This window comes from Erpetoichthys calabaricus, chromosome 2 (assembly GCF_900747795.2).
Source record: "Erpetoichthys calabaricus chromosome 2, fErpCal1.3, whole genome shotgun sequence".
Classification (NCBI taxonomy): Eukaryota; Metazoa; Chordata; class Cladistia; order Polypteriformes; family Polypteridae; genus Erpetoichthys; species Erpetoichthys calabaricus.
Genome location: NC_041395.2, coordinates 44,627,837 through 44,699,925, shown reverse-complemented (window position 1 = coordinate 44,699,925; position 72,089 = coordinate 44,627,837). Strand labels below are relative to the sequence as shown.

The window sequence follows — 72,089 nt, the reverse complement described above, 5'->3', positions numbered from 1 at the left end:
TTTGAAAAGTAGTTCTGTGGAGTGGTGAGCCAGCTAAATGCTCTGGACTGTATCATCCTCCTTAAACTGAATAATAATAACACACAGCTGTAATACCAGTCATATTTCATTGTTCAAGTTTTTTTCTTCAAAATTTCTGCAGTATTAATAATAATAGTACTTTTTACTCATAACTGTCATAAGAAAATAATTCATTGTTTGTGTTTGCAATGTTTCTTCAAATATTTTAACTTCATCCTTTCATTTTTCTTATAGAACGAAAAGAGCCTTCATCCTGCAATGAAGTTAAAAATAAAATAACAAATGAACACTCCCATATATGTGAAACGGGTGATGAAAAGAAGGAGTCTGCCTCTCCTAGCTCAGAGCCAGCATCTCAGCAAAAAGACGATCAATTTAGAAAAATCACATCAAGCTTGGACCCACTTGACAGCGAGAGCTCTCCAAAGGAAGGGAAAGCTCAAGAAGAGAAGGAGAGCTCTGTTTGTCAGACGGAAGATTCTAATGACAAAACAGTTGTTCAGCCCCCACTGGAGTCCTGTCCAGAGGTATCAGAAAGCAGTGACATCGATGGCATTGCAGATAAATGCATGACTGATTTTCAGTCAGGACCTTTACCTTTAATAGGACACCAGAGAAACACTAACCTGGCAATGGAGAAATTCTTGGATCCTACACGCCCTTATAAATGTGACATCTGTCAAGAATCCTTTACACAAAAAAGCATCTTAATTGTTCATTTCAATTCAGTTTCTCATCTTAATCGTGTAAAGAAAACCTCTTCTGGCACCTGTACGCCCCCAACCATTTCATTACCTGCAAAAGAAACAACAACTAGCATATCTCCACCCATATCATTTTCTCAGCAGCCTTCCATGAATCCTGTTAATACACTCCAAGGAGTGGAAAAGACTAGCCCCAGTCCCAGTTCTGATAAGCCATATCGATGTACCACATGCCACGTGGCGTACAGCCAGAGTCTAACTCTTGAAAACCATATGCGCTCTGTACTGCACTATAGCCGTTCAAGAGGGTCAAATAACAATGTTAGCAATTGTCTTAAAGACCAAAGTAGTAGTAGCCCCCCTGCCAAAGACAAAGCCCTCTCAAAGCAGACTGTAGTTCAGAGTATTGAAGAAATGGTTACTGCACCCTCAGTTTATCTTTCACCACCTTCTTCAGCTATGCCCTTACCCTGTTTAATGCCTCAGACTGGCCTTGGGCCACTACTTGTTCCTCAGCTGCCTTTGTTGCAACCAACTTTAGTACATCCAGATTCGATGCATCAGCAGGTTCTTCTACCATTATTTTTGAATAGTTTGAACAAGCTGGGAGGAATAAGAGGTATGCTTCCTCCTCCTCTATCACTGCTGGGATTGAATTTGCAGGCTTCTCACCTCCAGGCAATGATGCAGCACTTGGGCCAACACCAGCCAACACAATCTGTGCAGAATCTGCATAATGTATATCCTTTACTAAATGAATCATGTGGCAAACCAGGAAAGACCCTGAAAGAAGAAACTCAACAAGGACATGATAAGACTCTTTTCCCTACTGATCTATCAAGACACAGTTGCAAACCCCAAAAAACAGGGAAGCAGGATGACAAAGACAAAACAGTGAAATTAAACCTAAGTGAACGGTTGGAAGCAAGGGACTTGTTTGATGGATTACTGCCTGCTTCTATAGACTTGCGCAAGGAGGAACAATATGATCAACAGCCTATAAATCTCACAAAGCAGGGAAATAAACATCAGGCACAGAGAAATCTCTCTAAGATGGAAACCCAAGAAGATCAAACAGTAAGAGAATGTGAGGGGGAGCAAGACCACAATGACTCCTCCCCAGGAGAAGGTGCAGAGCCAGGAACTGAGGGTCAGAAGCAAGATCCATTAACTACTGCAAAGCAGGAAGCAGCATATCAGTATCGGACACTATTGGATAAACATTGGCCACAGAGCCAAGAACTTAAAAAGTATAAGGAGGAAGAGGAGGAATTTCGGAAAGAGTGGCTCAGATACAATGAGCAACAACTACAAAAATATAGACTGAACCAGCTACATTTGAAGTACTGCAGACAAGAAGACAAAGCACTAGATGAGCTAGGCAGTAAACTACTGCCAAATCAAAAACTGCAAAGTTATGATAAGTGGGAGTGTAATCTAACAGAAAAATGTACCGCTTCTCTGCATGCTAGAAGAATTAAGAATGACACCGGCCTAAAAGAGCTGACTGATTTTCAGGAGGAGGTGCTTTGGGCCTTTCTAGAGTCAGAAAAGGAAGCAGCCTCACCAGCTAAGACAGAAGATCGGGATGCCCTTTCCAAAGTACTAGGCCTCCCTGAGGAAGAAGTCATTCGGTGGTTAGATAGTGCAAGAAAGCAGAGTGTGAGCAAAAGTAGAAAGGCAGCCGTGGGAAATGTTGAAGATAAATCTAAGAAGAAAAAGAAGAAGGAAATAATTCTGGAAACATATTTATGTAGTGATGAGGAATACGACAGTCATGACCCAGTGGCCATGGAACATTTAGCAGGATGTTCTGAAAAGAAAGTTATTTCAAGTAATGCTACTTCATTGCATGAAGGTATCAATAAAACGGTAACAGATGAAAATGGAACTGGAAATAAGGTGAGAGGTTTAAAATGTGATGAAATTCGTAGATCTGCTGCAAGTCGAGCCAGTGTGTTGGAATGCTATGTTACAACAGAAGATGAGGAAGATGAGGGATTACAAGGCAGTGGTACTGACATGACCAGAAGGGGATCAATCCAGTCAACAGAAGATAGTGAATCCATAGATGATGAAATTGAGCAATCACTGGATGAACACGAGGATGAGAATAAAGAAAAGAAACCTCTTGCTGCAGACACGTCAGTTACAGCAGTGAAAGAGTGTAAGAGTGAAACAGCAAAGCATTGTCTCAAGAGAGACCGGGTTGGCCACCAGGGCAAAACAGATCCGGAATCTTCACCAGTGAAAAAACTGAAACTTGATTCCAAAGCAGCCGAGGAACGTAATCCATTGTTGACCGATTTACAGTCTAAACCATCTGGTCATCCCATTTCAAGCTTGAATCCTGGTCTTCTTCCAGCCTTAAACCTCCCAATCAATCCATATCTTTCGTCCTTCATGAGACCATGTTTGATCCCGGCACATGTTTCAGTTCTTAGATCACCTGCTAGTAGTGGCACATCCCTGGGGTCACCACCTCCTCTCTCGCTTTTTCCTAATAAGCCAGGATTTGGCCATCCTTTCACATCTAATGCACTCAGACGTGAAGCTGATGCAGAGAACAGAGTAAAGAGCAAGCAAGAACAACTCAGTGTGCCATCATTGAGTAGTAAGACGTGTACTGGTCAGGTAAGAAAAGCCAATGAAGTTAGTGGGCTGAGCCAGATTTCACAACTTGCAAATGTTTTGGGAAAAGAAGAAGAAGAGAAAAAGGAAAATGAAAAGAAGGACGAGGATAGCAATGACAGTGACAGCAAACTAAATAAAATGGACCTTCCTTTACATACGGCAGCTAGCTTTGGCCGTTATAAAACGATACTGCCCTGCACAACTATAAAAGCAGATATTGATGACCCAGAGAAGAGCTCTTTTAAAAAAGACCCCAGTCGCAGCAGTTTCAAAGACAGCAGACGCTCTCGAACTACTCTCCTTCCAGAGCAACTGGATGTTCTATATGGATGCTATTACCGGGACTCAAACCCTGCCAAACAGGAACTGGAACATATTTCTGAGTATGTTAATCTAGAAAAGAAAGTGGTCCAGATTTGGTTTCAGAATATGCGAGCCCGAGAGCGGAAAGGAGAAGTTCGCTTTTTTAGCGATGGAACTCTAGCTGCTGTGGGGAAACCTCTTATCAGGTTTACTTGGCCACCAGCAGATTTAATACCACTAAAGGCAAAGGATCGTGACAGTCTAAGACATAAAGGCCAAAGGTTGTATTTTACAAGACCTGGACCTACAGAAAGGGAGGGTGCTGCACACTCTACTTCCAATAAAGCAATTCCTCACAGTTCTCAGATGACTTCAGGCACGTCAGCAGATCTTGGTAAAAATGATGGAAAGGACTTGGATGCAGAAAAAGGGGCAAGTTACCAACCCAAACAGTCAGCATCTTTGAATGACCAGTTAAGAGGTCAAATTGTGCCAGCTAAGAAAAAGTTTGAGGAAAGCAAAGAAGGAGAGAGCAATCCCAACACAGATGATAAGGGAGACGTGCCATCTGCTGCTCCTGGCAAAACGGAGGGTACTGCAAGTGTAAAACCGACTTGCCTCTCCATCTCCGAGCGAGAAAAGTCAGGTGACGATCAGGGAGAGTGTGAACCAATGGATTGCTCCTTACTGTCAGATACTCTTGGGCCAAGCAAAGCTTTACAAGCTGACTCTCACATCAAGCCTTACCTGACTTGCCTGCAAGAAAAAAGAGATGGTTTGATGAAGGAGGGGGAAGCTAAGCAGATGCCTCATGGTCAAGCTCAGGCTCAGAATCAGCGGCGCAGGTTTAGGACACACCTTTCTTGTTTACAACTGAAAATGCTTCAGTCCTGCTATGATGTGTGCCGTACCCCCACTGCACAAGAATGTCGAGACCTGGGTGAGGAAATTGGTTTGCCCCAAAAAGTGGTTCAGATCTGGTTTCAGAATGCCAGGGCCAAAGAGAGACGGTGTCGCTCGCAGCAAATGGGCGGTGGCTTTCAGTCTAGAGAGACAAATGAATTTTTTAAGCTACAGTGCCTGAATGGATTGCGAACCAATAGGCCCATTTTACCAAGACCGGCATCTTCTAGACTGCAATATCCTAATCCAGTGTCAACATTACCAGACAATGTGGAAACAGAGTGCCTCTTGTGTCATGTTGTTTTTGGAGTTCAGGGTTCCAGTCGCGTGCATACATTTTCAAAGATGCACCTGACAAAACTAAAACAGTTGAACTGTGGAGAGTTAACCCACAATACAGAAGAGCCAAGCTTAGTCCACACACCTCACCCATCTCCACCAGAGTTACCAACGGTTCATCAGAGTAGTGAGGAACCCTCACTTAATTTGCCTGCTGCATCCGCATCTCCAGTTGTGAAATCGCCAGTCCAGCTTGAGAGTCACGAGTCGTAAGCCTATCTTGCATGACCGTTTGTGTGTCCGTGTACACACTGAGCCAGAACACTACTGACTGTGGCTTTGAACCAAAGGGGAAATACACTGTTGGAGCAGAGACTAAGCTGCACAGAAGGACAGAAGTGGGATCGACGTACTACAGTTTGTTTTCTTTTTGGAGGGACTGCAGGTGGACAGATTTGGAGATGGACAGTGGAAATGGGTGCAATGGATAAGTTTGTGTTTGCTGGTTCATTGCTGACTGGAGTCATTCCAGATCTTTAAGAATTAGGCTTTATTACTATTTATTTAAATATGTTAAGCTCTGTTTATCCAAAAGCTGGGTCTCTATCCAAATAAAAAGATATAATGATTTTATTCATTATTAGAAATATCCTTAAAGAAAAAGAACAAAAACAATGTTGGCTTTGACGGTTACTCGCTCAACACTCTTTTGCCCCGCTCAAGATGTACATTGAGCTGAATTTCCCTATCAGCCAGGCTGAGTGTATACGTACAAACTGTACGCTCAATTCACGCTTGATTTCCAGAAAGATAAAGGTACTAAAGATCACATTTCCTGTTCTGGGTGCCATTCCAAAGCAAGTATTGTCCCCAGTAGAGAGGTTAACTGTGCAGTGTAACACTGAGGAAGACGTCTTGAGTGTTAACCATTGTGGCTGTGATAAAACCATCTGGTGTCTCTGACAGCAAAAACATCTTTTAACAGTTAGATTGTGGAAAACCTTATATTACATTGAGAAGGCATCCTTTTGGCTCTGTTAGGACTAGTTAACTCACAGCCAGACACAGCAAACCACCTCGTAAAATTTTATACCTTCCTACCTCATAGGCATAAACTGGCTGTGAATAAATAAATAAACATAAAATACATGTAAAACAGAGGCCAATGCATGGACAGTCTGTCCAGGCTCTTCACTATCGTGTTCAACTCAAGGACAAAGCTGCAGGTTCCCAGACTCTGCCTATTGTCTCTCCTGCACTGAGTGACCACTGTGATTAAGGTGAAAAGAGCAGGTCTGCTGTTGAACTCTTTTGGAAGAGGGAGTGGGGATGCCAACAAAAAACGTATTTGTTTTGGAAAGTGGGAGTGGACAGGTGTATCGTATGACTTATTTGTGACTGATGTTATTAAACATATTTTATTTTAAAGCTCATCCTGTTGTGTCTAATGTTGCTGTGTTTTATGATCATGGATCCTTATTAAGGTTGGTCCTTTTTCTTTTTCAAAGGCACATAAACTCTTTTGCAGTTTGTAAATTGTTATGACTTTCAATTGATTTGTTGCTTTGGTATTGCTTAGGATAAAATAATACTATATTTAGTGCCATGGCTTTAAAATACTAATTTTCATTTCTTTTATAGTAATTTTAGTCTTCACGTGGCAGTTACCAAGACAGAAACCCTCCATTGTTAGAGATATATTGTCGCTCGAGATATGAGTGATGATAACTAATTGTGTCGTGAAAATTTAGACAAAATAAAAGGAAAAAGAAAATAAACATAAATCCCAGAGTGCAGCCTTGCCGCCAGTCGCTTTAAGGCAGAAGTGCTCAGAATAGATGGGGTGTTTGTAGAATCTGCACCTTATTTGCAATGCATAATGTCAACATTTTTGTAAAGTTATTGTGCCCCTTTTTGTGTATTTTTGTGTATTTTTGTATGGCCACGATTGTATTGTTGTTCGCTGCCATTGTGTAATCTGATATTGTTGTCATGCATCAGTTTACCACAACTGCAGATTGAAGAAATGTAAAAATGTAATGTAAGGATTTTTTGGGCATCAACTTCACTTTTCTTTTAAGACTTTCAATGAAAGATATTTAGACTCCTCAGTAATTAGCCCACTACTGCATCGACTACGATTCTACTGTCTTCCATTGGTCACTTTTCTCTCTTAAATCAATTGGCATCTTGCAGATGTTTATAACAGAGGCCCAGTGTGAAATATCTATCCATCAATTTTGTAAACGTATGGAGGTGCCTCAGCCTATCATGAGGGTTTCTGATACTAGGCAGAAATCATCTTTGCAAAGTGTGTCACCCTGTTGTGTGGCCCATGCACTCATTTATAGTGGGACAGTTTATAGTCACAAGTCACCCTATCGGCTCCCATCATTCGGATCACTGAGAGAAATATCCCACAGACACAGAGAATGTATGACAGTTCTGGGAGCAGAACTGGAACTATAGATAATGGAGTGGTTAGGTTACACCAACCGTTGTGTCACCATGCAGCAGCAATTTGGAAATAGCTTGTAGCAAATCAAATTTATTGAATTTGTGTATGGGTGAAAATAAAATAGAGCAATACACATGTACATAGAAATTGCTAATTGTTGGGTGAAGTGAAAGAACCAAAGGAAAGATGGCCTGTAATTGAATACTTCAAACTTGACGGCCTTCATTTCTTTAAGTGAATGTGACCACTGGTAGAAGTGCTTTCTTGTTTATGCCAAATGAGGGCATTCAGAGTCTGTGAAATAATCTTTACAGGAATGATAAAATACTTCTCAACTGAACCAGAGGTAGCAAAAGATGCACTTGTGTTAAAGCCATTACTGAAACTGAATTTAAAGAAATTTCATGTAAGGTCTCCGTATTTGTGGAGTTGCGTGCGAAAACTGAAATACACAAATATTATGGTTCTCACTTAAATACGCAGTTTTAAATGTTTTTCATGTCAGCAAATCCAATTAGTGTACAGTATTTAAGAGAAAGAAGTGATGTTTCTTAATGTTACATAAAAGAGATTTAGATCTGTACTTGATACTTTTAAAATAATAATTTTTAATAGGTTTATAAGTTTACACACTTGAAAAATATAAATAAATGCTCTTAGCAATTACACATATACAGCATGAATGAATGGAGAAAACAGGGTGTACCACACAAGTTTAATTGCTTGCTGTACGAGTTTCTGTTTTTGTAGATATAAACGGATCAGTCGAGGCTGAGGTTTCTGGTTGTGGGGTTGGCAGACTTTTACATTTCAGAAACACTGTGTTAAGGAATTTCTTTTTTGTTAATTCATACTGTATCAGGAAATATGAAAAGGACTTCAATTCCCAGCATCCTTGGGAGCACTGCGCCACTAAGTCCTGCAGCTTCAGCTGTTCCACTTTGGGGCTGCTGAGAGAAAGAAAATGAGGCACCGGAGTTAAAAAGGAAGCAGTAAGAAGCTGAAGGATCGTGATTGTTTTGTGTGTCTGTTACTACTGTATATCAATTTCATTCATTTGGATTATAGTTACCGCTACAGTTTCCACTTTTTTCTGGATTTCTGTTTTGTCTCCTGTACCTGGCTTGTTCTTGTGGTTTTGTTTGGTTTGGAAGTCGTTGCCAGAGGGCCGAGTAAGTGGCGTCAGCTCATCAGAGGCCTTCTGCAAATACTTGAACCTGCAAATACAAATCCTGCAAATATGAAGACCTGCCTGTAGTTCACTTGAAAATTTTAAACAAGCCTAACTTATTTTTCAACCTTGAGAAATTTTTATGGTGGGGAGGAATCTGTAGTCTCCATTGTGGTGAAACACTGTGAACATTCCAAAATCTGAAACAGTACAATTTAGTGGTCTTTAAAATACCACTATTATTTGAACACTCCTTGTTGGTCCCATAGATTTAAGTTATTTAGTAACCTAAAGCCACACATCACTGAATATTAAACAGTGTACAATGTGCTGATATATTCTGAATTTATAAATATGTTTGAAATATATGCAGTGTTTCCATTATGTTTATGGTGATAGGTTTCCATTTAGTCGAGATTTTGCTTGTTATATATTTGGCTTTTATAATTAAAGTCCTTCAGTTATCGCAGCTCATCTGACTAAGGCAGGTATTAATAAATCCTATGGCACTGACCATCAAAGGACATTAAAATTTGATGACAGAGTCTGCTAGTATAATATGAAACCCTGGGGGGCTCGTTTAAAAATTAATATTTTTATTTATCAGATGTGATGGGGTCATAAGACCAAATCTGAATGAGCGCTTAAACTGGTAGACAGTTTCAGTTTTGCTTTGTACCTAATATTTTCACCTACAGGTTCTTCTGATGCAGTTGCTGAATATCTTCATTTTAAAATGGGGTGCAGTTACTGGTGCTTTACATTAAAGTGGATCCAGCAGGAGTGAAAATGTACTCGTAACTACACATGCATTTTTTATAAGCTCAAGGAAGATGAAAATTGAAAAGGCAAATAGTGAAACTACAGCTTTAAGTAGATGTTTAGATCATATGAATAATTAATTAATAAACACGAGTTTATGGGATTGTAGATTAAGTCAGCTCAGGATAGTCAAATGTTTGTTGTGTGTATTAGTGTGCTAAACAAAAAAAATGGAGATTGTATTATGTGCATTTGGGGATAGCACTACTTAAACGTTAATTATTAAGCTTCTGCGTCCTGCTTTTTTATGACCATCTGAAATGTAATTTTCAGCCCTTTATTTGTATAGAAAAACAGTTCTCTGTAATGTCTTTATTTTGGTAGTTGAGCAGAAACATTTAAATTTACCTACAGGAGGTATTACAATATTACTTATTTGACAAATCACTTTTAATCTTCCTTTGCTGTTCTTTTCAGGTCTCATTTTTGCATTTTTGTGTCTAAGTGTGAACATCCATTCATTGTAATAACCCAATTTTAGGGGTCTGGGTCACAGGAAACCAGTGTGAAAGGCAGTCCACGTAAGTGCACACTCATTCACTACACCGCAGCACAGTCGCCAACCAAAATGCATGTTTTTTCAATGGTTGGAACATGGAAGCTCTCATCACACAGAGACCAGGCCAGATCTGAACCACATATCCTTTATTTTGAGAAGGAGCACTGAATTTGATTCCTATATTATCTACTAGCCATCCCCTGTGACTTCACTCGCGTATTAGTGAAACAGAACAATGACGAGGGCCCCACCCAGCTCTCTACTCCTGACATCACTCTTCCCCCTCTCCTCGGTCTGCAGCCTCTGTCTCGGATTAGCACGAATATATCGCTCCTGCAAGCAAACTATGATGAGAGAAGTCGCAAAATCAACTGGAATGTTCAAGCAAATTATGGAACAAAAAAGATCTAAATCCATTAAGTAGTTCTCTCGTTCGCTAACTAAGCGGAGTTAAGGTTACGCCCCAAGGCAGACGCGTGAGTAAGGAGGGCCCCCTGCCCGATGAGTCTCTCTCGGATTTGCGCTAATAAATCGGTATCACAAGCGAACTGTGATACTTAGCGCGATGAGAAAGTCGCAAAATCAACGGAATGTTCAAGCAAATTATAAAACAAAAAAGATCTAAATCCATTAAGTAGTTCTCTCGTTTGCTAACTAAGCGGAGTTAAGGTTATGGTCCAAGGCAGACGCGTGAGTGAGGAGGGCCCCCTGCCCGATGAGTCTCTCTCGGATTTGCGCTAATAAATCAGTATCACAAGCGAACTATGATACTTAGCGCAATGAGAAAGTCGCAAAATCAACGGAATGTTCAAGCAAATTATAGAAGAAAACGCGATCTAAATCCGTTAAGTAGTTCTTTTCGTGAAAAGTGGACAGGCATACAAACGGGTCTAAAAAAACTATTAAAAAATTTTGCTCTTGGACCATTTTTAAAACCGTTTCTTAGCGAGCACCTATGGGCCAAGGGTAACTACATTCCAAATTTCAAGTCCTCAAGGTTCGGGAGATTTCGTGATGAGTGAGTCAGTGGTATTTGGCTTTTATATATACAGTATAGATGTACTGCAAAGGTTAAAAAAAGCAGGACTCCAAGGCTTAGGCAGATGAAGCAGTTAAAAATGCAGCAGTGTGAGCAAAAAAGGCAAAAATACCATTAGAGCCAAAACACTAAACATACATCAAAACCAGAAAACACAAAAAGACCTACCTGTAGCTCCATAGCAGTGAATGTTGTGAAGAAGAAACCCAAAATCCCGGATGTCAGGGCTATTGTGCCTTGAACATGGGAAAGACGCTATATAAATAAAATAATTATTATCTTAAAGAGGAATGGGATGACAATGTCATGCGTTGAGCTTACGGCCAGTACATGATGACAGTGGAGCGCCGTCACAATCAACAGCACGGCTACTGCCACACAAAAACAAACAAGATGCTGTGATTGCAATCAAAATCCACAAGCAAAATGGTGACTCAGTGATGTCTAATAAATGACAAAGTATTACAATAATGTTAGAACATTAAAAGTACAAGAATATAGAAAAAAAATCAATATCATGACAGCCCTAAATTATGTTAATGTTCTGTTTGAACTGCTTAAGGCGCTGTTTGTTGCCTTAATTTGCTAAGGAATATGAAAATGTGTGCTTTTTTGGTGTGTTTACAATCTATATTAACTATTTTTATATAGCTGTTAATTATTGAGTCATCTTATTGGAAATTCTAATCAAATTTGTTTTTAAAGCATTGTTTAATTGTTCTGTTTTTTGGTTCCAGTATAGAGGTGACTTTGAATGCAAAAAGGCATCAGGCGGGATTGGCAATTTAGGTGAACATCAGCGCATTAAAAGGGGATTTACAGAGCAACACGAGTAGAACGTCGGGGACAAAACTGAAACACTTGGAGAAGCCTTTTGGGGAATATTTTCCTTTTTTTTTTTTGAAAATGTCATGTATTGATTCTATTCTTGTGTTGTCATTGTCCTGATGAGTTCATGCTGTATTTCATGTTGTGTTTTGACACCAAGGACACCTTCTTGTAGCACTGCACTGCATCAAGTGACGAAATACGAGCTATGACCTATTTAAGAGTTCCAGTAAACAGAGACACTCTTAAGAATTTGAAAGAAAGACATTTGTGTAGAATTTCACGTTTCTAGGTAAGCACTCCAGACTACAGTTACATCTTTTCAATGAATGCTTGACAATCAGTTAACTCTCACTGATTTCTGTTTAGCATTGTTAACCTCAACTGCAGCTAAAGAAACATTCTTCTAGCAATTCTCTCTTTTTTTTGGAAAGATGTTCTTGCTGGACACGGGTAAATTGTGTTCAGAAGCTGAAGCTGAAGTGGGAGAATTAGAATTTAGCATACAGTTAGAGTACGAATCCAAATGAATATAACAGACAACATAATAAATTGGCAGGATCTCCGAGAGTCAGTCGAGTTTCGTAAGTTGAGCTGTAGATGCCACCAGAGGTAAATCAGTTCTGAGAGTGAACTATTTAACACGCTATGTCCCGTGTGTAAACTGGAATGAGCATCATGGTGCTGATTTAAATGTGAGCTTGTTTCATTGGTGTTATGCATTGCAGATGTTGAAAAGCAGTGGAACAAGTATGAACTTTAAAGTATAACACAAGGGAAAGGATGTGGAGGACTGAATTAAATGCATCTTCAGAGATGGCAGCAATCAGTTCAGCATCTTCAAGTTAACCAATATAAGACTAATTTTCTTATTCAATATGTTTTACAGCAGAATATGTTTAAAAAACAAATACAGTGTACCTTTTTCAAATGACAGTCCTTTTATGTCTCACCAGGGGGTAGGCTTTTCAGAATGCAACTCCAGAACATTCAAGTAAGAGTGGGCAAAAGGTGAGTCTGCACTTGGAGTGGCACATCAGCAAGGTAAACAAACAAATTTCGTAACCACTCGGCGGCCATGTCAGACAGTGTTCCTCTCAGATTTGGAGCACTAAGCTCCACACCTATTCTAAAATTCACTATCCTAAAAAGGCAAAAGTTTATAAATGTTTTAGCATGTTTACAAATTGTATTTACTAATTTGTAGCTCAGAGGTACAGAACATTCTCAAAATTGTGACGAGAACAGGCTGTTCAGTCTATCAGGCTCTTCCATCCTGTTCATGTAGATTGTTCAAAAATGTTGACCAAGTCAAGATTTGAAGGTGCCTAAAGGCCTGTTCTCCAACACTCTACTTGGTAACTTATGGTTCTTTGCATGAAGAAGAACTTTGTAACATTTGTGCAAAATCTGCCCTTAAAGGAATACTCCACCCAAAAATGATATAGTTTTATATGTTAACTACCCCGTATAGTTTGTAATTTTTGGCAAGGAAAAATTTTTATCTCATGTTTTCATGGAGAATGGACATATAACAAAGAGTCTTAAAGAGAATGGGACCCAACGGTGACCAACACTGACAACAGCTAACAATGTGAAAAACATCCATGGAAAAAAGAAGAAAAGTCTATTGTTGTATAGTCCAGATGTCCATTATCTATTCTTATACTCTGAATGTGCATTTTCTGCTAAATTATTTTTAACACTTACTTATGGAAAACTCAGCGTGCAAAATAAACAAGAAAGGCACATTCTCATAATACTGTGTAATAAGTTCCTCCCTCTCCATCATTGGTCAAGAATCCTGTCTTTTTTGTTTTCATTTTTCCATGGACATTTTTTCACATTGTTTGCCACTGTACGGCAAATCCATCTGGAGTATTGTGTGCAGTTCTGGTCACAACGCTTCAAGAAAAGCCATAGCAGCACTTGAAACAGAGCAGAGCATCCAGGCTCAAAGAATTAAATCTATTTAGTCTCCGGTGGAGGACACCACATGTGCACCTAATCCAGGTCTTCAAAAGTTTCAAAGGCATTGATGAAGAAGATCCAGCAAAAATCTTTCAACTTAATGGTGAATCATAGATTTTGCATACCCGTGGAAGTTTAGAGGAAGTGTATTTAGGAGAGAAGCCAGGAAGCAGTTCTTTACACGAAGACAATCTGAAACAAACTACCAAACCATGTAATTGAAGCAGAAACCTTGATGACCTTTAAGAAGAATCCGCATGTGGTTTTGGGACAGCTTTGGTATTAGCTAAACAAACTGACGGACTGAATGGTCTCTAGTCAAATTTCATATGCACTTCTATCTTTATCACAAATAGAATGCATAACTTGTGAAAAAAGAAAAAAACATTAGAAAAGTTGGCCAGGTTTCTTTTAACAAAAATATTTTACTTGCATAAGGTTAAAAAATGTTTTGAATAAAGATGATATGTGCTGCATAGTTGTGGAAAGAATGTGAGAATGTAGTTAATATTCATATAAGTCCAACTTGGAAAAAGGTGGGACGAAGTGGAAAATGCAAATAAAAGCAGAAAGCAGGATGAATGCTAGTAAATGATCTTTGACCTGAAAACAATGTAAAAGATTTGATGTTACAACTTATGCATTTTTTTTTTTCAAAAATAAATACTTATTTTGATAGAAACGTTTAGGTTTTGAAGACACATTCTCAACTGGGGAGAGGTCAGGACTTCAGGCAGGCTATTCGAGCTCCCACACCCTCTTCATATGCCGCCATGCCTTTGTAACGCGTACTCCATGTGATTTTGCATTGTCTTGTTGAATTGTGTTTGGGCATCCATGGAAGAGATGGCATCTTGAGACCAGCGTATGTTGCTCCAAAATCTGTATGTACTTTATGGCATTAATGGTGCCTTCACAGAAGTGCAAGTTACCCTTGCCCAGGACACTGATACAACCTCTTGTCATCACAGACACTGGCCTCTGGACTTTTAGTTACAGTAGTAACAGTCTGGAGGACATGACATGAATTCCCACAATATACGGTCCAACCCAGGTACCTTCCAGCCCAGAGAAGTCAATGGCACTTCTTTGCACTGTTAAGATATGGCCTCGTTTTTGCTCAGTAGCTACGTGTTGTGTTACTTATTGGTGAATGGTGGTTTCTCGACGCAGTGTTGTCTGATTGATCGGAGATTATGGGCAGTCAACTTAAGCGTGTGTGCTTGTCCTGTATGCAATTCAATTTTTCCATATTCCTTGAACTTTTAATTATATTATACAGGGTGAAATACAAAATCCCTTCTGATCTAACTTTGAGACACATTGTTTTTAAACTTTTGAATGATTTTCTCACACATTTGTAGGAAAATTGGCGACCGTCATCCCATCTTTGCACTTGCCTTTCCTGGATGCAGCTTTTATACCAAAGTGAGAGAACAATCACTTTTTGAACATCATCTTGTTTTTACTTACTTCATTATTTTCTTTTTTAACTCATTATTGGCCATAAATTACCCTATCCCAACTTTTTTGGATGTGTTGTAGCCCCTTGATTACAAGAATGGATGTACCGTATTTTTCACACCATAAGACGCACTTTTTTTTCCGCAAAAGAAGATTGAAAATGTCTGTGCGTCTTATGGAGTGAATTTTGCGTCACAGACCATGATGTGTATTACCTGACAAAAGTCGACATCCAGGGGTAGAGGGCGACAAAACTCACTGTTACGTTACAGGTATTCCCTCTGTGCTTGGAGGAATGTTAGACTCATTCACTCGGCATCTAATCCTTGCGTGTGCGTGAGTTGCGAAATGTAAACAAATGTAAGCAAAGGCAAGATGGCATCGACAACTCACGAGGGAGCGAAGCGAGTGCAGAAAACAAAATACTCAGCAGACGATGTTTTGTGCATTATCACTGAGTCGGACTCTGATTTTTCAGAATCTGGTTTTGTTGAGAGTGATCAGGAGATCGTACAAGAGAGTGAGGAACTGGCATCAGCAGATCGGGACACCAGCTAAGCGCATTCGTGCAGCCGATGCACCTATGGCAAGGTTCGTGTGGGAGGAATACCTAGACATTGATTCATGGGAGCCAAACTGGCTACCGGACTTCACAAGACAGTATGGCTTGCTGTTGGACTCGACAGATTACCAGCCACTGGACTACTTCAGGCTGTTCTTTCCTGAAGCTGCCTTTCAGCTACTGTCAGATGAGACAAACAGGTATGCAGAGCAATTTTTTGAATCGAGGGCTGTACTTGCACCGCATTCTCGTTTTTCAAACTGGAAACCCACAACAAAACACGAGATGAAGAGCTTTGTGGCATTACAAATATAGATGGGACTAGACTGCCGATATAACTTTAGGGAGCATTGGTCCAAAAGTGCTTTGTCCCCTGGTGGCTTTGGACAGATTATGCAATGTGATGATAGGTACGTGTTCCTGCAAAGTGATTGTGAGTTCTTGGGGTTTCCATAAAACTAGAAGAGTGCTTTAACCTTAAAGTCTCTCCTTATTTGTTAATGACAGTGCTGATGTTTCTTAATATCGCTGTTGAATTTACATGGTTGAAATATTATTCTGCTATATTTTATTAAACAGTACACCATTTGGTTCAGAATATTTTTTTCTTGTTTTCCTCCTCTAAACCTAGGTGTGTCTAATGGTCAGGTGCGTCTTATGGTGCAGAAAATATGGTATATTTCTGAAGAAATGAATTAAGGAGGAGATGGTTTGTGTCCCTGGTCCTCCCTGTGTGGAGTTGGCATGTTCTCCCCATGTTTGTGGAGGTTTCCTTCCACACTCCTAAGACATGCAATTTAGGTAGATTGGTGACTAATTAAACTGGCCCTAGTGTATGACTGGGGTGTGTGAGTGTGTTGTTCGTGTTTGCCCTACAATGGACTGGCACTCTCTCCAGTGTTTGTTCCTGCCTTGCACCCTATGCCAGGTGGGATTGGGTCCAGCACCCCATGTTCAGGTCTAAGCAGGTTAGAAAATGACTGACTGACTGACATTGATGAGACCAGAAATTAAAAGCGTCTTTACAGTGTCTGTGATGGATTATAAGTCAAAGTGAATTTTGAAATCTGTGCTTTCTGTTTTTATTTGTATCTTCCATACAAACCAAGTTGGGGTGTCACCAAAAAGTATTAAAAGCACCAGATTTGTACTTACATGACAGTAATTAATGATCGCTGGTAGACAGAACAGTACATACTGGGAGGAACTGGGATTTAATGCTGGTCTGTTTCTTTTACATTCTTTCCAAAATCACAAGCAAGCAGTAGAACTGGGAGTTAGGGAGCATCATGTCCTGTTTTAGATTGCTGAAAAAGTATTTTTAATTATCAGTTATCTCTTTGTGTGCCCAATGAATGAAGTTACTATTGATGTCCAAGGATTTGCTAATATATGTTTGAATGCAGTGACACAAATAGATGTTTTGATAGGGTTATTAATTCTCCAAGTTAGTATTTACTGTATGACCAGTTAATAATGTTTGGTTTAACTCTTTCCACAAAGTCACAAAAATTCAATTTGAACACTGTAGGTGTTTAAATTGTCATGTAATTATGAATCATAAGTAAATAATGTAACTTTTTGTGACAGTGTTAAAGAAAGCTGACCAAATTTAAGGTGATATGCAAGTTTATCCACTGGAAAGAATATTCTGTTGTTCAGTCTGATCCTCAACCCTGAAATTTGGAGAACTCATTCAAAACTTTAGTGCATATGAAAGTAAGGGTCTGTAGCATAAAGCACCATGTCATTTGCACAAAGACCCTTTTTTGTTGAAATTCATTCCTTAAAGTTCTCTGAATCTCAGGTCGTTTATGTAAGTAAATGGCTTGAGGTTTAATACCATTGAAAATAAAGTTGGTGACAGGTAACGCCCGCAACTGGCTCCGTGTTTTATTAACAATAGTATTGTAAATGTATCTTTTTTACACAAATTGAAGTATAATAATTTATGCACAAATATTGGGATAACACCCAAAGAAGCATTATGCAGTGAATTAGTATAGTAGCCTTCTGAATAAAGAGTTCAAGCGTAGGTGTGTTTCGTTTACGACCAGGTGACCATTTAGCAATAGTGAGGGAGATTCTTGGCTAAGATGGCAGGAGCAGAAAACTAAACCAGACTGAATGAAAAAGTCTGTCGGCAATAAAAGCTGGTGGTCAGCTAGGTAAGAAACCACTGAAGTGAAGTCGGTCTACCAGCATACAGTGACAGCCCAGACACGAGTACCTCACAGCCAGGCAGCACAACTTACACCAGTTTACACGAAGCAAGTAAAGTCTGTGCTGAAGGTAAGTCCAATCTGCTCCCTGCCTATTGAGGGCATCATGGAATGTTTTTTTTCTTGAAATATGTTCAGTTTACCTTTTCTTGCCAGCCTTACTGATCGCTAAGTGAAGCTAAATTAGATCTGATGGGAAAAATATGTGCTTTGGTGGACTGCATCAAGAATCTGATAGTGATTGATCAAATTGAAAATTGAATTGACCAAATTTTTTATTTTTTATTTTTTTTTAATTTTGTCCATTTCTGGTTCGACTTTAGCCTCTCAAGTTCCCCGTTGCCAAAATCAGCACCGATTTGGCCACAGGGTGAGTAACAGTAAGACAAGAGTCTGAAAAGTCAAAGTTGGTCTCTTGTCAACCAGTTCACCAATTCAGAGTCAGAACCAGCAATCCGCCCTCACCAGAGGATCTTTTGAGGCCGCACTAAGAAAGCGTTCATAGCACTGGGCAGCAAAAAAAAAAAAAAAAATGTAACATGCATCAAACATTTTAGGTATCCTGTTAATATCTGAGGTGCTGAATCTAAATCCGGCAACAGAATTGCGCTGTTTTTGAGAAATTAATGTTTACATTGACAAAATATTACATTTTTTTTTCTAAAAGAGTGTTTTAATTTTAAAATTATTGATTTACATTTAAAAATTACTAATTAGCATATTATTGTTTTAATATAATTTTACTTTTTAGTTAGTCACTTGGTAGTTTTTTTTTCCTCTTATAATCCTTCGAAGGTTTTTTATGGTGGAATGAGCAACAGATGTCTGCTAATGTAGACTCACACCACTTTCCACCATAACGTCTCTCCATTGTCCTGGTGGAACCCCCTCCCCATGTTCATCAGAGACCACTCTCATGTGCCCCTTTACCGTTTGCCTACCTGTGACTGGATAATAATTGATGGATCAACCCCACCTTGCATATTTTTGTAAATGCCATTTCAACATCAACATTCTGTATTCTGGATAATAAAAAGAAATCTTTCTAATGTTCTAAATATGAATTCCTAGCTACTTTGAAGGAATAAGAAGAGAGGAGAAAAGGCATTACTGATTGAGAGCAAAAATGTGTAGAAAATACTTGATTTTAAAGTTAACAATGAGGAAGACTGACATTTTCAGCCTAACTTGTACTTCAAATAATATTCTTAGTATGAAAAATATATAAAATAAATGAAATTTCACAGGTCAGCAATCTGTCCCTAACGATTCTACAAATATCAACCCTGCATTGATTTATGGACCACCCTACTGGGATTGTCCTTGTCGGCAACACATGGATATTCTGTCATTGAAATTTATAAACAGTGAGACCACTATCAGTGCCCACAGATGAACTAAGCAGGGCACAATCATACAATAAAAGGTGATGGACAGGGCACAGGTGGTTTTGGACATTTCAGCTCTCCCTGCCATTGCTCAGTAATGTTTGAGAATTATGAAACATTTCTCCAACATTTACTGCAGGACCCTTCAATTACAAACATTTTTAAACATTAAGGGGAGTCACCACACATTAGATTGCAAAACCTGTTTAACATTAAATGTAAAATTATATCTGTCCAAAAAATAGTTGGAGCTTGATTTCCAATGAAATTTGGTGACTTTTTCATTTCCTGTAACTTTTGGATTTATTTACATTACTTTGGAGAGACTTTTATCCAAAGGAACTTACAAAAGAAGTCCGCATGATCAAATAAACATCAGTCTGTTAAAAGACAAGACAATAAATTGACCATCTCAAGTGAAGAGCAAACACAAGACCAGCTACTCTTTTCTTGGCTAGGTAGACCTCGCATCAAAATCACCATCAATCAGAAGATACTCACAGAAAGAGAAACTATCAAAAACAACAGGCTAATCTGGTGGGCTGGTGGTGTTCTGGGGGCTGCACACCTTTGTTCTACATGAACCACACGCATACAAGTTGTATGCGTTTGGTTTTGACTCTACAGCGTTGCTTGCATCAGTGCAAAGTTACTACAGCGGAGTTGTACATCTTTTAATTTTTCTGGCTTCAGAAAGATCGTGTTATGTTCCAAATGCTCGGGTATACAATGTTAGGCCTGTAAAAACCTTTCTGGTAATTTATGTAGACAGTGAGGAGTAAAGGATTGAAAACATCTGCTTTAAGGATACTCTGGGAAATCCTGTTCATTAAAAGAGAGCTCAACCTGAAGTGATGGTTGTCAATCAGTGCAGTTTCTAGTATTACGCCATCAAAGTATGACTGCTACGTTTGACTTTTATTAGTTGGCCCATTCCTAATTTACACAAGCCACATACACACTCTGTCCCATGTGTGAAACTTGCGCAGGGATGCCAAAAACATGCAATCGACATTTTTGTCTTATTTGCAATACTTTCCTTTATGCTACATAGGAAGAAAATTTTAAAAAATATATCAGGTGAAGGACAGAGAGAACAGTGCAGCCCACACACTCGGTTTGTAAATGGGTCTCTAAATGAAATGCACTTGATTCTCATTGTTTGAGTCACTTTTGCAATAAAGAAGATTTTATTTTTTTTCTCCTCCAATGTTCTTAATCCAGCCTCAGTTGTATCTTGAATTCAAAGTAATTTCCTCTTCCATTGCTCATTGCCTTCTCCCTTTCTTTCCTTCAATGCGCCTTTCACAGTTTTACTCTTAATGAATATTGCACATGAAATCAATCTGATTTTAATTACACGGATTGTTAGGAAGTGTCAGGAGGTCTCTGACTTTACAGTTACAGCCTGATCTACCCGACAAACTCTGATGCCAGGCTCTTTCTGATGCTGTCTGGTTGGCACATTCAGTCATTTAACTACAACCTCCTGTTATCACACTGTACTGCAGACCACGTCCACCATCGCTGTCATACTACTGATGCAGGCCCAGCTTTGCTCCATCCACCTGCCCATCTTCTCCTTGATCTTTTCAAGGCGTTGCACCAAATGAACTGGTCTCTTCTTTGGTGGGTTCTGGATTTAAAGAGGTTTAGATTGGAGTTTGTTAAAATGGTCAACGCCCTGTACTCCTCTATCTGTGAAATCTGACAAATTTGGACATTTCTCAACCATTGCACATTTACAAAGGTACCAGACAAGGATGCTGGGTTCTTTATTTGCTTTTTAATCTCTCTCTTCAAACATTCACTGTTGTCCCTCATAGCATCTACATGTTCAGCCACTGTTTCTTGGCAGCACCCCTTCTGATCTCCTTTGTTTGGCTGTGTTTCACTGCAGTATTAATAAATCCAAAACCGCTCATCTCCAGCTTTAAACGCCTTTCTTAACTGTTATGTCTTCCACTATCCGCCCCCCTGATCAGTTCATTTAGATACCTTGGCACTGGGAGTTCTCCCTTAGTACAGAACATTACTGCCTCCGAGTACCCCTGTGCTCAGGTCTCGTCTTGTTACCCTCTCCCCCGCTATGGTGCTCAACTGGTGATTATAAAAATAAACGTTCATTTTAATTTTGTTAATACTGTACTCCAAATCTCCTCTTCTGTCAGATATCGGTAGGCGTTCTTTCACACATTCTCTGGTTTGCATAAAGACCCTTCAATGCACACTCCCCCTTTGTCTGTGATCGGCCAGACCGGGGGGTTGACTTACCAGTCAGCCCTCTGCAGCTGGGCAGCCTGTTCTTGTCTGCATATTCATCTGTTCTCCTTCTCATACATTCGTCCATTTTTTAACCCTTCCAGTAATCCCATTCTCTGACTCTGAAACGCTTCCTACAAATGTCAGTATTAAGAATAAATGCTTTCAGCAACTTTCTATAAATATATAGTGCCCTAGAAAATGAAAATATTTTTCTGAGCAGTATATTGGCTGAGTAGACAACAGCTACTGTATATCAGTCCTAACACTCTTGTTTCTGGAGAAACATAAAGCTATGTGTTTATTTTTATGTAATGTTTCTATAAGCTGTCCTTTATGCTTCAAACCTGATTTAGTTCTGGAACTGTGCTAGCAAGAGTCTAGTCTGAGAACAACTGGCCATTTTACAGTCACCAAAAAAAACAGTAGCAAGTCATCAGACCCATCATTTATGTAGGCAGACATTTCTAAGAAATAAGGCGATTTAATTTAATGCACAAACTGTTAAAAGGGAAGTAAAGTAAACCAGTGACCTGGAGACATCATTATACTGCTTTGAACAACAGCGCCCTCTGCTGTCTGATCAAACGCATGATTTAAAAAAAAAAACTATTGGTTTGACAAAAAAAAAAATTCAAGTTCATATTACATTAATCTAAATAGGTAGAGAGTTAAAGACAACAGCAAATCTCCCATTTCTGTCCACCATCCATCCATATCCTAAAAGACGATGGAGTTACATGGTGCCCTATTGTTTGTATTTTTTTATAATCTAGATTAGGTTAGATTATTTATTTATAAAAGCACATTTAAAACAACAGAGGTTGCGCCAAAGTGCTGTACAAAAAAGCATTAAAATAAACACAATGCAAACAATCATGCAAAAACAGACCAGTAAAACAACCAATTGTAACATGCACCACAATCCCATCATACACAATGAAAGACAGAAGAAAACAAGTAGGTCTTAAGATGACTTTTAAACACCTCGATTGAGGATGAAGACCTGATGTGCAGAGGCAAGTCATTCCAAAGCCTAGGAGCAACAACTGAAAAAGCTCTGTGTCCCCTCGACTTCAGCTGAGATCTTGGCACTACAAGGAGCAGTCGTCCAGATGACCTCCGTGGTCTTGGTGGCACATAGGGGTGAAGGAGGTCACAGATATATTTTGGAGCGAGACCATGCAAGGCTTTAAAAACAAACAACAAGATTTTAAAATCAATGCGACACCTCACCGGTAGCCAGTGGAGAGAGGAGAGAGGTTAAAATGGGGGGGATGTGATCCCTTTTTCTCCACCCAATCAAAAATCTACAATATAATAAAACACTAAGGTCTGTGTATCTGGACCATCTGAGCAATCTGATTGGTCGATTTGGAGGAGAAGTAAAGGCGCAGGCAGAGACACACAAACTAAAACTGGACAGGCAGTGAGAAAGACACCTTGAAAATAATGACAGTCTGAGAAGCAGGCTTTACGGGAACACAATCGAGAAAAGGAGCGCCGATAAAGAGACGTTCAGACACACGCCAATATGGGGGAAAGGCACTGGAAGTTCATGTAAGGCTAGAGATGTCAACTCTTATTAAATTATTCTATTAGTTGGTTGTGACATTAGTATATTAGTATAATGCTCACTACTGCTGTCATTGTACATATTGACTTTTATTGATATTTCTGAGATCATAATTATTGTCTTTTTATATTCTTCATAATGCACTGTATCAGAGTTTAGCAAATATCCATTTCTTTACATATTGTGCTGTGCGTATAATTGCATGTGACAAAATTTGATGAAGATGAGATGCAGTACACATTCAATGACGATATTTAGTGTACATTTGTCCCATACATTATATTTATAACAGAGTCTGAGGATAGGTCTAGAAAATGGCTCCACCACATCACAAATCAACTCCGGATCAAAGATTAAGGCCACGGGTGACACCTCAGCACCACCACACTAGTTCAAGTTTTTTTTATGGTGACTGGAGTGTCAATCCTGCCACCAACCCCCAGGTTTTCCTTGTAAGTTGGAGGGCCTACATGCAGGGCTGGGTGCAGATTAACGTCATACCCGGGATGGAGCAATTGCAGGTTAAGGGCCTTGCTCAGGGGCCTAATGGAGTAGAGTCACTTCTGGCGTTTACGGGATTTGAACCGGCAACCCTCCGATTACCAGTGCAGATCCCAACCTCAGAGCCACCACTCCACCCATCCGTATGTCATCAAGACTCATCATCAAAGAACACAGAAATTAAAACACAAAAATCAGGCAAAGTTCCCCAAAGCACTCCACAATGGCAGGGAAAGATCCTAAGCAGCAGCCACTTAAAAGTACAAAAAACTTGAAAGCACTTAGTGAGAGGCTTTCGTAAGGACAAACAGGCATGATGCTGGACCACAGGTCTCCAGTAGGATTAAGGTTGCATAGCAACAGACAATGATAGGAAGAGACGGGGCAAAACGTGGCGCCAAGACCTGGTCCTCACCAACATGCATATCTCTGAAGACATTATTTATTTGTGTTCATCTTGGGCTTCTGTGCACATTGAAATGGTTTTTGACCACCAACAGCTTAGCAAGATGTGCTCCACATTGTAAACATGTGAAAACATTGGGTGTGGACGGGGAGCATTTTGAGAATACAGTACTAATGTGTGATTGTTATGTGATCAGACACCGACTTCCTTTTTTATAATTCCCTTTATCATCCCTCAGTCAATGGCACCCTGTCTTTGGATACCTCATCCTAATTTGTAACCTTTAAAGCAGTCGTCTGTCCACAGTAAGTCAGATTTGGGGTCTTCATCTCATTCTTTCTGCATTTTGATTCACTTTGGTTTTCCTTTATAAACTTTTCTGTATCCTCAAGTCTCCTCCGGGTAACAAGTTCAGCCCAACTCTTACTTTCCCTCTGAATCTAAGATGTCTTTTTATTCCCTCAGGAATGCTGTACAGTAATCCCTCCTCCATCGCGGGGGTTGCGTTCCAGAGCCACCCACGAAATAAGAAAATCCGAAGTAGAAACCATATGTTTATATGGTTATTTTTATATTGTCATGCTTGGGTCACAGATTTGCGCAGAAACACAGGAGGTTGTAGAGAGACAGGAACATTATTCAAACACTGCAAACAAACATTTGTCTCTTTTTCAAAAGTTTAAACTGTGCTCCATGACAAGACAGAGATGACAGTTCCGTCTCACAATTAAAAGAATGCAAACATATCTTCCTCTTCAAAGGAGTGTGCGTCAGGAGCAGATCATGTCACAGAGATAGAGAAAAGCAAACAAATCAATAGGACTGTTTGGCTTTTAAGTATGCGAAGCACCGCGGCACAAAGCTGATGAAGGTGGCAGCTCACAACCCCTCCGTCAGGAGCAGAGAGAGACAGAGTTTGTTTTTCAATCAAAAATCAATACGTGCCCTTCGAGCTTTTAAGTATGCGAAGCACCGTGCAGCATGTCGCTTCAGGAAGCAGCTGCACAAAAGATAGCAACGTGAAGATAATCTTTCAGCATTTTTAGACGAGCGTCCGTATCGTCTAGGTATGCGAACAGCCCCCCTGCTCACACCCCCTACGTCAGGATCAGAGAAAGTCAGCGCAAGAGAGAGAGAAAAGTAAGTTGGGTAGCTTCTCAGCCATCTGCCAATAGCGTCCCTTGTATGAAATCAACTGGGCAAACCAACTGAGGAAGCATGTACCAGAAATTAAAAGACCCATTGTCCGCAGAAATCCGCGAACCAGCAAAAAATCCACGATATATATTTAAATATGCTTACATATAAAATCCGCGATGGAGTGAAGCCGCGAAAGGCAAAGCGCGATATAGCGAGGGATTACTGTATATGCAGACTCAGGTCATCACTGTTAGTGCTCCATGCCTTTTATAACATCCTGCTTGGATTACTGCAGCATTCTGTTTGCTGGTCTCCTCCAAAAACCACCCAGAACAGAGCTGTGTATGTAACTCCCACCACATGGAAGTGTTCTCACGTAGGCTGGGCTCTTTTTACTTTACACTGGCTGCCTTTTGAGGAGTGAAACCAATATTAGGTTCTGCTCCTTGCACACAGGGGTCTTACTGCTACGGCATCCATGTATCTTTGGGACTTCCTAACTCCTTCCACTCCCATTGGTTCTCTCTGGTCTGCATTCTCATTGTTTTAGTTGTCCCATGAACAGGCCCGTCTACAATGGCTGATCGAGCCTTTTGCCCCCGTGTGATCAGGCAGTTCAAAGAGAGACCCCTTTCCAGGTAGGTTGGGCGTGCAGTGGGTGTCAAAAGAAGGGGGTCAATACAATACCAGTTGACCTTCATCAGAGCAGTGAGTCTAGAATTAGGAGCATTCAAGCACAAGTCAGTAAACAAATAGATGTGAACCTTTTTCAGTTGAATGTTACTCAAAAGCAAACACGCTGTTCAAACTCTAAAGCACAACTGTCACAGTTCACAGCTCAAAGACTACATAACTTTTATAGCTCATAAACTTCTTTGTATAGTGGGGGGAACATCATGTGACATGCAGTATGAAAGATGAAAGGCGTCAATCAATACGGCTTTAAAGGCAGCTTTATATTGTCTTGAATGAGCAGTTAAGTTCATTTTAAAAATGAGAACATATTAATAAGCTGCTCAAAAAAATCAATGGAACACTTTGAAAACACATCAGATCTCAATGAGAAAATAATCCTGCTGGCTATCTCTACTGATATGGACTGGGTAATATGTTAGGAATGAGAGGATGCCACATCGTTTGATGGAAATGAAAATTATCAACCTACAGAGGGCTGAATTCAAAGACACCCTGAAAATTAAAGTGAAAAAATGATGCGGCAGGCGAGTCCATTTTGCCAAAATTTCATTGTAGCAACTCCAAATCGTACTCAATGGGTTGTATGGCCCCCATGTGTTTGTATGCATGCCTGACAACATCGGAGCATGCTCCTAATGAGACAACAGATGGTGTCTTGAGGGATCTCCTCTCAGATCTGGACCAGGGCATCACTGAGCTCCTGGACAGTCTGAGATGCAACCTGGTGGCGTCGGATGGACCGACACATAATGTCCCAGAGGTGTTCTGTTAGATTTAGGTCAAGTGAACGTGGGGGCCAGTCAATGATATCAATTCCTTCATCCTCCAGGAACTGCCTGCATACTCTCGCCACATGAGGCCAGGCATTGTTGTGCACCAGGAGGAACCCTGGAGCCACTGCACCAGCATAGGGTCTGACAATGGGTCCAAGGATTTCATCCTGATACCTAATGGCAGTCAAGGTGCCATTGTCTAGCCTGTAGAGGTCTATGTGTCCCTCCATGGATATGCCTCCCCAGACCATCACTGACCCACCACCAAACCGGTCATGTTGAACGATGTTGCAGGCAGCATAACGTTCTCCATGACTTCTCCAGACCCTTTTACGTCTGTCACATGCACTCAGGGTGAACCTGCTCTCATCTGTGAAAGTGCATGGCACCAGTGGTGGACCTGCCAATTCTGGTATTCTATGGCAAATGCCAATCAAGCTCCACTGGGCCCAGTAGAGGACATTGGGCCCTCAGGCCACCCTCGTGAAGTCTGTTTCTGATTGTTTGGTCAGAGACATTCACACCAGTGGCCTGCTGGAGGTCATTTTGTAGGCTCTGGCAGTGCTCATCCTGTTCCTCTTTGCCCAAAGGAGCAGATACCAGTCCTGCTGATGGGTTAAGGACCTTCTACAGCCCAGTCCAGCTCTCCTGAAGTAACTGCCTGTCTCCTGGAATCTCCTCCAAGCCCTTGAGACTGTGCTGGGAGACACAGCAAACCTTCAGGCATTGACACGTATTGATGTGCCATCCTGGAGAAGCTGGACTACCTGTGCCAGCTCTGTTGGGTCCAGGTATCGCCTCATGCTACCAGTAGTGACACTGACCGTAGCCAAATGCAAAAGGAGTGAAAAAACAGATGAGGAGGGAAAAATGTCAGTGGCCTCCACCTGTTAAACCATTCCTGTTTGGGGGGTCGTCTCATTGTTGCCCCTCTAGTGCACCTGTTGTTAATTTCATTAACACCAAAGCAGCTGAAACTGATTAACAACCCTCTCTGTTACTTAACTGACCAGATCAATAGCCCACACGTTTCATTGACTTGATGCTATACTCGGATTCAAAAGTCTGTCTTTAATGTTTTTGAGCAGTATATATAGAGCAAGGCCACATATTAAACCCAATGAGAAGGGGGACGAGTCAGAGGGGACAGTGACAGGCCAGTGGCAATTGTTTGACAGAGATGGAAGAAAATCTTCCTCCACCTGTCGCTTGGGTATTTGATAAATATTAACAAAGTTACCGCCCAGTTGACCTTTATCAGAGCAGCGAGACTAACCTGCACTGCCGAGGTGTTCCTAAACGGTGATACAAAACAGGAGACGACAGCTTGGGAACTGACAAGTTATACGGAGTGGTGCAAGAACTCGGTGCTAGCGTCTAGTTACGGCTCACCAATGCAGACCTTTTTATTTACCACAGGAATTCACTACTGTGTTTATAGTCGAAGTTTCCATTCCCCTCAGTGCACACGCTAAGGAGGCACTCTGTGAAATGTCCAGCACTGCCAGTGAACTACAGAATGTTCTCCCCGACGGACTGTTTATTGTCACTGGAGATTTCAGCTGTGTGAATCTCAAGTTGGTGCTCCTTAAATTCCATCAGTATGTGGACATTGCAATACACAAACATTCCTGACGTGTTTCGGGTGGAGCCCCAAACCTACCTGGGATATTCAGACCACTAATTCCAGCATACAGACCACTTGTCAAGCAATCCAAACTGGTTCTGAGGCAGGTGACAACCTGGCCAGCGGGAGCCATTTCTGCTCTTCAAGCACACTGAATGGGACATGTTCAGAGAAGCTGCTCCAGCTTGGAGGAGTACAAGGCATCAGTGACCAGCTACATCAGCAAGTGCTTTGATGATGTTACTGTCCAAGTTCATCCCCACACGATTGAACCAGAAGCTGTGGATTAGTGCAGAGTTGGTGCGCTACTGTGGGCCCAGGACTCCATGCTTAGAGCAGATAACTAGGCAGTCCTGAGAACAGCGAGGACCAAACTGTCCAGAGTTTACAGAACAGCAAAGCACACAGACGTCCAGCGAATCCGTAGCCACTTCCAAGACAGTGGTGACGCACAGCGCATGCAGCAGGGCATCCAGGCCTTCGCTAAGTACAGGACAACACTACTGGCCACTGTGATGGTGATGCCTCCCTTCCAGATGCACTGAACAACTTCTACGCACAGTTTGAGGTGCTGAACAACATGGGAGCACGGAAGACCACCCTTCCTCCCAATGACCAAGTACTGTGTCTGACCACGGTCAACATGAGGAAAACTATACAGAGTCAGCTCACAGAAGGCTGCTGGACCAAACAATATTGCTGGCAGGGTCATCAGAGAATGTGCGTAACAGTTGTCAGATGTTCTTACCGACATCTTCAACATCTCTCTGACCATGCCATTGTCCCAACATGCTTCAAGACTACTACCATCATTCCTGTATCGAAGAAGTCCTCAGTGTCCTGCCTCAATGACTATCATCCTGTTGCACTCACACCCATCATCATGAAGGGTTTCTAGAGGCTCGTCATGCGACACATTAAGACCCTGCTTCCCCCTTCGTTGGATCTCCTACAGTTCACATACCACCAAAACCGTTCAATAGACTTTGTCATAGCCACTACCTTCCATTTGGCCCTCTCTGACCTGAACAAGAAGGACACATTTGTACGAATGTTGTTCATAGATTTTAGTTCAGCATTCAACACAATTATTCCTCAGCACCTGATTGGAAAGCTAAGCTTTCTGGGCCTGAACATCTCCCTCTGCAATTGGATCCGAGACTTCTTGACTGAGAGACCTCAGTCAGTCATTACTGGAAACAGCATCTCCAGCACCACCACGCTGAGCATTGGTGCACCACAGGGCTGAGTGCTTAGTCCACTGTTGTTCACTTTACTGACTTAGAATTGTGCAGCAATGCACAGCTCGAATGACACCATGACTGTGGTGGGCTTCATCAGCAAGAATTTCCCGTCAGCCTACTGAGAGGTGGTACAGTTAATGGACTGGGTGCAAGGCCAACAACCTGTCTCTGAACGTAGAGATGATTATTGACTTCAGATGAACTAGAAGTGATCACTCTCGGCTAAGCGTGGAGATCGTCAAGAGCATCAATTTCCTTGGTGTTCACCTGGCAGAGAACCTCACCTGGTCCCTCAATGCCAGCTCCTTAGCTAAGAAAGCCCAGCAGTGTCTTTACTTACTGCAAAGGCTGAAGAAAGCCCATCACCCAGGCTCACCATCTCCTACAGAGGGACTATTGAGAGCATCCAGAGCAGCTGCATCACTGTCTGGTTTGGGATTTGCACTGTTGTGGATCACAAGACCCAGCAGAGGGTACTGAGGACAGCTGAGAAGATCATCAGAATTTCTCTTCCCTCCATCATGGACTTGTACACCACATGCTACATCTGCAAAGCCACCAGCATTGTGGATATCCTGACGCACCCCTCACATAAGCTGTTCACCCTCCTGCTGTCTGGAAAAAGGGCACCGAAGCATTCAGGCCTTCACCACCAGAATGGGTAAAAGTTTCTTCCCTCAAAGCAATAAGAGTCCTAAACACTCAGGGACTGGACTGATAGCTCACACACACACACACTCAACCAGATCATCTCTTTATATTTATTATTATATCAATGTCAGTGTATTTATGGAGCACATTTAAAACAACAGTAATGCTGTAGCCACAGTGCTTTACATTAAAACATACAATAAACATAAAATAAAATAAACTGAATAAAACACAATATAACCTGAAAAAAATAAATGACTAAGAGGAGAATAGAAATGAGTCTTCAGTCTCGTTTTAAACAGTTCAGTTGCAGGTGTAACATAGACAAGGTGGAGCAGCCGCAAAAGCCCCGTCCCCCTTAGTTTTACATTTAGTGCGAGGGACCATAAGGGGCAACTGACCAGCAGATCGATCCAAGCTCTCTGGATGGCTGGTGTAAAATACACAATTCACATAAACAGGCAGGAGCAAACCCAACAGCAGAATTTTAAAATCAATTCTAAGACTAACAGGCAGGCAGGGTAGAGAGACTAAACTTGGAGATGCAAAGACAAACGTCTTTACCCAAACCAAAAAACGAGCAGCAGAATTCTGAACCGACTGCAGCCTGCGTATCAGGGATTTACTGACCCCGGAATACCTTCACCCTTCTTCCAGTGTCGTGTACTTCTGTTCCTTCTTTTAACGTATTGTCACATTTTGGCACAATCTGCTACTTTTTCTTTTTCTTTTTTTGTACCTTTACATATCATAAGTGTGTGCTGATCGGCGCTGCACTGTCTTCACTGTGTCTGTCTTTGCACTGTCCTGTAATGTTCGTACGCACTTTACGTTGTAGTCCTGTGTTCTGTGTAGCACGGTGCTCCGCTATGTACTGTGCTAACTGTATGTGATTGATATGAGAATTAAAGGAATAAAAGGAGGCCACAGAGCAAGATCAAGGCCTGATGTGGACAAATGCATTTACGCAGTGGGGTCTCCCACACGTGTTTGTGCATTGATGTGTATTTCTAATAGGGTCTTGTGTTTTGATTCAGGAATTCTGCATGTGTCTGCCCGTTACTATTGTGTTTAAATAAAGTTCTTCAGTGAAAAGAAAAAAAAATTCAATGGAGTCATTTCTTGTCAACTTGAAGCCATTAAATACGTGTTGTGGGGTTCTGGTAGCGGGAGACTCACTTTTCAATTACAGTGGCAGTCGTAGCTAAGCGTCTGAGACAGACGACACGGGCGGCCGCATGCATGTGTTAGGGAGGAGACGAACTCTGCATGGGCTGCATTTTGTTGCTGAAGAAAAACACAGTGGGGCTTTTTGGTGCAAACAATATAGGGTATCCGTCAATAAGGGCGCGAACATAAAGGCGACCTCAATTGGGCGCGGCGAATAAAACCTCACATAAATAAAAGCGATCTTCAAAAGGGCGACCTCAATTGAGCGCCGAATAACTGCGCGCATAAATAAAGGAGTGCTTCAAAAGGGTGACGTCAATTGGGCGCAGCGAATAAAGGCAAACGCAACAAAATTACAGAAAATTTATTAGATAAAGGCAATGATTGAACGTATAAAAAGGTGAAAGCAAGAATATTAAAACATCCAATTAATTAATGCATGAACTTCTAACGAACTATTTCTAAAGCGCTCTATATTTCCTTGTTTTCAAAATTACAGAAAATTAGATTAAGGCAATGACTGAATGTATAAAAAGGTGAAAGCAAGTTACACTTGAAGCTGTAGATTATGTGCAATGCCACGTAGATATTCGAGATGCGGTCTATTAGCATAATCGAGGACAATTAATTTAATTCGCTCCGAAGGTCATCCTTTTGAAGCTCGCCTTTATTTACGCGCGCCTTTATTCGGCGCTCAATTGAGGTCGCCCCTTTGAAGGTCGCCTTTTTGTGCGCGCCCTTATTGAATAGAACCCAATATAGAGCATGTCATAATTATACACGGAGCTCCACTGTGAGGTGAACTGCAGCCATTCAACGGCTGATTAGATAGTGAAAGGCACTATATGATAGATAGATACTTTATTAATCCCAAGGGGAAATTCACATACTCCAGCAGCAGCATACTGATACAAAAAAACAATATTAAAGAGTGATAACAATGCAGGTATAACAGACAGTAACTATGTATAATGTTAACGTTTACCCCCACGGGTGGAATTGAAGAGTCGCATAGTGTGAGGGAGGAACGATCTCCTCAGTCTGTCAGTGGAGCAGGACGGTGACAGCAGTCTGTCGCTGAAGCTGCTCCTCTGTCTGGAGATGATACTGTTCAGTGGATGCAGTGGATTCTCCACGATAGACAAGAGCCTGCTCAGTGCCCATCGCTCTGCCACAGATGTCAAACTGTCCAGCTGCGTGCCTACAATAGAGCCTGCCTTCCTCACCAGTTTGTCCAGGCGTGAGGCGTCCTTCTTCTTTATGCTGCCTCCCCAGCACACCACCGCGTAGAAGAGGGCGCTCACCATAACCATCTGGTAGAACATCTGCAGCATCTTATTGCAGATGTTGAAGGGCGCCGGCCTTCTAATGAAGTATAGTCGTATATTCTAAGTATCAGATTACGTGTGTGATGTGCTGTGGAGATAACGCAGAAGTGTGAAAAAGGTCTAAAGTCAGTCCAGCAGGGACACCAGAGACAAAACCACTGAATAATACAGGAATGGCTAGAGACTTGGAAAATGAACTTCCAGATGAGAACGAATGTCAAGGCTGGTGTTACCAAATTCTGAATGCATCTCAGGTGAGGAGGCCAGCAGTAAAGGGACCCAGTGACCAGAACTGTGTAAGAAGGCATCTATTGACAATCAAACCTCAGATGCCTATCCCTTGGACCCTCAACAACCAGCTGCTTACCACTGGTACTGTTAGCCACACAGACATTTACTTTAGCCAAGCTGACTCACCATATTTATCATACAATTGGTTCCATTTCTTTCGCTTTTCCAATTGGCGCACAGGCAGGTCCAGTGACTCGCTGAGGGTCCCACCATGTCAGTAGCAGGATTTGAGCCCACAACCTCAGGGATTGAAGTCCAAAGCCTTAACCACTGAGCCACACTGCCTGTTGATTCTTCACCATCACTCCCATAAGTCCTGAGGTAATGTGCTTGAGGTAGGTATCCTGGCCAGTGTTCTGACTGACACCCCATTGCCCAACTCAGCGTCGTGATGTCAGAAAACTTCCTTCTTAAGTATTCCTAGTTCTTGGAGGGTCTTATCTACAGTCTACACTTGTTAACTTCCTTCAGTTCATATGGATGTTTTCAATTGTTTTATTTGTCCTTTGTTGGCATTTTCCACCTTTTTGTCCTTTTATAAAGAACATACAGTATACTGTATTTTGTTGTGGCCACTTAACAAACACTCAAGCTCTCCGTCTCCGCAGAAACACATCAGCAGCCTGTCACTTTTTGGACTTCATCAGTTGCATGTGCTCCGCAGGACCCTCTCACAGTTAGCGTTACACGTGTGTTTTTGAGATAAAAGCCTGAGCATCAGCAGACATGGCCACGGTGAGAACATGCAACTTCTACAGAGACAGCGAGTGAATGGACTGCAACCCAGAGATGCAAAACGAAAATCAGCACACAAAGCCGTACATACGTGCGTATAAACAGCACACTTCATCTGACCGAAATCATCTAGAAAGCCGCCCTTAGATACGAGGCCGTCTCTTGTATTTATTTTTCATCATGTGCCATAGGATATCCCGGCAGAAACCAAGGGGGCCTTCGTGACATTTCTAAAATGAAGACCCCACGTTTGTGCTCTTCTATCAAATACGCTTAAAATCTCAAAAACAACCGCAAAGACAAAACATCTCAACCAGTGCGAGCCGATCAGCGCTGCAGCGACACTTCTCAAAGGTGGGCTCGACCAACAGGCAGGCCCACAGTCAAATGAGGCCAGCTTCGTAACTGTCGCCAGTGTCCATCAGACGGGGGGTGGGGGGCTTTACCCCCTAACGGCGACATCTACAGTTGTCTGTCACACCGCATCTGCCTACCCTTAATTTAGAGGAATAACGGGAGCAGCCGTCATGCCCCACGTACAGATCGTCTTTATGAAGGAATCTATCTATCTATCTATCTATCTATCTATCTATCTATCTATCTATCTATCTATCTATCTATCTATCTATCTATCTATCTATCTATCTATCATAGAGCCGTTCAAGTACACTCCTAAAAATGCTGGTTCTAAAATGGCAGTCGCTCGTAGTCCCATCACTGCTTCACAAAGAACCTGTTCATTCTGTGATGTTTTTTATTTATTTATTTATTTTTTTGCATATGAAATTGGGTGCTTAATACAGTGAGTGTTTATTTAGGAAACTATAAATATACTTTGACAAAAAAGTTTTGATTTAATCCGATGGGCACTTCAAATCATAATAAAGCAACCAATCAGTCCCCAAATATCTCGAGTCGACTTTATGTGGCTGATGGTGGCGAACAGAGCGAGCCCGTCTAAGGGGCCACTTCTGGACAAGATGCACAATGCGAGGCAAACTCACACTGCTACTCGTAACTGACGACTTTGTCATTTCTTTTCATCAATAGCTAAATATTAATACAGTATATAGCCTGCAAGTACCTACAGAAGTCATTCTTGGTTATCCTTAAAGTTTCCGCCGAAAATATAAAATGTTCTTACAGTTGCAGCATTTTTCTATGGCTTCCTTAGTGATCACAATTTATTTAAGCTGCTTTTCTGTAATAATTATTTTCGTGTTTGAACATTACAATGTTTAAACTTAAAAGCATGAACTCTTCGATTCTTATACCTCCTTTTGTTAACGAAATTATTAATGTTTCATCTAAAATCCATCCATTATCCAACCCAACTAATGTTTTAAACGTTTAAACAATCGTTAAACACGACTGAGAGCGGCAGAGAAGGTAACGGCGACTATTTACAAGAAGACACCTCAAAAAGAATAAGTGAAAGTTGTTATAATGTACTTTTAAATCATTTAAGCCGCGGGAAGAATAAATAAACTCGTACCTTTTGTCTGTAAGAGTTTATTACAATTACACTGCGTCTGTTAACACGTCTGTCTGGATTTACTGCTTCGCGTTGAGTGGCTTTATATACAAGAACGAAATACAAAACGCAGTAAACTGTAAAATGAAAACCTGCGTGAGCCAAACACCAAAACACAGGTTATATATATAATGTCTCTCTGTCTGGTTTTGCACATTATTATAATAGGTTATTTTATTCATATATACTGTATATATATATATATATATATATATATATATATATATATATATATATATATATATATATATATATATACATACATACATAACTGAATAATTTTCCTTTCAATGAGAATACTAAGAAATCAGCTAGTTTTGTTGACTTTGTTAAATACTTAAAAGTACAAATCCGTAAAGTGGTAGCATATATATATATATAATATTATATATAACTAATGTATAATATAGAATATTTTATTTTTAGAAACTTATGCTTTAAGAATTTGTGCAATAGAGAAAGAGAAAAGGAAATCATTTACTTATTATATATACTTATATATAGTATTTACTTATTATATGTATGTCTAATAATATGTATATGTTTTTAAATGTAAAAATTGAAACAGTATATTTTAGATATTTTTTTTATCGGTTTAAAACTTTCGAAATGTTTCTACCCTGCTACATATTTTGCATGTTTTTATATAATTTAATTACAAAAATACAATATTACATTTTTGTCAATGATTAACCACAGAATTGAACGAAAGAGAGTGCTACAGGTAATCTGTGTACGAATGCACTGAGAGTATTAAACACAACTCTTAACTATCATTTCTAAATTCTAAATTCTTTAATTTAATATTTTTGCTGCTGGAGTATGTGAATTTCCCCCTGGGATTAATAAAGTATCTATCTATCTATCTATCTATCTATCTATCTATCTATCTATCTATCTATCTATCTATCTATCTAAAGGCCTATTGAAATGGCGCTTCTCGTGTCCTCGTGCCGCCTGCGCCTCCGCTCTCTAACTTGTTTCTTTGCCGTCACATCAGGTGTCCTCTCCTGCATGTCGCATATTTGTAGCCCGTCGCTCCAGCAGCGGACAGTTGTCTAGAATGTGTCTCGGATGTTACTTAGTAATAATATAAATGCCGTTTGTTTGTCTGTTTCTTTTCTCTGTCACGAATTCTTTAACTTTGTTTTCAGTTTCGTATTCTTTTGCCAGCTAGCAAAGCTCTTATGGTGATAACGACGTTTACACTTCTATACGGTTGTCTGCAGTCGTTAAATGCGAATTTCTTACCAATTTATTACGCTTCTCCTGGAAAGTAAGTCAAGGCTAGCTTGCTCACAAAGAGCTCAATCAAAATAAACATTTGTTATAAGCATCTGTACAGGAGTGACCCAGCGCCTTGTAAGGATAATAAAATCCATATTGAGGGCTTCTAATATCTGGGTGTTTGTCATCCTCCATCATCTTATCTTGTTCAAATTACCGTTAAGGAAGCACGGTTTGCGATGGCTGTTTCGCACGTCACTTGCCTCGTTCAAGCAGAGGAACCACAAATACTGAGAGGAGGAGGAGAACTGAGCAGAGAGCAAGAAGAAGTTTGCTTCTTAAGAAATTGCGTTACAACTTGAGTAAGGTGCGCCTTGATCAATCGCATCTCTTGCGACAAGCGCTGGCGCGGTTACAGCGGGCGGACGGCCGGCGCCACTGGAGAGCGGTGGGTATCCTCGAGTCGAGCGCGCTTGGTCGGGGCGTCGGCGCGGCCCGGAGCTGCCAATTATGACGATTTCATAACCAGACGAGCCTGCAGTGGGCTTCGAGACCAAAGGCAGTTTAGGGCGACAGTGAGGGTATCGATGGCAGAGGTTTAAACGCGCTTGTTAGGGTTTAAGGATTGAGGGTGAGGGCTTTACAGGTAGAACTTTGGCATTATGTGATGTATATTGTGGCGTATGTCATATGTGATGTTCATTATATGGAAGGACCGTATGAGGAAAACTGTGATCATTTTGCAATTTCCTGGTTTTATTGAGTTTTGCTCAAGGAATTCAGCACTTACGAAAATCTACAGAATAAACATTTAGTAACAAAAAGGCAACTCAATGCATTTATGATATACTTGATGTTATGGAACAAAAACGTATTTTCTAGCTTCAGAATATGATATCATAAAGTCATTTAATTTATATCAGAATTTGAATGAATTCCTAAATATAGCTTAGAAGAGTTGTATTCTCATTTTGTACAGGTAATTCATGAAATGCATTTGTTTCGATCTGCCTCATGAGTGCGAGCGTTTAGCAGTCCGCTTCGTCCAATTCAGGGGCCGGAGCCTAAACTGACAGCCTTGGGCAGAGTATGTATAATATAATATAATATAATATAATATAATATAATATAATATAATATAATATAATATAATATAATATACAAAGGGGGTCGTAACAACTTCTCTCCGTACCCCACGCCCTAACGCCGCAGGTACAAACCGCTCTTTTGTTTTTGCTCTTTTTCTTCACAGGGGCGCCATACAAGACCACCGGCGGATTGTTAGGAGGGCTGGACGGCGGCAGGCACTGAGGCCAGGGATCATCTGACGGCACTTCTGACTCCTCTCGTTCATAGACAGGGGCACTGCCTAACATTTTAATCAGATCCAAGCGCGCATTACTCAAATATTCTCTAAGCCCTTCACGTTTAAAATCATCGCATTCCGTATTTGTGTTACAGAGCTCCAAAGCAGTGACCGAATTATAAACCTCCTCATAGTAGGTGCTCAGTTCGCCGAGTCAGGGGGCGTCCCGGGACTTCTTCGCAAAATCCCACAGTCCCCACTGGATCAGCTCCGCGAGTGAACGGCACCTTAAACGGGCAACTTCAGTTATCGTCAGCCTTCTTCATTTTGCCGAAAATCATCAGCATCTCACTATAAAATCGCCCCGTGTTGTCAGTCTTTGGAAATAAGACTTTCTTAAAATTATATAGATTGCTTATTATCAAAAATAAATAATCTGATAACTGAAATACAATAGGCCGCCGCATACCGATTGTAATTTATAGTGCCTTTCTGTTTTTCTAAATTAACATGAAAAACATTTTATTCCTGATAATAAACATTGACATGAGTCGAGTGACACTGAGCTTGCCATCTAACTAAGATTGTATTATTAGTTGGACTGCCATATTTTAACAACCTCAGCACTCCGACTACCAAACGGCAGCAGGACCGCTGAATCACAACGAGGATGTCTCAGAGCAGCGGCAGCTACTACGACTGCGATCGCAGGGCATCCAGTAACTATTCCGCCATAATTCGGGGTCCCGCCGGGGTGATACCCCCCGATGTCAACTCATTGTGCGAAACCGAGAGTTCGGTGGATTTGAGCGCCTATTTAGAAACCACATCAGCACCCCAAAATGGCCAGCACTCGGCTAGCGCAGGGGAGGACTTACTGACCTACCCCTGTCTTAAAAACGGTTTCCCCTACACCAGCCAAAGTCCACTCCTGGGGTACGGATACTCGAGCGTCTCGGCCAGCCAGCAGGCCAAGATGTCCCTGTACGAGAGCGCGACGAGCAGTTATGAAGGACACCCTCCCACCCTTCTGACAAGGGCAGGGGTGATCGTTAAAGAGGAGCCTCAGAGAAGAGACGATGGCGGCAGATCCCCTCACTCCACGGCCCACATCGCCTCAAGAGTGCCAATTGGCAGGTACCTACAGCAACAGGACCTCCAGAACCTGCAGTTTCAGGTGGGCCATTGCTCTCAGACAGCTGTAAGCCTGGGGGCAGCGCTGGGCCAGGCTGGGGTCAACACGATGCCGACGCCTGCAAGCGCACAGATCCGACTAGTCAAGGTGAGTATGAAGTAGCCGTCTGCATCAATTACACGGGAAATGATCAATGTCGTACTTTCACAGTGCTTTACTGTATCCTATTACTGTATATTACAATACAAATAGAGTACTAAACAGAGACTCACTCCACAATTACCTGGCCCACAAAACTGTTTTTTTTTGTTGAATTACAGTAAATGTATGAACTTCTTTATGTTAACAATTCAGTAGCCAGTAATTCACGGCAAATTTACTAAAATATGTTTAGTTAAAAGACATTGTGATAAAATTTTGCCCGTAACAACAGTTACATTTATCTAGCAGTCATTTTACCATCTTACACACAGACCAGCATTTTAGCCATTGATACAACTTCAAGGTTGTACAAATCGTTCATGCTGTCTGATGGAGAAGGAAAGGTTGCTTTTGGGATGTGGGGTGTGCTACAAGTTTATCGAGAACAGCACAATAAATCAGCTTCCATAACCCCCAAAAAACCCTTCAGCACACACAGCAGAATGAGTTTGTGTCCATCTTGAAGTTGTTGTTTCTCACAATGCAAAGGTGTGGGAGGCATCAGCACCGCGTTACAGCGCCGCGCCAAAGGGGGCGTTCCTTATGCAAATTATGTGTACGGGCTTTATGCAAATGCAGTTTCCGTGCCTTTATGAATTTACACCAATGCAGCAATTATTCATAAAAATATTCCCGCAAACAATTACCGGTAATTGATATTGACAGCTAAAATGTTGCTTAAATGTAAATTACATGCATTTAATGAACTAAAAATCATTGTTTTAACCATTTATTGTATTACAGATAACAGTTTTTGAGTGTGACAATTCACAGTTAATGTCATGTATTTTTAGAGCATTTTCGTTTTTTACAGTGACTTATTTTCCCTAAAATTGACTTCAAGTATAGTTTCGAAGGTAACTGAAGTCCTTCTCCTGTCCACCGCACTATTTGGCATCTTCTTCCTTGTGTCTGCGGTTCATATGTGAATGGAAACTTTCTACTATTTAAATGATATGAAGCAAATTTCCACCACTGTCCTTGTAGCCTGGATGTCACTTTAAACTTCTGTATTACCACACATGTACAAAGTACAAACTGAAGAAATCCCACAATGCAACGCGGACCAGTCCAAGCACAATTTTATGTTAATTTGCTGTCTTATGATAGAAGATGGCTTAGCCTGCTGTGGTTACAAGATACAACGTTCAGTGCAGTATTGTGAAAAGTTAGTTAATTCCTGTGAAGTACTGGCATTATGTTTTTACAGCGTACTTATGTTATAAATTCTGAAGAGACTTTGCTGAGTGTGAGATTATTTGAACTTGAGTTTGTTTTACTTTTTCTTTGTTAAATTCTTCCTGTATCTCATCCTGACTCTTTTAATAGCTGGCACAAGTTCTCAGCTTTTCTCCAAATTTCATTCTTGTGAAGAAGGGCTTCACGTTTCTCAACTAACTCATAAAAATGAAGGTGCCAAAGCAGTTCTTCAGAGTGCAGTCATGGACAGGAGTGGACTGACTCTCAAAACCGGCCCGGGTATCCTTCACGAGTGAGGTGACGACGTGGACCCGCTCGGCCCATAATGCATTGTAATTGTGATGAGTACGCGGCCCGCTACTTGCTATGAGCCTATGATATGAACTCTGTCTAAAGTTAACCTGTTCACTGTTGTTTAGACACAACTTAAAATTTGACGACATGCTTAGAAATAAAATTTAATGAAAAATAAAAATGTAGTAACACGGCTTACACGTTATTAGAGTACATGTCAAATGTCAATGTCATCATGTCCAAGTGCCAGTGCCCTAGTAGGCTAGTAGCTGCTCATTTACAATGCAATAAATGATAACCGAGGTTATAATGAAAACCTCACATGATTGAAATGTTCCATTAACTTAACAATAAACTATAAATGTTCCGTCCTAATATGAAACATTCCTACCCTGTGCTTTATAACTTTATTTCATCATACTAATAATCGCAGATGAAAACCACTAATTATCACAAATTAGACCAGAGAACAATAAAATGCATAATACATAATCTAAACTAATTATTAGTACTGAAGAATTGAAATACTAGATATGAGATAAAATAAATTGCAATAATGTATATCCATCCATCCATTTTCCAACCCGCTGAATCCGAACACAGGGTCACGGGGGTCTGCTGGAGCCAATCCCAGCCAACACAGGGCACAAGGCAGGAAACAATCCCGGGCAGGGTGCCAACCCACCGCAGGACACACACAAACACACCCACACACCAAGCACACACTAGGGCCAATTTAGAATCGCCAAACCACCTCACCTGCATGTCTTTGGACTGTGGGAGGAAACCGGAGCGCCCGGAGGAAACCCACGCAGACACGGGGAGAACATGCAAACTCCACACAGGGTGGACCCGGGAATTGAACCCAGGTCCCCAGATCTCCCAACTGCGAGGCAGCAGTGCTACCCACCGCGCCGCCCAATAATGTATATGCTAACCGAAATATAGCGGTATCGAAACAGAAATCGGCAAAAGGCCGTTGTGACCAAATGTTTCGCTGCAACGTTGTGTACTCACAACTAAAACAACTTGATGACATAATACGGCATATATTATATAGGACTACATAAATCGCAGCAAAAATTATTTTTAATGTCAAACAGTAACCAGAACATAAAATGTATGTCAGGAAACAGCCGGCCCATGACCAGACCAGAGTCCGCAGCCCACCGGGCATTGCCCAAATGCCCCAATGGCCAGTCCGCCCCTGCACTGCCATGGATGAACCATTTTTGGTTCCCGAAAGAGCCGTCCACATGAACATTCCAGATCGAGCCTTGATTTGTTTAGATTTGTAACAGGATCCATACAGTAAATAGACATGAAGAGATGGTCGCAGATTTGTGACATTTCAATGGCTCTTGATTTTAGAAGGACTCTTGCTGCATACGTACAGTCACACAGACTAAGTCCTGGTTTTCTTAATCTGTTAGTGTCCTGCTAGGTAGCCTCCCATACATTAAAGATTTCCATTTTTTTCTACATATTAGGAAGTTTTGCAAAGCACAAAGAGCCAGCTTCGTATGCAAAGAACCCTTCTCAGAATGGAATGGTGTTTAGTCAAACGATGGTCCATCAAGGAACACCACGACCCAGTAAAGCACAATCAAGTCCCATTAAAGTGCCGGTATTCTTAAGAGCGCGGCTCTTCACTGGCACTGACGTACAAGAGCACAGGGTGTGCTAACAACATCCTCACACCTGATGAAGTGACATCGCGGCCAAGCAGCAGCGGGTACTTTGGACAGGATAGCGGCCGACTCGTGCACCCCCCCTCACTGGGGACCATTTAAAGTTTACCATTGAGGATGTGAGTAAAAATCAATGGGGGGAGGACATGTGAGCTCCTCACAGACAAACACACCGTTATGAACCCAGAATGGCAGAAGTGCACTCTTGAAATTCCTTGCACTTTAAATGGCTCGTTACTGGGTGGTGTGGTTCCTCTTTGCACCACTGCTTTACAAAAAAAAAAACACACGAAATTCTGGCAGCACTTCTTTACATTTGAAATTGAATCTCTGGATTTTGAAAAGGTTCCTAATATGTGGACAAAACAGAAATCTTGAATGTTTAGTAGGCAATAGATGCACAGAGAGCAAGAAAATCTGAATTTAACGTCTGACACGGTAAGCAGCTGGAGTCCTTTTAAAATCAGAAACTCTTTGGGATTTTACAAATCTATTATCAATTAGTGATCCTTTTTAATGGAGCTTACTAAATAAATAAACCTCTTTCTGCAACATTTAAATGGATGGTTCTTTTGGAAATGAAGAAAGTTCCCCTACGGCATCACTTTGAATGCTTTGGCACCTTTAGTTTTGGTGTCGCTTTCTTTCACAGCCCAATCTGACATTAATACATTTGGTTTTTTTTTGTTTTTAGGCCTCATCTGTGAGGGACACGTCCTCAGCTCCTTCCTCTTCCTCCCTGTATCCTTACTCCCACCCGTCTCTGCCTCTTGTACATGGCTCTGCATTGAAGAGCAAGAAGGTGCTGAAGAAGGACAGCCTGGAATACCGGCTACGACGAGAGCGCAACAACATCGCAGTGAGGAAGAGTCGGGATAAGGCCAAGCGGCGCAACCTCGAGACTCAGCAGAGAGCCTTGGAGTTCATGGCGGAGAACCAGCAGCTCCGAGAGCGGGTGGAGCGCCTGAGCCAGGAGCTCGAAACTTTACGCAACGTCTTCAGAGAACTCCCACCTGAAGTGAAGCACGGCACCCCAGCTGCCTCAGACGACTGTCCTTAAAGGCTTGGTGATGGCGAACTAAACTGATGAACAGAACAAACAGAGAAGTCCAGCAAACTGACCAGCTGAGTGATGTGTTTCATGTAAATAGCCGTTAGATGACGCAATGCAAGTCTGCCTTGACATCAAAACTGGGCCATAAGAAGTTGGTCTTGTCGAATGAATGTTGCGGAGTAACATCGCAATGGAGTCTTCCTTCATCCTGATTGGGACGTAATTTGTGCGTCTGGATCAGCGCCTGAATGTCACTGGCAGACAATCACAAATCTCGAATAACTCCGCGTTATTTGTGAAGGCTTGTAATCCTCGCATGTCGGATCAGTTAATCTGATGGTTTTACGATGCTCTTTCACGCCGGACATGCAAACAGAAGACAATTAGGAGGTGCAGAATGAAAAAAGGGGGCACGGACTGGTGATGCCAATCAAGCGGCAGGGCATTCGAAATCCAAGAGGCGTCTCGCATGTTAGTGGTCAGTGTGTGTGCGGCCCCTCACACAGACGCCCCTCAGCACGCGGGGGTCACATCTTCAAGCTCGTCTCACGGACAGTAATCCGCCTTCGCAGCTTCACTCAGCTGTGTCCTGAATTTAAAGACTTCACCTCCTGAAGACAACGTCAGAAAGCTCACCAATGTAAGCCTTTGTTATTAATGAAAAGATACAAAGCCGTTCATGCAAATCATAAAGTGCATTTTTGATTATTAATTCAACAAACAGGGTTGGGGGGTTTGATTTTGTTCTTATTTGTTAAAAGGTGTCATAGGATCTCTTTGTCCAGTGCTTATCTTGATCGGCGCTTTTTATAAACGTTTGAAAAATGATTAAAATATTGATGTCATGCATCATTTATGTCGTGTTTCACGTGTAAGCCTAACATTTAATGTCCTTCTTAAGAAAATGTGTTGATTTCTGATTGTGTGACCCGCTTATCTTGTTGACAACTACAGTAGAGCTGCGGCTCTCCTCGATTGATCCCAACTGATCATCCAAATAAACCACAACACAAATGTTTTAGTTCAGCACATGCAAATGTTCTTATGCTGAGCAGAAGTCCTTCAATGCCAGTCCTGCCAGTCTATCTGAGGATCACTACGAAGTCATTTGCTCTTTTGATGGGGTACCTCGCTAATCTAGCCTGTTTTAACAGACCACAACATTTTAATAGTCATCTAATCCAGTTCATCCCAGTAGCTACACGCAAACCCCCTGTCACATTCACCGAGGGGCCAATTCAAAATCATCATTCACCTAACCAGTATATATATATATATATATTTTTTTTTTGTTCTTTATTTCACCTTATACAATTTCTTGTATTAGGAATTTGTTAGTTTTCGCATACCCCTTGGGGTCAGAGCGCAGGGTCAGCCATTGTACAGCACCCCTGGAGCAATTACAGGTTAAGGGCCTTACTCAAGGGCCCAGCAAAGTAGGATCTCTTTTGGCAGTGACGGGGATATGAACCTTCTGGATACCAGCACAGATCCTTAGCCTCAGAGCCACCACTCCGCCCCTTTAAGGAGACCTGGCAGAACATGCATGAATATGAATTCTGGATTTTGGAGCTGTGTTGTAAATGAGCTGGACCGCTATGTGACCCCTAAAGTAACAAAGAGCTTACTTAAATGCAGCAGACACCCATACCCCCTTTAAGAGCGTGGATGGAAAACCCAAACAACGAGGGGAGAACATGAAAATTCCACAGAGGTGATGACAGTTTGCAGCACTAACTACTACACCACCAAGCAGCTAACACTCTAGCGCTGCATGCTTCATTGGATTTCAGGCAGTGGGTGTTGGAACACATCCCAACGGCACTTGGTGCAAGGCAGGGAACCTGGGCTGGGCATCAGTCCACCACAGAGTGCACCCCACACAGGAGCCAGCTTAGTGCTGCTATTCAATCTAACTGGCGTGCCTTTGGTGTTGTGCAGATGGGACGAGTACACGAACTCTCCACGCATGAACCTCTGTGAGGCGGCAGCCCTACTCACTGTGCCAACCCCTGCGTTATAAAAAAAAAAAAGAATAATACCAAATAAAATGTTTTTAAAATTTCTGCTACACCAACAGATACATGGAGCCACACCTGTATGTGCCTTATGATGGACCTCAAGGCTGAGGCAGTCTGGAAAGACGGGGCGTTAAGGTGGAACGGGACAGAGGAAGCGCTCACTCAGGGGGTATGGGTGTCTGCTGCATTTAAGTAAGCTCTTTGTTACTTTAGGGGTCACATAGTGGTCCGGCTCATTTACAACACATCTCCAAAATCCAGAATTCAATGCATTCTGCATGTTCTGCCAGGTTTTCTCCCCTCTAATGTCCCAAAGACATAAATGTAATGGCAACTATGAACAGGTCCTGAAGACCCTTGTGAATTTCCCCTTGGGATTAATAAAGTATCTATCTATCTATCTATCTATCTATCTATCTATCTATCTATCTATCTATCTATCTATCTAAGATGTAAATGCAGGCAATTGTGTAAGTGTGACCTCCAAAGACCTGGCCAGGGTTGGTTCTGCTTTGCACCGAGTGATGATGGGAAGAGCTCCAGCCCCCCATGACCCTGAACTTGCTTTAAACATGTTAGAGTATCTATGGACTACTTCAGGGGTCGCCAAGTCCGGTCCTGGAGGACCACCGTACCTGCAGGTTTTCATTCTAACCCTTTTCTTAATGAGTGTCCTGTTTTTGCTGCTAATTAATTTCTTTTGAACTCATTTGAATTGACTTGCTCTTGAAGATTCAGACCCCTTAATTGTTTCTTTTTCCTTAATTAGTAGCCAAACAAAATGAGCCAAAACAACTGGTGTCCATCATACAATATCTGAAAATAAAGAACGATGAAGGTCTCAGGAATCTGCTCAGGTAGTCCTACAACATTGTTAACAGTGTGCTCTTAGAAAGAGAAAATCAACAATTTCAGAAATGTCTGCTAATGCACCACAAGAGCAGCAACAAGCCACAGAATTAAAGAACTGGTTTAATTAACAACAAGAATCAGCACCTCATTAAGCAGCTGGTTGGAGTGAAATTGGTTGGAGTTTGAGGCCCTGACTTAGTTGGTCTTCTGTTGTCTCCCTCACTTCACATTTCACTTCTGTTTGGGTGCCATTTAAGAAAAGAAATGAAGCAATTCAGAGGAATGATGAAGAAATCTTAAAAAAGTAATTCAATTTAAGTGAATTCACAAGAAGTTAATTAGCAGCACAAACAGGACACTCATTTAAAAACAGGGTCAGAATGTAAACCTGCAGCTACGGTGGTCCTCAAGGACTGGACTTGGCGACCCCTGGACTACTTCATATTTTAGAAGTTGGTCTCATGCGCCGAGACCCTTAGACTCACATGAGCACCAACAGCAGTGTTTGAGGTTTCAGTTGTGCTGTCGCTTGATTTACTAAAAAAGTGAAAATAAGTTCTCAATTAAAAGGAGACAAACCACACAGACTGAATGTTTTGGCTGTCGGCACCAACATGCAACTGCCTGGTGAGAACAAACAAGAGAGGACCAACTATTTCATTCCTTTCCCTGTTTCCAGACTTTCTTCAATAAGGAAAAGATTTTTAGGGTAAAATTAGCTGGTTAGAAAATTAATATTTTATTTGATGACTATATAGAAGCAACTAAACTGACCCTCAGATTATTAAAACAAATATGAATGTAGAGGTAAAGTGTGGCGGCACGGTGGCGCAGTGGTAGCGCTGCTGCCTCACAGTTAGGAGACCTGGGTTCGTTTCCCGGGTCCTCCCTGCGTGGAGTTTGCATGTTCTCCCCGTGTCTGCTTGGGTTTCCTCCCACAGTCCAAAGACAGATTGGCGATCCTAAATTATCCTGTGTGTGTGCTTGGTGTTTCCTGCCTTGCGCCCTGTGTTGGTTGGGATTGGCTCCAGCAGACCCGCGTGACCCTGTAGTTAGGATATAGCGGGTTGGATAATGGATGGATGGTAAAATGTGTACATGCAGATTGACATGACTTAGTGTAAGAGAAACCCACAAGGAATGAGCTAAAAGCCCAAATGCAAATCCTAAAAGTAATTCATTGTTTCCACAGCACTAAATAATACAACATAACAATCTCAAACCTATTTATTCCAGTTTACAGGCATGGGGGGCAAAGTCTGTAACAGCAGTACTGGGTGCAAGGCAGATAACACCTATAAACAGGATGCCAGTCCATCACAGGGCCCACTCAGGCATACAGACATGGGAATAAACAGAATTACCAAATAACCTGACATGCGTATCTCTTGGCTTGTAGGGGGAAACCCACATGGAGGACATGGAAACATGGAAAAGGTCAGAAATCCTCGATGTTCAGTAGTCTCAGTTTCTGATACATAAATGTATCTTAGTAGTTAAATATTTATTCATACAAAACAGTAAATAAAAAAACTAATTCATTTATTCATTCGTTTACTGCTTTTCCGAGACTGAGTCGCAGGGGCAGCAGTCTTAACAATGAGACCCTTACACCCTTTTCCCCAGCCACGCTTCCCAAGTCATAGTGCACGATCCAAAGGCATTCCCAGACCTCCTTGAAGATATAATCCTCCCAGTGAGCCCTGGGTCTTTCCTGGGGTCTCCTCCCAGCTAGTCGTGCCCATAAAACCTCCACAGGGTGGCATTCGTATCAGATGCCTGGACCACCTCAAGTGGCTCTACTCCAAGGTTCTCCCTGATGTCTCCTCTTATCACACCATCTCAAACGGAGAGCCCCGCCACTCTGCGGAGAAAGTGTATTTCAGCTGCTTGTACCCCCAATCTCATTCTTTCGGTCATTACCCAAAGCTCATGACCACAGATGAGGTTTGAGATGTAGATCAATAAGTAAATGCAGAGCTTTGCCTTCTGGCTCAGATCCTCCCTCACCACTATGGGTCAGTATAGTGACCACATAACCGCACCTGCTGCTCCAGTCCCTCTGTTCATCTCGCCATCCTTTTCCCCTTCACTTGTGAGGCAGTAACTCGCCTCCCACTGGGAGAGGACAGTCCACCTCACCTTTTAACTACTAAGGACCATGGCTTTAGATTCAAGGTTGATGATCCTCATCCCTTCCGCTTCACACTCGATCACAAACCGTTCCAATGCCTGCTGGAGTTCACAGCCTGATGAAGCCAACAGGACCACGTCATCTGCAAAGAAACAGTGACGCCATTCTAAGGCAGCTGAACTGGTCCATGAAATCACAAACAGGACAGGAGCCAAAACACAAAGGCGAAAAGGGCTCATTAATAAGCAATAAAGAAAAGAAGAGAAGGATGCATTCTTAAAGTGATCCTTAATGAACTAAAAATGCAAGACACTAAATGAGCAAAAGACAAATAAAGAGGCACTAAGAAAATCCATCCATTTTCCAACCCGCTGAATCCGAACACAGGGTCACGGGGGTCTGCTGGAGCCAATCCCAGCCAACACAGGGCACAAGGCAGGAACTAATCCCGGGCAGGGTGCCAACCCACCGCAGACTAAGAAAATTAAAGCACCATATACTTCAAAGAAAACATCAACTCATGAAACTCAGTTATAATTCTAAACTCTGAGCTCTAATCTTAAAACCCTAAATCTGAAAAGATCCACACAGTCCAAAATCCTGGACCAAAGAGTCTCAAATGGTAAGCCATAATTTAGAAGCTAAAATTCTAAAGCAAGAAACCAAAAATCAAAAAACAAGAAGCAGAACTCGTCAAGAAGAGCTATCAGAAAGCAGCAGAGCATCCAGAGTCCCCCAAAAGCATCAAGAAAAGCCCCAAGACAGCACCCCAAAAATCATCCCCAGAAGCATCCGAGCATCCTGAGCCCCCAGAAAGCATCGAGAGAAGCCCACCTTTAAAAGGCACAAGGCAGTGTCAGAGGTCTGCTCTATTGCAGCGCTCTTTCCTTTATTTGCTCAACTTCCAGTTCAAGTTCAGTTCAAGTTTGAATGTCTGACAACCAAGCAAGACAGCAGCACTTTGTGGCACCGAGATCAGCACGTATTCCCCGTCAGATGCGCACTTTACTTTGAAACCTTCAGATTCTTCCTTTCATATAAGCAACCTGAACATCTCTAAGATTTTCTCTTTCACAGAATCATTTATGTTTAACTTCGCTTGGTTCTCGGCTTCATTGTTGCCTATGAGTTGTTTTGCTTTAATTTCTCCTTAATTTTTGGTCAAAGATTTAAACACTTCTGGAGGTATTAATAAATAATTCAGCTACTAAAAGGCGCTGCACAAGCTCACGTTACCTTAAAATAAACAATGATTAGGAGCCACGTCCTTTGGGGGCTCAGGTTTTTGCGAATAAAGTATGAAATTATGAGCAAAATGAACAATTAACTAAAGCCTAATCATAAAGAAATTGTAATAAAAATCAAACAAGGGCAAAAGATAAGAGGTCTGGATGAAGCTTAGAATAGGAAAGACCCTCCATGAGGGTGAGGACAGAAGCTCCTGTAGTTACGGAGCGCACCCCAGACAGAGATATGTACTCAGAGGGCACTTTCATGACATAATTGGGTTCAATGAGCACATGAGGTCCTGTGGCCAGCTTGTCCTTCTCAATTCAACTACCAGTCACATATACTGTGTGGCAGGTGGCCGGGTGTGGTCGTCAACCGCCTGCCTATTTAAGGGGCCGCCTCCCTTCAATCAAGGCTGGAGTCAGGTGAGGAGCAGGACGAGGTCGGAGAGGAGGCGGCGAGGAGAGGCCCGAAGTGTGTGCGAGAAGTGAGAGAAAAAGTGATGGCTGTGGAAGAAGCCGGGACTGAGAGAGGTGGCTGTTGGAGAAGCCTGGACTCTGGGAGACTGTGGGGGTTTGGTGGCGGTGCACTTAGGATTGTGTATCATAGTGTAAATAAACGTGGGGTGATTGCTATAAATGAGTCTGCCTGTCTGTGTCCGGGCCGTACTATTTCACAACTGTAAATGTGTAAAGAGTGACACTGACTTGTCACATAAATAAATCTATCTATCTATCTATCTATCTATCTATCTATCTATCTATCTATCTATCTATCTATCTATCTATCTATCTATCTATCTACTAAACCAGCTTGGCCTGATCTTTCTTTTTACTGGACTTGTGGCATATCTAGGCAGCATTGGGTTCAAGGCAAAAATCCACTAAGGTGAAGAAGGACGTCAATCACAGGGCACACTAGTCCACCCAGTCACACACTGAAGAATGGACGTAGCATGGACATCTTTACAAACTTGAAGAAAACCAAAGCATCAGGACTATCCATCCAACTCAGAGAGAACATGCAAACCACCACACTGATGTGTCTCCTTACACAGTATGTACAGGGAAAATATCATTGTGAGAAAAGCACAAGCTTGAACATTTACCGCAACCAGCTTTATAGATAAAATCTACTATCTATTCATCCATCCATTCTGCTGTGGTCACCTTAAAGTCACATGGTAACAAACACTGTTTCAGCTGTGCTGCAAGGTCAAACAGGATTATTATTATTATTATTATTCTAATAATTATTATTACTGGGTGATACTTCGGTTAGGGCTGCTGCCAGTGTCCTATGCTTGAAAGCCTTGCCCTGTCATTGACTGTGTTCTCCTCACGTCTGTCTTGGTTTCCTTCCAGGTGCCCTGGTTTTCCTCCTGCATCTCTAAAGATGTGTGTGTTAGGTAAAGTGGTGATTCTAAATTGGCACACACTTGTGTGTGTGCGTGTGTGTGTGTGTGTGTGTAATCCATGGTGTCCAGTTCAGGGTTGTTTACTGCCTTGTAACCTGTGTGCCCATTATAGGCACCAGCCCCCTTGTGATCCTGAACTGCATTAAGTGGTTTTGACAATGTTATGTGTGCAGTAATGCCAATGTTGTTCCATTCAGCCATGATGAACAGAGAGCTGGTTAATCTATGTTCCTTCCCCACCTATGGTCATGAGCTGTGGGCAGTGGCTGAAAGAATGAGATTGTGGAGAAATGAGGTTTCCTTCAGGGTGTCTGGGCTCAGCCTTACAGATGGGGTGTGGAGCACAGATATTCAGGAGCCGGTCAAAGTAGAGCCGCTGCTCCTCTGCATCAAAAGGAGCCAGTTGAGGAGATTTCGGGCATTTGATTTTATGCCTGCTGGAAGCTTCCCTGCAGAGGTGTTTTGGGCATGTCCAACCAGGAGGACACCTCAGAGCAGACCCAGAACACACTGGAGAGATTATACCTCTTGCCTGGGCTGGGAATGCCTCTGTATCTCCCCAGGAGGAATTGGAGGAGGTTGCTGGGGAAAAGGATGTCTGGTCATCATTGCTTAGACTGCTGCCCCTGCGACCAGGACCCAAATCAGCAGCAGAAAAAGGATGGATGGATGGATGATGTTAATGTAAATATGTATGTATAATTATTATTATTATAATTAATTGTGTAAACTTGCTTTTCATGACCTGCATCATTTGAACTTGTTAAATATCCCTGTAAGAGGTAAGAGGTTCTATAAGAGCAGAAGGCCAATGGTTTGTGTCTAGCAGGACGCACTTAGCCACAACACCACAGAGTAAGTTCCCGGACTGAGACACATATCTTATAGATGTGGTAGGAAAACCTGACTACCTGAAGAAAACCCTCCATGTACATGGGGAGACCCTGCAAACTCCAAAGACAAGCGACATGACCAGGATTTAAGCCTACCAGCTGTAAGACAGCTCTGCTAACCGCTTTGCCAAAAGTCTGACATTACAGTTGCTGTTTAAATCAACATGTTTTGATGGATGGCAAAAAGGACACAATGACATGCACTTACTTCTAAGATGCAAAATTTACCACAGGAAACAATTGCAAAAAAGACAAACAACTAATATTTCCCACAATATCTCTGTCATGAATGTTGTAATTAATTCCATGGCAACTTCAGCTACTGTAGTTAGGGCGTGATTCATACAGATTCATCTTTTAACATCCTAAAATCTTTTGGACACGCATTAGACCAGGACAAACTCCACAACTGACAAAAAAGAATTTTGGTGGCCATTCTATAACGGCTATTCCAATTACACATGAAAACTTGTCAGTTTATTTGATGTAAAGTGTCCACCATAATGTTTGGGACAAAGACACATTTTTCTTTCATTTACCCATCTGCCCCAGAGTTTAAAATTGCAAATCAAACAATTCAGATGTGATTAAAGTGGACATTGCAGACTTTCATGTAAGGGTATCTGCACACATTTTGGTCACACCATGTAGAAATGGCAACACTTTTTATACATGGTTAACCCCCCCCCCCCATTTCAGGGCACCATAATGTTTGAGTCAGTTGGCGTCACAGGTGCTTGTGATTCCTCAGGTGTGTTTCATTGCTTCATAAGATACCTCATCTTGCTCCTATCCATTGGTGTCTGCAGTTGCCTTTGTTCAACATGAGGACCAGAGATGTGCCAATGAAAGCCAAAGAAGCTCTTAGCAGGCTGAAAAACAAGGATTACACCATTAGAGACATTGGTATAACCCTAGGATTACCCAAATCAACCTCTAGAATATCATTAAAAAGAATGAACGCACTGGTGAGCTCAGTGATCACAGAGGGACTGGTACGCCAAGGAAGACCTCCACTGCTAAGGAAAGAAGAATGGTAAAGAATGGTATGGTAAAGAAAAAGCCCCAAATGCCTGTTCTACAGATCAGACACAGTCTTCAGGTGGCAGATGTGGATGTGTCAGAGATGAATATCCACAGAAGACTTCATGAACAGAAATACAGAGGCCACACTGCAAGATGTCAACTCTAGTTAGCCACAAAAACAAGATGGCAGGATAACAGTTTGCCAAAAAATACTTAAAACAGCAGCAAAATTCTGGAGAAAGGTCTTGTGGACGAGCAAGACAAAGATGAAGCTGTACCAGAGTGATGGCAAGAGCAAAGTGTGGAGATGAAAAGGAACTGCCCAATAGCCAAAGCAGACCACCTCATCTGTTAAACACGTTAGTGGGTGTTATGACCTGGGCATGGAAGATCAGATTGAATCCAGTTTTATTATTACATATAATGGCTTTAATAAACCTGGCATTGCTATGTCTCAAACATCATGGTGCGCTAAAATAGGGCATGGAGAAAAAGTATTGTAATTTCTATACGATGTGCCCAAAATGTATGCAAATCCCCTTGAATAAAAGTCTGCAATGTACACTTTAATCATGTCTGAATTGTTTGATTTGTAGTTTTAAACTGTGAATTAGAAAGGTAAATCAAGGAAAAATGTGTCTCTTTCTCAAACATTATGGAGGGCCCTGCAATTCTATAGAACATTAGCACAATCTAGACAAGAACAGGCCATTCAGCCCAACAAAGCTCACCAGTCGAGTTTTGAAAGTCCCCAACGTCTTACTGTCTACCACACTACTTGGTAGCTTATTCCAGTGTCTATGGTTGTCTGTGTAAAGAAAATCTTCTTAATGCTTGTGCAAAATTTACCTTTAACAAATTTCCAACTGTGTCCCCATGTTCTTGATGAACTCATTTTAAAATAACAGTCTCAAACCACTGGACTAATTCTCTTCATGAATTTAAACACTTCAATCATGTCACCTATTAATCTTCTTTTACTTAAACTGTAAAGGCTCAGCTCTTTTAATCTTTCCTCATAATTCAACCCCTGTAGCCCTGGAACCAGCCTAGTTGCTCTTCTCTGGAATTTCTCTAGTGCTGTTATGTCCTTTTTGTAGCCTGAAGACCAAAACTGCACACAGTACTCCAGATGAAGCCTCACCAGTGTGTTATGAAGCTTGATCAGAACCTCCTGTGACTTGTACTTCTGAACACTGTAGGGAAGTCGATAGCTTAGAGTCCACTATGACTCCTAAATCCTTCTCATAAGGTGTACTCTCGATTTTCCGACCACCCATTGTGTATTCAAACCTAACATTTTTACTTCCTATGTGTAATACTTTACATTTACTGACATTAAACTTCATCTACCACAAATCTGCCCAAGCCTGTATGCTGTCCAAGTCCCACTCTAATGATTTAATGGATTCCAAATTATCTGCTAATCCACCTGTCTTGGTTTCATCTGCAAACTTAACAAGCTTGTTACTTATATTCCTATCTAAATCATTTATATATTAAAAATAGCAATGTCCCTAGCACTGACCCCTGTGGAACACCACTCTTAACATCGACCAGTTCTGATGAGGTTCCTCGCACCATCACCCTCTGCTTCCTATGTCTGAGCCAATTCTGCACCCATCTAAAAACAACATCCTGAACGCCCACTTCTTTTAATTTGATGCCCAACCTCTCATGTGGCACCTTATCAAATGCTTTCTGAAAGTCCAGATAAATAATATCATGAGCTCCACTTTGATCGTATCCTTTTGTTGTTTCCTCATAAAATTCCAGCATGTTAGTAAAACACGACCTCCCTCTTCTGAACCCATGCTGACTGTTCAGATAAACTCCTCTGCTGTCAATCTTATCCTTAATAATTCCTTCCATTAATTTTTCTGTGATGTATGTTACGCTTACTGGCTTATAGTTGCTTGGATCTGCCCTGTCACCATTATTATATAATGGGATGATATTTTCCATTTTCCAGTCCTTTGGAATCTCTCCAGCGCTCAGTGACTTCCTAAAAATATGTGTCAAGGGTTTATATCTGTACTCACTAGCCTCCTTAAGAACACGAGGATAAATATTATCTGGTCCTGGTGATTTGTTTGATTTCAGCTTATTTAATCTGAGCAGCACTTCTCCCTCTACAATTTCCAAATCCCTCAGAACCTCCTTAGTAGTCGCATTTACCTCTGAGAGGTTATCCACTTCCTCACTTGTGAAGACCTCAGAAAAATGTTAGTTTAGAGCGTCCGCTATTTCACTATTCACATTTTTTTATTCCCCTTTACTATTCCTGATGCACTTGACCTCCTCCTTGACTGTTGTTTTACTACTAAAATACTGAAAGAATCTCTTAGGGTCGTCTTTCACCTTATCTGCTGTTTTCCTCTCCAATTGTCTTTTACCCTCCCTGATATCCTTCTTTATGGTTGCCCTAATGTTCTCATATGCTCTACGATTCACTTTGGAGTTATTAGTCTTATACGCCTTATACAGATGTATTTTCCTTTCCAGCTTCTCTTTTAACTCTTTATTACCCCACTACAGAGTTTTTTTTAACGTTCCTATTAATTCCAAATGTAGGTATGTATCTGTCCTGCATTACATATAAACACTGCGGTGGGTTGGCACCCTGCCCTGGATTGGTTCCCTGCCTTGTGCCCTGTGTTGGCTGGGATTGGCTCCAGCAGACCCCCGTGACCCTGTGTTCGGATTCAGCGGGTTGGAAAATGGATGGATGGATTACATATAAACATTGTTAAACCTGTTCCACTGCTCCTCGACTGTCTTCACACTTAGAAGCTTATCCTTGTCTATCCTCCTTCATCTTTGCCACATTTGCTCAAAATTTGCCCTACTAAAGTTAAACTAAACAATTTTAGTCTTTACATCTGCACTCTTTCACAACACTGAGAATTGTATTATATTATGGTCAATTGACCCTAGTGATTCAATCACCTCTACACCCTCAATTCTATCTTGATTGTTACAAAATACTAAATCCAGATAATCTCCACCCATTGTTGGTGCCTTAACAAACTGTGTTAAAAAATAGTCACTGATAACTTCTAAAAACTCCTGCTCTTGTGGTCCGCCATTTGCAAGGTTAATAATTGGATAATTAAAGTTCCCAATGACTATAATATCCCCCTATAAATTTGCCTTTTTAATATTTCTATAAAAATGTGTGTTGAAATTACTATGTGCATTGGGTGGTCTATAAATACACTCCTAAAATAAGACCTCTTTCCTTAATGCTTTCCAGGTGAAGCCACATGTCCTCACTAAGATGGGGTTCATCGCCCAACTGAAGAGGACTTACAATTAAATTCTGTTTGGCATAATCAGCTACCCCACCTCCTTTTCTGTTCTGTCTATCCTTCCTATAATATGTGTATCCCTCTATCTTACACTCATCCCTATCTTTGTTATTTAGCCAGGTTTCCGTTATTGCTATAATATCATAATTATGCTCTGCTACATACAGCTCCAACTCACTTGCCTTGTTTTTGATACTTCTAGCATTAAGACAAGCTATTTTTAATGTTACTCCTTCCACATTTAAATGCTGGGTTAGAGTTTACATTATATTTCATTTTTATTTCTACACTATTGTTTGTTCCTCCATGTATAGATCTAAACCTGGCCTGTCCTAAACTCCCTGCCCTCTCCATTCCCTAGTTTAAACAATCCTTGACTAGCCTAAACATACGCCTCCCCAACACATATAATTGTAGTTAGGCTGACTGCACTGTGCTGTCTGGTGCCTAGTCTTCTATTTATGATGTAGTTTTACTTTTTGTAGGTTTTTCCTCATGTTTATTTCACGCCCGTGAATGATGTTGTGCTGCACTTTTGATGTGTTGTACCACCAGGCTCTTCTTTCTGTTACTGCTCATTGAAACACACATTTTAGTGAGCGTATGACTGGAGGTGTTGTGTGGTTATAAGTTTACTCAATGGCTGAGTGTGGTGACGGAGAGTGTTCTAAAGCCTGCCTTCAGTGGAGGGCACTATAAGAAGAAGAGTGGAATTATTAAAAATGATCATTTATAAAGCTCCAAAACTCTGTACTTGATTAAGCCAACTTTTTTTTTGCTCTTTATTTCACCTTATACAATTTCTTGTATTAGGAATTTGTTAGTTTTCACATACCCCATGGGGTCAGAGCGCAGGGTCAGCCATTGTACAGCGCCCCTGGAACAACTGAAGGTTAAGGGCCTTGCTCAAGGGACCAGCAGAGTAAGATCTCTTTTGGCAGTGACGGGGATTCGAACCGGCAACCTTCTGGATACCAGCGCAGATCCTTAGCCTCAGAGCCACCACTCCACCCAGTGTTAATGGAAGGAAGGATATTTATGTAAATCTGATGAATATGCTGTCTGTCTGTCTGTCTGTCATTTTTTTACTGCATTATGAAAAATTGGCAGGATGAATTGTGAGAGGCATCCTTGTGAGCTAGGCCTAGTGTCAAGAAAGTGCTGTTTGGACAAAAACAATACAGGATTTAATTTGGTGATCAGAGACCATCCTGACAGCAATAATAATAAAAACAATGGCAAATAATTACTTTACATTCTCAGTTCAGGGCAGCACTGGGCACAAGAACACGGGACACGAGTCTGCCTCCGGGCACACAGAACCAATTCAGACCTAACACACATCTTTAATTATGGAGGCAAACCCACATAACATGCAAATTCTACTTCACATGGACAAGAAGCACAATTTGAACCCAGGACGCTGGGCCTGTCAAGTTGAAGCACTAACCACTGCACTATTGTGCTTCCCATCAATGTAAAAATGTAATAATAATAATTTTGTTTGATCTGAAAGTTTCTTGTGGTGGTGCACTGATGGTGTTGCAGTGGTTATTAATGCTGCCTGGTAGTGCCAAGCACCCAGATTCAGACACAGCTGGAGTTGGCACTTTCTTGCCATGTCTAGATGGCTTTCTTCAGGTCTTTCCACTTTTCAGAGATGCATCTGTTAGGTTAATTGATGGTTTTAAAAATGATCCGGTAATTGCACAGATGTGCTTGGCAATGCACTGGTTTTCAGGGCTGGTTTCTGACTGGAGCCTGAAGTTACTCCAGTTGTGACTGGTTCTGATTTCTAAAGCTCAGTTTCATGGACCAGGCTGCTAATATTTGTTAGTGTACCTCCATTCTGTCCTTTTTGTTTTTATGTGCCTTTGGTGTTTTTGATTTTGACAGCGTTGATTATTTTTGGATATTTGATTCAGTACATTGTGTGTTTTGTTTGTTCTGTGTGTTGGGTTTTAATTGAGGTTAAATAAAATAAAAACTGATTACTTTTTCAGCCACAAGGAACAGTAAACTAAGGACATGAGTACCTGCCACAGTGTAAATGATGAACTCAGCTCTTTATTGCCGAGTTTCAGTGCTGTGCAATGATGAAAGCAAACTGACACAGCGACTCTGTGCACTGACTTTTGCTATAAAATGTACTGCTGGAAACAAAACAATTGTGCATTTTGAAATATTTTTTCCTTTTGAAGGATTAGATCGGGCAGTATGGGGTTGCAGCAGATGGATTTCAGTTTGATTTGTGGCTATGGTGCCTTTTTTAGTAGATGATCCAAATGGCTGCGTGCACTCCCTCCATTCCAATGGCAAATGTGTTAGCACAGTTGTCAGATTTGAACTGGCCATGTGGAAGCAAGCGTGAGTATGTGTAAGACTGGAGTCCTGTCCTGGGCTGGTTTCTGTTATGAACTCAATGCTCCTGGAGCCGACTCTGCCTTCCCATGATGCTACATAATAAACGCATTCAAAAAGTGGACAGAACAGTAACAACAACCTGCTTACAAAGTACCTCCATGAGTTGCTAATGTGTTAGCAGAGGCAGCTTGTGCTCGGTGCCTGTTGGCCACAGACTGGTAACCTTCTCTTGAGTAATCAGGTAACTGTTTATTTGTAACGACCACATTTAAGGAAACTGTTCAGAGAACAAAGTGCAACTCTTCTAGACAAAATCAAGAACTAAAATAGCATAGTATACTAAATCATTCCTAATGGGCTGTGGACTTAAGTTTTCGAAAGAAATCTATCCATTTTGTGTCCATGCTTTGGGTTCAAGGCAGGAATAAACCCTGGAGAGAACATCAGTCCATCATTGAGCAGAGACATTCAGAATTTGGAGTCACCCATCGGCTTAACTTTCATGCTTTTAGGAGATGGAAGGACACGGGACGACAGGGAGGAATGCGCTGTCTTTACACAGACAAATGTGGGACATATTTACACTATAATAATAATAACTCTTTACATTTATATCATTAAAAAATTTGGGGTCACTAAGAAATTTTCATATTTTCAATATAAATTAATACTTTGTATTAGCAAGATACCATTAAATTGATTTAAAAATATAGCCAAGGCATGACTAGTGCTTCTAATGATTATTACTGCTTGAAATGGCTCATTTTTGCTTATTGTTGTCTTATTAAAAAGCCCTAAGCAATTCTCCTTTAGCTAAGCTCTCCTTCTCTGGGGTGGGGATTGATTTGTCTTCAATTTTGTTTGGTTATAAATTGATCTATTTGTATGGAATTATTACAATAAAAATTAATAGAAAATGAAAAAAAAATCGAAATGGCTAATTTTCATAATAATAATATTTATTACACACATATGACTGCAAAGCTCCATTTTCAGCAGCGTAAACTCCCTTGTCCTTAATTAGTTATGTTTATATGCTGATTGGTGATCAGAGAACCCTTTGCATTAGTGCATTAGTATCACTGAAACCTGTTATTTTATTCACTTGTGTTGCAAGGTACTGGCATTCCTAAAGTTCAGTGCTGGGTTCAAAATGGCCAAAATGAATCAGCTTTCTCAAGAAGCATGTCAGCCTATTGTTGATTTTTTTTTTTGCAGAATGAAGGCTATTTCACGTGACAGATTGCCAGATTCTGGGATGCTGGCCTTAGAGGCAGAAAAAGTCATATCTGAAACTGGAAAATTCAAGATGAAGGTTAAAATGGGCAAAAGAACACAGACATTGGACTGACGATGACCGGAAAAGTGGATTATGCTCAGCCACCCAGAGTGTTCTTTTCCGTTTTGCACATAACACTGAGATTTGTCACATATTCAGTAAAGAGGAAAACGGAGGACCTGAAAGTGTGTTTTGTTTCTCGTATTACAGATTCTGATGACCATCTCTGCCTGGTTAGATGCAGTTCACCCTCTACTTTCAACAGTAACAGGAACCTTTGTATGAAATCTGCCGTTTCAAGGCACATGGAATAAACCTTATTCTGTAAAAAAACAAAACAAAACAAAACAAAAATGTAATCGACTGACATGTTTCCTGAGAAAGCTGTTTTCATTTTTGAGCCCAGAACTAAACTTTAGGAATGCCAGTACCTTGCAACATAAGTGAACAGAAGAAAAGGTTTCAGTGGTGCTAATGCATCTAGAAATGCTTCTTTAAAAACAAATTAGAATTTAAAATGACTAATTAAGAACAAGCTAAGGGAGCTGACCATCAGGACACTGAGGGAATGGTTGCTGAAAATGGGGCTTTGCAGTCAAATGTGAAAAATAAATAGAAAATAAGTAATTTCAAGCAGTAATAGCCATTAAAAGCACTAGTATTGTTTTGACTGTATTTTTAAATGAATTTAATGCTATCTTGATAAAAATAGTTATCAATTTCTATCTAAAACATGAACGTTTCTGGGCATCCACAGACTTTTGAGTTTTAGTGTTTATGTAGTAATCAAAAAACTGAAATGGTACATCAAGTGCTGGGTACGTCATCCATCCACCCATTAACTATTCAAACCCACCTTCTTCAGTTCAGAGAGGAAATTAAGTGATAGAAATACCAATAATTGAAATGCACCTCTTTTCTAATACTACGTTTTCCTTGGTACAATGAAGAAACCTATCAAGGATATAATCCCATCCATCGCAGAATAGCCGAAATACAAGTTACAAATAATCGCCTGTATTGTTTCATTGGTTCAGGTTCAGCAAAATAAAGTACACACTGACATAAAAAGGTCAACCACTTTGAAATTGTTTTATGGGCCTTGAACAATAAAACATGAAAACAACATGAGGATAAACAGCAATCATCACCGCCCAAAGGAAGAATTTAGCAGAAATGCTCTTTTTAAATATTCAAAAGAGCTAGATATTATGTTCATGCATATCACAGCCCGTGGGACAGAATTGTTGTGAAATGTGAGAGTCCTGCTCTTGGCTGATCTGAGATCCTTAGCAAATGGCCGAGGTTCATGCTTCAATCTGGAATAGATGTGTGTGTTGCACATCATTCTTTCTAGCTGCAATCTGTCCTTACACAACAGACTACCATACTGAACCATGTTGGAGAAGGCGAAAACCATTTCAATAAAAGATGGATAGAAAATGGTCATTGTTTTACATTTCTCTTAGTGTCTCAATGTCCTTCCTGATTGACAAGCCTGTCATCCTCCCATGCTAGAATTCTGGAAGAAGAGAACCAGAACCTTGACATTTTCCAATAATTCAATAACCTGGACATTGATACATAAAGGAAATGGTGATCTTGGGCCTGATTTAAAGTTCACCACCAATTATTTATCACCAGTAACATCAGACTGCATGATAACGTGCCATGAATACACTTGACTTGAGCATTCCTAGTTTTCATTTCTTTCTCTGTACGTTTAGCATTCGTTTGCTCAGAGGTTGATGCGCTTGCTGCTTCCTAAGCAGCTCTTCTTCTCTCAACCCTAGAGCCCGCTTCTTCTCTTCTTTCGTCGGCATCTTTTCACGTTAAAACTGATTAAGTCAGTGTTTGTGTTGCAATTACTTGGTTCATTTTCCTTAATTCTTCAATCAAGCTGGCACTAAAGTCTTCAGTCTGCCTCAAGAATGATTTAAGATATGAAGAGGTAGGGGAAGTGCAGCTCAAGGTGGTAGGGATGAGAACGGCACCTGTACGCATGCTGGCTGCTGCCGAGAGTTGATTCTACAATAAAATAAAATAAAAATAAAAAAAGAATAACCTTGGAGGGTAATCATCAGCCCAAAAGCAGATAGTAGACATCGTGTAGTATATGTGTACCAAATTTCAGGTCAATAAGTCAAACGGTTTGCAAGCTACAGATTATTTAAAATCCTGGACAGACAAACTAACAGCCACAGTAGCGTATTATATAAGAAGATTTGTGACTTTTAATTCTTTGCTGTTTACACTATTTAACTTGCTCAGCTGCCTCATTTGTTTACAAGTCATAATTTGTGATGAGCTCCACAAGAGTGGCACCAGCAGTAAACGTAATCATTCATACAGAGTCCACATGTGAAACTAGGGCATTCATGTACAATGAACAGAGGAGCGATCATTAGATACAAGTGTGAGAGGCTTTGAAGATGTCCTCCTTTAGCTTCATCAAAAGGAGAAAAGGAACCTGCATCCATGATATCTGCACAAAAATGCTCTAAATCTCACTAGTCTATATTTTCAATTCAGCTCAATTCATTTTCTGATTTAAATTTGTAATACCTGAATAACTGGAGGATACAACGCAAAGCATTACTCATAAACCTGCATTTGGATCACAACATTCCACCAAAGGGGCGGCACGGTGGTGCAGCGGTAGCGCTGCTGCCTCGCAGTTAGGAGACCTGGGTTCGCTTCCCGGGTCCTCCCTGCGTGGAGCTTGCATGTTCTCCCTGTGTCTGTGTGGGTTTTCTCCTGGCGCTCCGGCTTCCTCCCACAGTCCAAAGGCAGGCAGGTTAGGTGCATTGGCGATTCTAAATTGTCCCTGGTGTGTGAGTGTGTGTGTGCCCTGTGGTGGGCTGGTGCCCTGCCCGGGGTTTGTTCCTGCCTTGCACCCTGTGTTGGTTGGGATTGGCTCCAGCAGACCCCTGTATTAGGATATAGCAGTTTGGAGAATGACTGACATTCCACCAAAGTCCTTCTTCATTTTGAAGGGAAATTCAAAACAGAAAAGTTAAAGATAGAGCATCACTTATTCAGGATGAGCTGATGATTATTGCTTAAAAATAAATGAAACACACTGACATTGAAAGGGGTTCAACACCGACTGGGCTCAAGTCAGTGACACTGGTAAATCTGTAGGGGTGCCATTTAATTCTGTTTAATAATAATAATAATAATAATAATAATAATAATAATAATAATAATAATAACAGGAAGAAGAAGGCAGTTACTGATGCTTTGTGTTCTGCCAATTCAACAAACAACAGTTCAACAATTTCTGGTGGCATACGCTTTGAAGATCTCAAAATTATTTGGATTATTAAACAGCAAGATTTCTTTTCAAAATCTATTGTGTCTTGATTTGTTTATAAATGAAGCTGACCACATGTCTTCTTAAGCCTGTGCTGTGTGTTTTACCACTTAACTGTGAGAGTCAACCTACTTTTAACAAAATGTTCTGTCAAACCAGACACCCACTGAGGTTATGGATGGGATTAAAATACAATTTGGATTTGAGTGCTTGTGTAAAAACAGCAAATCATTTGAAATAGCCAAGCGAGAAGCATCTTTTTAGCATTAAGGAGATTCATTTAACTTATACATTTAAATTCAATTTAATATTAATATATAAATATTTGGTATGCTTCTGAGTGAGATCTGTAGGAATAAAAATACAGTACCCTTTTGATTAAATTTTTTACCTTTTTAAACCATTTTTCAAATTCGGGGTGAAAGGGAGGCATAGCCTGTTAGAAACTGGTGAAAGGAAGTAACCATTCTAGATAGGATGCTGTATCCAGCAGAGAGCACTAGCCACCTAGGAACGAGTTCTTTTGTAATTGCTGCGTGTTCCATAACCCAAATCTATATAGATATAATATAAAAAGGCGATACCCTTCCCTTAGTGATATGGCGGTAAGGAATCACATAGGAGAAATAGCTTAGCTTTCTTTAATGACGGTTTACGCTGAATAACAGACGAAGGAAGCCAATGGCAAGAACCCAGTTCATGAGTGGGGGCTGATGTGTAGAGTCTGCCATTTTCACCACTGCGTTGGAAGGATTTTCAGGATTGAATAACGTTGTCTTCCATCTGTCTGTCGGCTTCAAAGGTGTGCCGGGCAATGTTCCAAGGCTTTATACTCTTTCTTCACATGCAGGCCCCCATTTAGGTGAATCATGCCATTCCAAACAAGGCAAAGAGAGGATACAGTTTGTAACAAAATTGACTCCAGACAGTCACAAAGGTTTGGGGCAGCCACCCGTATAATATGATCCTGGCTGCAAAAGGTTTAGCAAAAAGGTTGAGTTGTTTACAAGACACAGTCCAAAACAGAACTGATTAAGTGGAGGAAAGATGGTGGTTTTAAAGGTCAGGAGAGGAAATGAGGCCATCCAGGCCAGAACCAGAAGTGATGTCTTCGGGACCGGAAGTGGTGCCATCGGTGGCGCCGGAACCCGATGGGATTTCCCGAGAAGGGTCTGCAAGAGACTGAGAGAGACAGTCAGCACACTCTGCCACCCTCTGGTCTGGCATAATATTACTGTTACTTAAGCCCTTTAGCTGCCTTCTAATCGCATGTGTGACAAGTTTCATGCTGACTTTGACAGACAGAAATAGTATACAACAGTCCTCAGTCTGACTGGCCATTTCCCAGTTGTGTCTCTCTGTCTTGTCTTATAATGAAAGCCTAGCAGTTCTTATATGGTGAACCCCTGTGCTAAATCTGGCTCTGTGTCAACTGTGCAAGTGAGTAGAAAAAGGCAGATTTATAAAATAGATTTGCACAGTACAGTGACATATTAAACTTATACTCTTATTACATATGCCAGGCTAGACAAAATGTGCTTCCATTCAATTTCTGATCCTGCCTATTTCTTTTAAAGAGTTTTAAGGAGACAGAGTCTATCCATGCAGCATCTGGAGCAAGGCAGGGTCGATCTCCTCAATGAGGTGCCAGCCCAATTGCAGGGCAAATTTACTCATAATAATAATAATCAGCTTATCAGCTTATCACTTGGCATGTTTTTCAGCTGGCAGATGAAGCTGGAGCATGTAGAGAAAACCAACAGGATTACAGACAGAACATGCAAACCTGTCATAGGGTACAGCTTAGTCAGCAATGCAAGCAGGTTTGGGAGGTGGCACCAGTAGCCACTGCACCATCATGCTACCCTAAATACAAAAATGTAAAATATGACTCATATTTTAGTCATTTTATATTTAATTTAAGTTTAAAAAGGAGCAATTCTTATCTCTTTCTTCTCTAGGACAATAGCATCAACTGCATTCCCTTTACTGAGCAAATGTACTATATGTATTATAAAGAGATAAAGGAGCCATGGGATAATTCCTATCTCACAAGTTCTTGATATCTGAGTTACAATTTAGGCTGCAGTTTTCCTGTTAGGCCATTGTTTAGTCTCATTTTCTCAAGAGATTCATTTTTTCTCTAAGGCAAGCTGTTTACTTACTCTGAGGCTAGGGATCTGCACTGGCAATCGGAAGGTTGCCGGTTTGAATCCCGTAAATGCCAAAAGGGACTCTGCTCTGTTGGGCCCTTGAGCAAGGCCCTTAACTTGCAATTGCTGAGCGCTTTGAGTAGTGAGCTATATAAATGCAAAGAAAAGAGCTATATAAATGCAAAGAATTATTATTAATTATTACTTGAGTTCCGACTTTGGACAAAGAAAATAAAGACATCACCTCTTAACAGCCTTAACTACAATGGCTCCTGATTGGCTCCAAATCATCTTCAGCACTCTGCTGCTGACCTACAACCTGTGAATGTGGCGTTTTTATTTGCCCCAAATCACCCCAACAGATTTCTGAGACCTTCTCATGATCTCATTATGCCTTTTTATACAACTGTCAGCAAAGCTTATGCAGCTTGAGGCTTTATTGGTATTAATGCTTAAAACGCATCTGAAAACTTACATTTCAGAACTTTATGAGTCTATAGGGCAAGGGTACTCAATTCCAGTCCTGGAGGTCCACTGTGGCTACAAGTTTTCGTTTTAACCATTTTCTTAATTAGAACCCATTTATTTACAGTTAAAGCAATATATATATTTTTGGTGAAGATTTAATTAACTCGTTTGCATTAAGGTTTTAATTGTTGTCTCTTTTCTTAACCAGCCATCAGTTAATAATGAGGTCCAAATGACAAAGCAGCTCTCCAGCTAACGTGCTTCAGTTTACACCTGTGTACATGCACCCCAAAGTATCTGTGTTAATACCATGTTTTGAAATAAATGAAAGAGAAGGGAAGGACCAAGAGGTACAAATCTGGTCCAGATCACAAAAACCTATGGATAATGTTCTCAGAAAACAATAAATCTACAATGTTAAAAAGATTTGTCTTGAAAGAATGGAAGTACTAACAAGGCATACAATTAAATACCAATTTTCATAACCTGCTAGTAATTACAATGAAATGAAAACCTGCAGCCGTGTGGCCCTCCAGGGCTGGAGATGAATGCCAGCTGAGCTCTAGCATCACTACTGTCATATGTACAGGGTACAGTACAAATAGAATTTTCACAGAAGTGAAATTCTTTGAAGATGTCAAACATATGCAGTACAGTGCCATGAATAACTGGGGAAAGTTTATAATTGAGGTGCCAAAGCAGGCCAGTCATTAGTGCTACTGTCTAATAGGTTTGGCACCTTGCTCAGTCACTGCCTGTTCAGAGTCCTCGGATTCTCCCCATGCCAGTGTTTTTCCTCAAACGTCTAAAAAACCTACATGACATGGATGTCTCTGGTGGGAGTGATAGACTAGCTGCACAGTCACGGTTCGTTCCCGCTTTGTGCTGGATGCTGCTGGGATAGGCTCTGGTTCCTGCAGCCATCTACTAGGAGAAGCAGGATGACAACATTGTAGATTTATAAAGAACCATTTCAACTGCAAGAAAATAGCTGAGGCTGAAAATATAAGACAGGTGGAAAACTGAAAAATGTGCGCATGTCTTGCTATAATGATTCACCACTCAGTTTGAAAACTCTCACAGGACCAGATGTGAATCTCAAGTGAGAATACATGCCTGGCTGAGCGTGACTAAGTTTCACTGTCCACATTTATTATTACTATTTATCTGACCTCCTACTTAAATACACAGAATGTTCATCCATTTAACTGTGCTAGAATGGCTCTGATGTCTCTATGAAGGTGATCTCGTATACAGCATGGTGGCACAATGGTTAGCAGTGATGCCTCATTCAGCCATCATCCTTGGTTCAAATCCTGGGCCTGGTCAGTGTCTTTGTGGAGTCTTCTTATTCCTCCTGTGTCTCCACAGGTTTTACCCCAGCATTACTAAGGACAAGTAGAAGGTTATTTAGCCAATCTAAACTGGCCATATTAGTGGTTAAAATGATGGATTGGCCACCTGTTCACAGTTGGTTCCTGCTTTATGCCTGATGCCACCAGTTTGTTTAACATTAAGTTATGTCATTTTTGTATAATTCCTAGCAGTGAAGGCAATTACTATACAAACAGATTGTTTGTCTTCACATACTTATGGCTCGTTATTTTATAGACTTATACAAAAAGTTTTGGTGGTGGCTCTGAGATTAAGGATCTGTGCTGGCATCCAGAAGGTTGCTGGTTCAAATCTCCGTCACTGCCAAAAGGGATCCTACTTTGCTGGGCCCTTGAGCAAGACCCAGGGGCGCTGTACAATGGCTGACCCTGCACTCTGACCCCAAGGGGTATGCGAAAACTAACAAATTCCTAATACAAGAAATTGTATAAGGCGAAATAAAGAACAAAAAAAAAAAGGAATAGCAGTAGTGATAAATAAAGGTAATTGATTTTTTTATTGTAATTAATGACACTTGTCTGCAATCTTTCTTTAATTGTATTACTATAATCATTGCTTTTCAGTGAAAAATAAAGAAATATAAGATTCTACCCTTCATTAAAGAAAAAAGAAATGTTCCACCCATCCCTTTCCTATCAAGTATAATCCTATAATATGGTATTCCTGTGTTTATCTGCAATGCAATCTGTGAAGCAGCCCTAGCACAGGGCACTAGCCCATTACAGGACCCACTCACAAACCGGCCATACTCACTCACTCACTCACTCACTCACTCACGCCAATTAAAGTCAGTTTGAAGGTAGCAGCTCAGCTAGCATCCACATCACTGAGATGTGGGAGAAAAGCCAGAAGACCCCCCAAATCAAATCCTGCAAACACCACACAGGTGCTGACTGGGCTGAAACTCTAACCCAGATTTTAAAGCCATGATTTAGCAGTGCTGAGCAAGTTGCCCCAAATTATCCTAAAATCACTTTTATTAAACAGCTGCTTATTTTCTGAAGAGGCCCAAGGATTCGTATTGGCTTCTTTGCCATTTCTGATTTGTGCTTCTGTTGTTTGCCCAGTCAAGTAGTTTGATGCCGTGTCTGAAATGTAAGCATCCCTGAGCCAAACTCCAAGTGCTGATCTGTGGCCAGACTATATTTTGTATATTGATTGTTGGTTAATAAATAAGAGTTTTGAAATGAACAGTCTTATGGGAGTCTTAAATAATGTCCATTATCCATCCTCTTATTTCACATTGTGGCTTAGTGCATATCCTCCTTAATGACTGTGAACAACTGCAGCACCATTTTATTAACAGATATAAAGTAGAAACAAGATGACACATTGGTGTTCGCATTTGTCAGTCCAGAATCTAACAGGTGCTGATAAAGAATCAATAAGAAGCTGTAAAATAATTATTAATCAAGGATGAAAGATAATCAATCAACAATGACAATATTACGGTAAGGTAGTAATGACTAATCAAAGAGACAAAGTAGACCAACTGCAGATAGGGACGAGGACTGGGCATTAATTTAATGACTTGTAGATTTAATTTTTAATAACTTTCAAGGCTGTTCAGACATGTGTGTTACTGTATTACACAGGCAACTAACCTGTAGAGTACAAATGTGTGAATATTTTCAGAAATTGTCCTTCTTTTAGAATATCAAAAGGAATGAAAGATGACACAATGTCATGATATGATATGATGTATGTGTAAGATATGATTGATTGTAATCTTACCATGCAGCATTTAACTCCTCACCGCTGGCACGATTGATAAAGAGCAGAACATCAAATCCAACAGTAAAGGATACCATATAAACCAGAATAAAATGGTTACAGTATGTAGAATGTTTAGGACAGATGCTAAAAACTGGTTCAAAATTACTTCAGGAAATTAAACTCCCCTATGTTTTTCATTGTTCATAAATCATAATGTTAAATGAACTGCATTAGTCAGCAAAGAAGCAGAAACTGTCAGCCGCACTAAACTGTAGTGATTATTCAGTAACCAGTAACAGAACTGCGCCTGTATGCATGCGCCACACGGCCGCCATGCTGGCCATTGCCGAGAGTTGATTCTACAATTAAATAAAATAAAAATAAAAAGAGGAATAGCCTTGGAGGTCAATCATCACCCCGAAAGCTGATAGTGGACATCACGTAGTATATGTGTACCAAATTTCAGGTCAATAGTTCAAACGGTTTGCAAGCTACAGCTGATTTACAATCCTGGACCGACAAACGGACAGCCACAGTAGGGTATTATATAAGAAGATGAACTACAATGCTGAGGTTTGCTTATTCATGGAGTGCTAAAGACTTGATTTTCTACAGTTTATAATATTAAATAAGTTTCACAGCAATTGCTGGGGTCACAAAGGTACTACACAATCTGAAGTTCTACTTTTTTTGCCGCAAGTCATTTTAAATCGTACTTTTAACTCTTTGAGGGCTGAATATTTTTTCCAAAAAGCATTAGTTTCACTCAGAATTCAACATAAAATATCTGTTGCTGCATGCTGTGGCTGTCAGTTTGCCAAGAATGTGCGGCTTGCTTGCTGCCAGGCTGTCTTTGTGTGGCTGGGACATGATCACAGCGCATTACAATTTGGTTTCTACCTCTTATTATTGTTAAATGACAGTCCTCCCTGGCGAACATTGTCAGTACCACAACTAGCTAGGAACTGATCAGCTGAAGCTAGAACCTTACATTCATCTTCGATCGCTTGTATCAAAAACTTGAGTCTGACAAGTCATAGTCCAGTTCAGAGATAATAGGCAATAACGTCGTCCACTGAGTATTTTGCTTTACACATTCAATTTGATCTCTCGCCAGATGTCAGTGCCATTTTTGCCGTTGTGTGCGCCTTGCTACTCACGAGAGTGCAGGGAATCTCGGTCAAACCAATGAATCTAACTTTCTTTCTAGCAACGAGAGTCCAACTAAAATGTAATGGTGGGTTTTGTCACAGTTTACAGTTGATTACCATCATCATCTCCTCCTTTTGACGAAAGTCAACATCAGCCCTGAAAGAGTTAATTGTCACTGCTGGATAGGACTTCTTTGTTGTTTTGCCCATTTGAAAAGGGACTTTTGTTTTGGCAATAAAAGGTTGTTCATTCCAGTTGTATAGCAGACCTTGGTGTACAGTAGAGTGTATCCATATAAAAGTAATACATCTATCCACTGTTCTTTTATTGCATCAGACTGTTCTGTTTGAAATAAAGCAGTTGTCAATTGGACTTGTCTCCGCACTCCCGTTCCTTTTTTGTTGTGAGCACAGCCCTTCATAGAGTTACTCACCTCAGACACAACAATCACATATCCATTTAGGGACATTTTTTCTTTTAGCAATCCATTATTATGAAACTTTCATTATGCCTTTCACTGCCCTGGGTCAAGCCATTGTGTTCACAGAGACTGGGATGGAGATGGCTCAGGAGCTTTGTGGAAGTTCAAACAGACAAGAATGGCTTGTTTGGGTGTTTTGAGATGGATTCTATAATGTTAAACGGGCGATAAGAGGGCACAAGGAAATAACTGGATATTTTGTATCAGTAAACCAACAGAGAATGTGAAAATGGCAAAAAAATCAAATCATGAACCAGACTAAAACTTATAGCAAACTGGTTAAGCAAAAAACATCCAAAAACAACCAAAGTCAGCTATGCAAGAGGAAATTGCCAAACAAAATTGTAGATTAACTCGGTGATAAAGTGGTGAATAAGGGACAGGAGCTTGTTTTAATACTGAGGAAATTGTTTAACTGAGGAGTAACTCAGGCTAGCAAGCAATGGGAGGCACAGCTGAGGCAGGCATGGGCACAGGACCTAACCTGGTTAACCTGTCCATTAGGAAATGTACAGTGGTTGGAGTGCTAAAAGAAAGGCACACATTAACTGCAAAAATGCAGAACCTTTAACATCACAATAGAAACCTGAAAAGGCTATTTCAAAGTCAGTGGTAACATTTTAACAGACACTGCTTCAGAGCTGAATAGGGTCAAAGCAAGCAGACCTCAAAACAATAAGGTTTCCCTCTAAAGGATGAGACTTCAATAGATCTGGGGTTAACACAATTCGGAAGAAACAAAACAATGATTCCTAACTTGCTTTCTTCTATACAGTATAAAATATTGGAAGAAGCAATATTGAAACCGTGAAGGACGGCGAGGCAGGTTATTACAGTAAACAGTCAAGAAGAGTGCTTGAATAACTGCAGTCTTTTTCACAGATTTAATAAAATCATCAAGACATTCTTGTTGCAAATATCAAGGTGCGACTCTTCTTGAAGGCCCGAAAACAGTCATCTTTACTTAATGGAATCAGATCTTCACCTGTTCTTGTATTTCAAACCTTCCCAACTTGCTGAGCAATTTGAGACTAGGCAGTGATTTATTGTGTGGTGGATAATTGATTATAACGGACACACTGTTGGCATGAATTGATGAATGAACTGTTCCATTACTAAGTAATGGGTGGTGTCCAGATGTAGCCAAGAGTATACAGTAGAACAAAGCGTTAAAAATCAGGTGAGAGCAGATGAAGACACAGGTGAAAAACTCAAATCACAAACTGTGAAAAACATAAGAACATTAAAATTTTCACAAATGAGAGAAGATTACTCATTCCATCAAGCTCATATGGTAAGAAAACAAAAAAAAGAGTAAAACATTCAATTGCAAGAGCCATCATATGAGAGATACCAATTAAATTAAACTTGAGCAAAACAATGACAATGAGAGAGAATAGTGAATACAAATCAAGTATCTGTTCAATATTGGAGCAATCTGAGCAGTACTGGTGTCAAGTGACCAGTTAGCCATTTCTTCACTTAGCAATGGGAGGTGTGGAGACAGCAAAGAGCGTTGATTGACACAAAGCAGCTGAATAAACATGAAAATAAATAAATTACTTAAAAAT

The 72,089-nt window shown here is 41.0% G+C and overlaps 2 protein-coding genes across 2 annotated transcripts in view; both read left to right on the top strand.

Annotated features, from left to right (window-relative positions):
* The window catches only part of zfhx2 (zinc finger homeobox 2), a 225,565-nt gene extending 219,288 nt beyond the window's left edge, over positions 1–6,277 (top strand). Inside the window, exon 8 of the mRNA XM_028793130.2 lies at positions 256–6,277. Coding sequence (XP_028648963.2) covers positions 256–5,117 — 4,862 coding nt within the window. The 3' untranslated portion in view covers positions 5,118–6,277. The remainder of the gene's footprint in view (positions 1–255) is intronic.
* Positions 6,278–36,738: 30,461 nt separating this feature from the next.
* On the top strand, positions 36,739–43,483 carry LOC114645825 (CCAAT/enhancer-binding protein epsilon-like). The gene is made up of 3 exons (XM_028793688.2): positions 36,739–36,877; positions 37,682–39,017; positions 42,951–43,483. Exons 2-3 carry the CDS (start codon positions 38,406–38,408, stop codon positions 43,314–43,316), a joined length of 978 nt encoding a protein of 325 aa, XP_028649521.1. The 5' UTR covers positions 36,739–36,877; positions 37,682–38,405; the 3' UTR covers positions 43,317–43,483.
* Positions 43,484–72,089: the final 28,606 nt, after the last annotated feature.

Bases quoted from the DNA above. Each gene is read 5' to 3' on its own strand.
- LOC114645825 (XM_028793688.2), top strand. From the start codon at position 38,406: ATGTCTCAGAGCAGCGGCAGCTACTACGACTGCGATCGCAGGGCATCC. The intron at 39,018-42,950 runs GTGAGTATGAAG...TTTTGTTTTTAG, and splicing joins CACAGATCCGACTAGTCAAG to GCCTCATCTGTGAGGGACAC.